This window comes from Papaver somniferum, chromosome 8, assembly GCF_003573695.1.
Source record: "Papaver somniferum cultivar HN1 chromosome 8, ASM357369v1, whole genome shotgun sequence".
In the NCBI taxonomy this organism is placed as follows: domain Eukaryota; kingdom Viridiplantae; phylum Streptophyta; class Magnoliopsida; order Ranunculales; family Papaveraceae; genus Papaver; species Papaver somniferum.
In genome coordinates, this window is record NC_039365.1 from 33,473,485 (window position 1) to 33,534,432 (window position 60,948).

Genomic DNA, 60,948 nt, shown 5'->3' on the forward strand with positions numbered 1-60,948 from the left:
GAAAAACACAATTTGAAAACACTACCAAAGAACATAATAATCAACCCAAAATACTTGATAAAGAGATTATTAGTATTCACCTCAAAAAACAAGTATCTTCACCACCACCAGTTTCCCTTGAGAATCCAACCAAAGATCTTGATACCAAATGATGAGAAGCAATAGCTTATAATGAAAATAATTTGAAATTGACAACTTAAATGGATAAATAATCAACCAGTTTAGTTTCTTCTACCCTTTGAATAAAAGAAGAACCTAATAATGGAGATTCTTCTCAAATAACTTACAATTTCTACCCAATTAAATTGGAAACTATAAGATTATGAGAGGCATCTAGTTGATACTCTAGAATTAGATGATCTAATTCCCTCTAGAGATAACAATTTGGTTTGAAAGAAGAGAACCTCTCATTCTTCACACAATATTCTAAAACCAAAAACTTACTCTTCTAACCTTTTCTATTCTAATTTATACTAGCACCAAGGGAATATTTGTCATATTCAAAGTATCTCTAAGATGGAATATAAATTGTGCTTCAATATGGATATGGGGCATCCACAATAGAATTAGATTTGTAACATGTTCTGTGTTTGTTCTGTGACATACCGGATGGTATCGGAAAAATATCCGATATCCGGTAAGTCCAACGTAACGGTAATGGAATTGAATTTCAGATTTCAGTCGGAACTTAACGGGTATCAGATATCCGATAATTTTAATGACAATGGCAGCGGCAGAGCCAATATCCGTTACGTTTAGTGTCGTTGAAAGCCCTAGTACTGAGAGGTGGTGCTACTGAGAGTCTGTAAAGAAAAAGAACATAGGAATAAATGATGAGAGTGAAATATTTTAGGATTGAATTAGAATTATATAAGTATATATGGAGGGCTAGGATTGAAGAAGATCAATGCTTAATATACAATGGGTTTTCGGCTCGGCTCGGTTCTTACCTGAAATTATTGGCCGAGCTGAGGATCCTACGGTTATGAGATATCAAACTGTTGCGATCGTTGTATGGATGGTCCGACTCGACTCGGCTCGGTTTAAAAGTAGCCGGTTTTGATGCGTTCTGACGGTTCAGTGCAGTTTTTGAGTAGATCTACCTCCAAACTTAAACTTTCATATGAGATTAAAATTTAATTATCCAACAACCATCAGAGGGTAAGAAATACCAATAGGTCATAGAAATAATATATTAGAGAGAGTTTGGTCCAGTTGACTGAGTCAACTGTCTGTTTGGTCCATTTTCAAAATATATTTTACAGTTTGGTCCTAGAAATTATGGTTTGGTCCTAGGATGATGTCATGGATGATGTAATTGTCATTGTGTGGTGACAGAAATTTCTATTAGGTACCACATATATAGAAAAAAACCCTAGAAAATAAGATATTTTCATATTCACTTTCGCTCTCTTCCTGTTTTCAGATCTAGTTTCTCTCATTTTCTGTGCTTTTTTCATTTTTTTCCTGCTAGTGATGAAGATGATGATGAATGATTCTCTCTTCTCTCCATTTTTTTCTCTGCTAGTGATGAAGAAGAAGAACGATGATGATGGTGATGAATACGAGGAAGTTTTTCGGGTTTTTTTTTTTTGATGTTTGTTGTTGTTTTGATGATGAAGACGGTGATGTTAAAGATTCTGCTGCTATTTATGATGACGATGAACCTTTATCATCTTCAAATGCTTGGGTAAGTTTCGGATCTACAAAAGTACCTTGAAATCCTTTGATTTCTTCATCCTTTTCTTTTTCTTCATCATTACTTTGGATCTTCTTTTCTTGATTTTTGGATCTTCTGTTGTTGTTGTTCGTGTTTCTGTTGAAAACGATGAAGATGAGTTGTTGCTGCTGATGAAGAAGATGAAGACGACGAAGTTCATTTCTGGAATGAACTCTGGTTTGTGATGAAGATTTTTGATGTTTTTTTTCGTCAGTTGTTGTTGCTGATGATGGAGACGATGAAGATGATGAAGATAAGTTGCTGCTGCTAATGAAGAAGATGAAGATGACGAAGTTCATTTCTGGAATGAACTCTGGTTTGTGATGAAGATTTTGATGTTTTTCCGTCTGTTGTTGCTGCTGATGATGGAGACGATGAAGATGAGTTGTTGCTGCTGATGGAGAAGATGAAGATGACGAAGTTCATTTCTGGAATGAACTCTGGTTTGTGATGAAGATTTTGATGTTTTTTCATCTGTTGTTGCTGCTGATGATGGAGACGATGAAGATGAGTTGCTATTGATGATGAAGAAGATGAAGATGACGAAGTTCATTTCTGGAATAAACTCTGGTTTGTGATGAAGATTTTGATGTTTTTTCGTCTGTTGTTGCTGCTGATGATGGAGACGATGAAGATGAGTTGCAGCTGCTGATGAAGAATATGAAGATGGCGAAGTTCATTTCTGGAATGAACTCTGGTTTTTAATGTAAAAATGAACTCTGATTTTAGATCTTGAATAACTAGGTGTTCATGTAAAGAATGAACTCGTGTTGAAGATGAACTCTGTTTTTTAGTAGGTGTTCATGTAAAGAATGAACTCGTGTTGAATTACTAGGTGTTCATTTGAAGGAATGAACTCTGGAGTTCATCAGACAGAATGAACTCCGCACAAAAAATAAGTAGGAAATTTAGTTTGGTTTTATTAGGAGTTCATTTGAAGGAATGAACTCCGGAGTTCATCAGACAGAATGAACTCCACACAAAAAATAAGTAGGAAATTTAGTTTAGTTTTATTAGGTGTTCATTTGAAGGAATGAACTCCAGAGTTCATCGGAGGGAATGAACTGTTACAAAAAAATAAGTAGGAATTAACACGGAAGGATACTTTGGTCCATTTAATATTTTATAATAATTATGGACCAAATGGAAAAGGTGATTTCTAAAATGACTAAAGTGACTTGGGACCACCTAAAAATGGACCAAACGATATTTTTCCCCGTAGAAAGGTTTTCTCCTTTTTAAGAGCTTTCGGATTTTAGACGTGTCAATATTTTAAAAAACATGTATTCCAATAGAAATGCTCTTAGATAAGATCATGGGTTCACATCTGGTCGAATCATTTTGATTATGCTCTTATTAAACCTTTTAAAACAGAACAACATGCAGTTTTTCTTTTCTTTTAGTTTTTGAGATAGAGGAGCTCCCGGTGTTTGAAATGCCTTTGTTAAAGATTCAAGATTCAAGAAACAAGAACGAGTATAATTTCATAGGATGCGTCCTGCCAGCTGCTTAGGACAAGGACAAAAGTGCAATCCCACCGGTTAAATATAGATCCGCTGCAACTAATTCTGAAGTTCAATGATAAGATTTATTTATTTCTTGAAAAAGATAATTACAGAACCATTCGTCATCAATCCAGTTAATCGGCATCAAAATTTATCATCCATCGTTTTTCTTTTCTTCCATTTTCATTTTTTTTTTTCTTTTTCTGAGTCGCAAATCATGTATCAAAATCAAAGATTATCACAACTGTGATAAACGATGACTAAAAAAACAACCTCTTTTTTTCTTTTTAATATACAACGATGAAAAACAAATAAAAATTGGTAAAACCCAAGAACGTTATCGGCGGATGATGTATTCCTCGCCGGATTGATGATCGATATGTCTGATCCACCGGCTAGCACTTGATTTTATCGATGAATTAGAATTAGTACTTGCCGCTACATGTGCAATATCGACTCCTTTCCCCATAGGTAGATACGCCGTGCGAACCACCCGCGAACTGCCGTTAAGAACATTTCTCCATCTGAATACTCCAGAAGTACTTCTTGAATTTACATTCTTACAGATCAGAACTGCACCTCTTTGGCTCAATTTAGCAAACTTTAGTGTCTTGTAAAAGTCATTGCGTCTACAGTCAACCACCATGAAATCTACACCTACTAATCCATTCATCACTTCTTCTGGTTCTCCGACAATAATCTCCGGCAACGATGACGAGGATACACCGAATACCGTTTGCATGGCTTCAGTATACTCCGATCTGGATAATTCATCCGGCACAATACAGACGTGTCGCGCATCTGTATGACGACTGGCTATCGATAAACCAACGCTCGTTGAAATCACACCACCATGACACCATGTTTCTACAATAAATTGTGGTTTCCATCCACCTGCCATGCCTGATATTAGCTCCGCTACACTTGATTCTTGAATATTTTCACACTGCACAAACTCAAAGAAACTTTGATGAGATTTGAATTCAAAAAAAGAAAAAAGAAAAAACCAAAATCGAATAGAATAGAATCTCCTCATATAGGTGGTTCGACCGCGGGGTTGCTCTCCTCAAGATCGCAAGCGGTTTCTTGAGCGACAACTACCTCCGCATGGTCCAAATTCCCCATGGATTAGTCTGGTTAAATATGAACACCGGATTAACAAAAAGAAATTGAAAGATAAAACATGGATTTTGGATATTGGATGGCTACTTACCGATTTAACAGTATCAATGTAAGATTTTGAGGCTGTTTCAGGACACCAAATCAACTTCATTTTTTTTTTGCTGCTGTTTTTTCTTTACTTCTCTGTTTCTTTGTTCTTGCTTTTCTTCTTTATGGAGTAGTTCTAGAGGATTTACTACTTTATAAATGCTGTGGGTTTGGTATTCCTTGTTTCTCAAGATAATGGAAGTGGGGTTCCAAAATGATAACTTATGGTTCCTTAAATATATTCTCATCAAACGAGAAAAGGTCATTTGAAGCAATAAAGTCTTTTCGTGTAGAAACTGTAAACAGTTGACATGAATTAGCCAACAAAATCCAACGTGTGGATTTGTAGGGCGTTTACAAAGCAAATGAAAGAAGATAAACCATTTAAGACGCAGTTAACAGAGAAAATCTTATCAGGAATAAACATAAACAAGTACAACACCTGGTCTACTCTAATTTTTTATAGCCGACACGGATATAAAGTTCAGCTAGGGTTCTGTCTAATGGTTTTGGACCGATCTTCAGCCGAAAAATGGTGCTGCCTTTCATTTTAGAATACATTTCTTGGCCGCATGGCGCCTAGACCTAGTTAAGGGTGTCAATGGGGGCGAATATGATATCCATTTTTGGAGTAGTATCGTTTTTTATTTTGAATGTTATCCATTAGATAGGTTCAAATATGTGATTTCTTGTAATGGAGGTTCTATTGCCGCGGAAGAGAAATGTATGCCCATTTTTAGCTAAATCCGTCTTCAAGACTGGGTTTACTAGATAAGCAATTCCATAAGAAATTTGGTAATCCTTGTAGAAGTCACGTTCTTGAACACAAATAGCAAAAGTTGCTAATATTCAAATCGTAATATATGCTTAATATGACATTCTACGAAGACAAAGATGCTTTGGCGGATAAGCATGTGAGTAGTAATAGTAAATCACCGTAAATGACCAGTGACTAGATATAGATGATGCAAAACATTTGTCAACAATTATATTAAGGCAGTAGTGCTTAACTTACCGAATATTATTCCCACGAATTGCACCCCACAGAACATGTCTTCTGGGAGTTTAGAAAAATTAAAATTATCTTTATTAATTTATGATAAATATTCTTTGGAAAGGAATCAAATGTATCAAATTCCCTTCTCAAATAAGCGCAAATAGTCTTAGACAACCAAATTGTATGTAAGCCCGTGCAACCATTTTCTTCTCAAGGAAACAATACTCTAAAATGATGCGGGGAAACGATAGACCTCCACTGAAATTGCATAGACCCAACAGGGAGACAACCTCACTATCGAAGTGAGACACTACAGCTACAAAAAATCGAATCTAGTCAAGGAGGTTCAAAGTCGAATTGTCTCAATCCTGATGGAAGCACCATTACACTCAAATAGGTTCATATCCATTTCTAAAAACCAATTAGGAATTTCGACGAGTACTTCAAATTCGTAATTATACATGGGTTGCATTAAGAGGGAAGCTATACCAGTATACCGCGCAAGATGTCTGCCTTATTGAGACTGTGAAAGTTTCTCTCTACGTACACTACGCGCTTGTATATTTTTATTAGTCCTGTTGATCAAGTCAATACATGAGGGCTTCTGGGCTTGTTCTGGAATGCACATTTCCAACCCTTGGTTGACTACTAATCAAGTGTAGTGTGTTCTTACCAAATGTGTAGTAAATCAAATCAATATGAGCTAGATGTGAAGCTCGTTTCTCACGCTTAACTCGTTTCTCAAGTTTAATCATGCACCAACTACTAATCTAATGGAGTTCAGTTTATGGCGTACGCATAAAGCTAGCTATTTTTTGCTTGCAGGTAGAAGAAGCTGCAATCGTGCTGGGGATACATTACGCTTTCGGAAGTATAATCGTTATCTGTACTCTACCGTGTTATTACCTAAACTCGTTTTCTCTTCTTAATCATGGATTACTTCATAATTAATCACCTAATTCCTGACCGTTTGTGAGCTGGTTATATATTATGATATGTGCTCATACTAATCAATTTGTAGTGATATCATTGTTCTCATCTCAATCGTGATATTCATACATATCAGAACCCTACTTGCAACAAAAAAAGAAAACGAATCATTTTTGCTTTTGTTTTCTTGTTTAACTAGAAACCAAACATGTCCACTACAAATGATTCATGATCATAATATCTTGAAAATTTAAAGAGAGTCAACTTTTATATCCATCACCAGAGATGGAGACTTGAAATCAATCTAGCTACTTGATGAATTGTAATCTCCAAGTTGGATAAGTAGATTAGTGTTATTATCACGGTTAGGATGTCGTTACCGGAATAATTAACAATGTCCAGTTGAGTTCAATCAGAAGCTTTCCCGAGGGTTGAATTAAAGATTTTTGTGTTTAGCCAAGTAAAAGTTCATGCAACTTATAAAGTTCCTCCCTTACGCTTGGTTTTCAAAGATTTCCAGATGAGTTGCGTGCGCCATGCATGCCCATGCCGAAGTGCAAAGCCACATAACTGGTATAAGGGTAGCAAATTTGCGAAATTCACACGAGAGCACGTATAGCAGAAACCTTATCGGAAAATAGGTCATTTGTCCAAATATTTTTAAAACATGGTTCTAATGGACGAGTAAAAATTATTACGGGTGAAATAGATAAAAAAAAATAGCAAGGATGAAACTGGATGTATCATAATATAAAATAAGAAAAAATATTTGAAAATGGGTAAGATGAAACTGTTTACATCCTGGCTATTTTAACATTTTTGTTCATTTAAACAGTATCAAAACGTAGATGTCTTTTTCACCTAGGATTTGTTGATTTTGATTTTTTTTAACCAATTTTGTGAAATCTTATTACCTAGATCAAAAATAACCATTGACGAACACAATTTATAAAAAAGGTAACTCGTCAAGACATCACACTCCACGATATTTAGTCGCTTTCTCTAATAGATTCCGAGTTATCCCTAAAAAACGAAAGAAATATCAACTTGACCAATTGAAGAGCTGGGTTGAGTTCTGCTGGTACAAGCTAATTTGTGATCAGTACCTAATTAATACAAAATTAAGAGCTAAATTTTCTGTTTACCCAGACGTCACATTGTAAAATATTAGCAGAATATCACAGCTATACTGAATCTAAAAATGACACTGTTAGTTAGTGATAGCACAAAAGATCAAAACATGATAATTAAGGTCTAGATCATTAGTTTAATCGAGATGAAAGGATAAGGACATGACCATATTTATATATTGTTGGATTTGAAGAACCAAGGACGCTTAACCGTACATTCTACTTCATAGGACATTATTATTGTACTTGTGTAACTTGTCAATCCAGGCATCTCTGGCTACTTGATCCCCATTTGGTACGGTTTATTCAACGCTATTGTATATCAACTTAAATTTTGATTGGATATATCCGTGATAGTTGTTAGCTAGATTATGACATTGTTTCGGATTCTTGAGTCAAATGGTTTTTTTTTGTTTGAATATAGATCATTATACTAACTATTATTGTTACTAAGTTTTCAAACTAATTACGTCTGTAAAAGTCCGACTTGAACCTGCAGCCAGGGAAAAGACGCTGCAGTTAATAGAGAAAATCTTTGGAATAAACACAAACAGCACCTGGTCTGCTGACTCTACTCTAATTTTTAGTAGCCGACAAGAATATAAACTTCACCCAACCAAACCATTCTTTTCATAAAATGAATGGTTCTAGACCGTTCCTCGGTAAAAAAAAAATGATGTTGCTGTTAAGATTGTCGGGAATCTTCGTGTACAACTGACCTCGAAAACCGGTTTATTACGATAAACCGATAAAGTTGTCGGAGGTTTATTAAGCACACGACCGGGTTGACCTAGATGATATGGGACTATTTAACACCCCCTTCAACGATTTGGGGTATACAGACGGAGTGTACGGAAACCACTAACATACACAGGTGGAGACGGAGTTGTACGGAAACCACGGACACACGGATAGCGTTGAGAGGGGTCTGGCTCTGATACCATGTCAGGAATCCTCGGCCCTAACTAACCTCGAAAATCGGCTTACAAGGATAGAATTGTCCGAGGCTTATTAAGCATACGACCCAGGTTTCCCTAGGCGATGTGGACTATTTAACAAGGTTACCTACAAGGATTTCTGTTACAGGGAGGAAAGAAAATCCTCGAGGGAGAAAACTTTTTAAATGATTTAGTTTAGCTTTTGATTTATTTATTTATTTGTAAATTAGATAGTCATTTAAAAAGATAACTTAGGGAGTTAGCAACCCTTACATCAGAATGAGTAGAGCCCTCGAATGTTGGGATAGCAGGTTATTTCCTAACATTTGATTTATCTACTTCTAAAGCTTGAACAATACAAGACGGAAGGACATTAACCCAATTGAGAACATTTCTAAAAGCTTTAGCTTCTTTAGCTAGAACATCAGCCACATTGTTTGCTGATCTAGGAACAAACAAAAAACCAAAGAAGTTTGAACAAAAGTTAATTTCCTGTTTTACTTCCTCCATAATAGTTTGAGTCTTCCAAGTTATCTGGGAAGGTAAGCCTTTCAAGTAATCAAGAAGGTTCTTATAATCTCCCTCAATACTGAAATTTGAAAATATGTATTCTCTTGCCCATTTAGCTGCCTGTAGAAGTCTTAGTGCTTCTTCTTCTTCAAGAAATGATGTTGAGATGGGTCATGCTCTTCCTTGTTCAAAGTTATCTGCATCAGTTTTGAGAATTAAGGAAAAAACTGCTAGTACAATTTCTGAAACCCAAGCTGCATCTAAGTTAATTTTACTTTGAAGTCTCATGGGAGCCTTCTGAGTTGATGTTATATTTCCAGGTAGATTGGCCAAATTGTTTGCGACATTATATTTCTCTTTATGCCAGAAGTTCAAGTGCCTCGGTATTAAATAAGATTGTTGCTTATTTTCAAATGTTCTAAGAAAAGGCGATGGTACCCAAATATACCTCAAGCTAAAACTTTTCCTACCTATAAGTCATTTCTCCGAAAGTGATTGTCTATAGACTGAGTCGAGACAATACAACTAATCGGTTCACACTTCGTGTGATCGTCTATGGATTCGAGATCGAGACAATACAACAACGAAGTATGTTTACTTGATACAAAGGTTCGGACTTAACCAAACATAATAGGATTGCTTATCAAGTAAATAGGAATCAACGTTTGTGTAATTTACTTTAATTATAACAAAACAATTATAATGCGGAATATAAAAGTAAATGACACAGCAAGATTTTGTTAACGAGGAAACCGCAAATGCAGAAAACCCCGGGACCTAGTCCATAATTGAATACTCTCAGGATTAAGCCGCTACACAAAATTACACTAACTTCATATAGTTGAGACCAAGTAACTAACCCTATAGTTCACCTAGTTCCTTCTGTATTCCTTCGCCTCCAACTTATAAATAAGTCACGTACTTGGAACAATTCCTTTGGTTCGTATTCCAAACAGTAAAGGAACAACAAATATGTTTGGTATCAACTCTATTCAACCAAGTGATATGATTGGGACAAAGGCTCTTCCGTTTATCTTAACATAAAATCCTTCGTCAGGTCCTTAGATCTATCTTATATTCAATCACCCAAAGGTAATCGATTAAGATTAAGCCAACAACACGTTTAATCCGAAGAATCGTGTTGATGCTGATCTACTCAATTAATCAATCCAATCTACCACAAGGATAAACCGATTATCAATTGGATCCTCTTTTACCGAAACAAGTATTGTGCACACCAAAGATTATAAAACCCAAGTCAGATCTTCAATATCTTCTTTGTCTTCAAATCTTCTTAAATCTTCAATAAAAACCTGCACACAATCACTTGAATCTCTTATGATCAATCACGCACAGAACGGAGTCTGTTAACAATGTATTATCACAAGATCGTCTTTATAACTAACAACATTCTAAAGATCCCTGTCGAAACTCTGAACTAGTTTGAGTGAATCTTATATCAGAAGAGAAGATTCTCAAGAATAAACAAACTAGGTGCAATCAGATTTCAACCACCGTTAATCAATCAAATCAATCAAAAACAAAAGATAAACCACAATTATCTAGTTTCCCACCAACGGTACACGCTAGAACTTCTTAATCCCAAAGAAGCCTTTAAACTGAGCGGTCGTAAGAGATTTCGCCTAATTAGGTTACTCTCCTCTCTGAATAGGTGGCTACACCAGTAACAACAATAAAAGAGTAAATCTGTTGTTACGAAGGATTAGTTTGCTAGAAAGGCAAACTTCGAGTATTTATAGACAAGGAAGTTTGGACACCAAGGAATTTCCAAAACCGAAAATATTCTCAAGATATTCATAAAAGCACAGATTCGGTTTTCATAATTCCTGGAAATGCTCTGCCCAAAAATAACGATCGAAATCTCTCGTAAAATCTAATTAGTAAATGCACATTACTAATTCTGTAATTTCCTTACAAAATGAAATTAATAACCTTAATTAAAAGATTCTTAACTTACTTATGTTTCGATCATGAGATTCTCTTCCCTTAGCCGTTAAGGAATATCTTTGAACAATTAAATAAATAAACATTCACATCACGTGTTCAAAGTTTGTCGACATCTTAACTTTGTAAGTTCTCTTTCACACTTACAACCTTGAAACCGATTTGTGACACTTCCAAACAAGTTTAGAATTGGTCCATCTTACTTTCAAGAACTATGTGATTGATCAAACCAGCATTCAATCACAATCACGGGTTTACGGTTATACCAAAACAAGTTTAGGTTCTACCTCCATGTGAGTAATGTGCATAGTCACACTAGCTTTCCAAAAATTCGGTTGACTAGGTACTAGGATCGGTTCCCCACATATATATGGTATCTAACTTATATGTGTTGCACATGTCCATAGGATCGGTTCCCCTTTACCTAAAACCGTGTTGCACATATCCATAGGATAGGTTCCCCTTTCTTCTATAAACCTTGCTGCACCCCATACAAGGATCGGTTCCCTTTGGTGTACTGCACCCCTTACAAGGATCGGTTCCCCTTTCCTTTTAATTGGTCAGACATACAAAATCCGATCATACCATAGGTGATTACTTAAGATCGGTTTTACTAATAAAAGTTATACCAATACATAAGTCAGGCCTTTGTGAATAGTTCTACCAAGAACACAACAAGTTGTGAGCGGTTATACTCTATCACACATATTGGTTGTTCATAACATATGCAATGAATAACAAAACCAATAACACCTGGCAATTTCCTTTTCGGTCCACAAACAAGTTTATGAACTTACTTCCTTAGAACACATGTAAACATTATTCCCTAGGATGAAATCCTCACCTCATACCCATACATAATCACAATAGCATTCAAATAATTATGGCGATGTCTTATCTACAAAGTTTAATGGTTAAGCAATAAACCTCGTATTGTATTCCTTAATACTATGTCTATCTAGAGTTCAAATATGCTTCGCAGTTATGTTTTCAATATGCACGACTTGAAAGATACATTAGGGAATGAAACAATTCAAGTCAAATATCACTAACCTCAAGTTTAAGGATGATTGTTGTCGTTGTAGCTCCTTGCTTCTTCACATCTTCAAGACTTCGCAATACTTGTAATGTATCATATCCTAATACTTTCAAGCTAACCTATACGAAGTTGACTCTAGTACATAATCAAGCGACTCTTAACATGAGTTTTGATTCACTAAAATATGACAACCAAACTTGACATACCAACGCTTGGTGGGTTCAACCGAACAATGCTCTAACATTCTTTTACATCTTTCTTTCCATATAAACCAAAAAAATTTCAGTATAATTTCTATAAGCAGGACTAAGTTGGCCTTTTCTATCTAATCCTTGCAGATATCTAAAAATATGGTTGAAATACTAAAGTTTAACTCAAATGGATATGGACTTGTAGCCCATACTAATTTTTCATATTGACAGTGGAAGAATATGTGTTTTATGGATTCGTTTTCCTCGCAACCGAAGGTACACTCAGGTGAGACATCTTTCACAAATCTGTATAACTTGAGGTTTATAGAGACTGCATTCTAAAGGTACTTCCATGTGAATTTTTTTATTCTTTGAGACAGGTCTAAAGCCCATAGACCTTTCCAAAAAGAGTCAGAAAGACCTAAGTTATAACTGTTAATTGTTCTTTCATTTAATTTTGAGTGCATGGATTTAACTGTGAAATTACCCGATGTTGTAGATAAAACTTAACACAATTTCAAGTATACCAACTTAACGACCCTTGAAAATATATATAGAGTGAATATCTCAACCTGTACTAAATCACTATGTATGTAGACACAAGGTCCATGAACCTGATTGCTAAGCAGAGTACTTGAACGATCTTAAAAATCAATATCCAAGATCAATATAGTCGTATCAAAATAATTCAATTGGAATTCTGCCAAGTGAAACTTGTTATCTATCTTTTAAGATACAAATTCTACAAGAAACTAGTCTCGTAATTGATTATAATTAAGTGGACGTATCTAATTAGATTGAATACGTACAAACCTTTGTAAATCCAATTATAAAGATAAACAATATAATGCGGGAAAGCAAAAACACAAGACACCAGAAATTTTGTTAACGAGGAAACCGTAATAGTAGAAAAACCCCGGGACCTCGTGCAGATTGAATACAACATTGTATTCAACCGTTACAGACACTAGCATACTATCAGACTTCGGAATGGAATGTAATTGAAACCGAATCCAACCTCCAAGCGATTCAGTTACAGTCACGCTCCTTACATCTCTTGAACCTCGCAAGGTTCTACGCACTTGATTCCCTTAGCTGACGTCCTTTACATCCTAACAGTTCAAGTGAAGACTTTTGATACCAATCTGCCTCTAACAGATAAGCCAATTTCATTTCTGTTTAGATCAAAGATCAAGGTTTGGAAATCTGTTTGCAATAGCAAGCTAGTAAACCTCAAAAATACGAAACTTACGACTCCCGAAGAGCATCCTAGATTCTTAACCACCTCTCAAGAAAAATCGTCGAAAGATCAACTAAGATCAGTATTTAGATATTTTTCTTGAGGAACCACAAAGTCTGAGATGAATAGAACTTTGTGATTAGTATATATCTTTCCTGTAAGAGATTAAAAAAACCTCGATAACAGAAAAACAAGATTAGGATTCACGAACTATCAAGGTAAAGATAGTCAGATCTGGGTTCACGAATCCCCTGGCACAGACTTTTTATTCGTATACATAAAAGGTCAATAGAGGCGACTTTATGATAAACTAGAACACGAAGTGTCAGGGATTAATTTCACCAGTTGACAAAGATGCTCTATTTATAGTTTTCAAAGACCATGGTTAGCTTATAATTCTAACTAAGATAACTTGATAATCAAGCAAACAATATGTCTTCCAACTACAATAAAAGATTATACACGTAGGTTCGGTTACTGAACCGTGTATAATGACTGTTCGGTTTGGAAATTAAGAGAGTTCATTTAAACACCTAAAATCTACTTGATGTTCATTTAAATAAAGAACTACAATCTACTTGATGTTCATTTAACCACCTAAGAAATTAATCATGATTCAAACACATAAGTGTTTAATAAATCAATGATGTATTAGAAGTGTTTAAGAGAGTTCTATTAATGTTAAACATATTAAAATAATAATTCTTTAAGAATCCGCTAAACGTTGTCGTGCAAGTTGATACAACGGTTCGCCAACTGTAAGGCTTGTTCACAAGTAAGGGTGCTTCGGTTCGTGCTCCGGTTTCGCCAACCCTACTAGACTACCGAACTCAGTTGACCTCGGTTCGTGAACTGGGTTCGCCAGTTGTTAGACAATCAATCCAACTTATTAAAATCAGTTCACCACGGCTCACCAACCAGGTTCGTGAACTGTTCCCAACTGAACTTGTGGTTTGCGAACTGTTTTGCCAACCTTACCTGAGTAGAAATTCATGTAAGTTCATATTTTTCTCTTTTGATGTTTGAAACACTCCCAAGTGATATATTCATTTGCATGGAAAATTTTCAACCGATCATAAATTAATTCATAGAAAATATTGTTAAGGACCTTTGAACATCCAATTACTAGATCATGTTTCGATATTTTTCACAAGACAAGCTTGACTCAAAACATCTTCTTTGTTAATCTACTATAAGTCATACGACATAGTCTCAATAGATAGAATGATGGTGTAGTGGGTAAAATAGAAGGGTTCATTGTTCATATACTGATACATAAGTTCTCCTTATGTCTTTGTCGATCTTCGGTCTTCAAGGGTTCATTCCACCACCAACAACAACCAACATCAACTAGGAAACGTTCAAGAGTTGTCAAAAATGGTAGTGTTGTTAGAAAACCAGTTCCAAGGAAATCATTTGATACTTATGGTCAAAGAACTTCTCAATACCTTGGTGTTAATAGACATAAATTGACTGGAAGATATGAAGCTTATTTGTGGGATAATAGTTTTGGAAAAGAAGCGTTGATGGTGGTTTTTAGCTTAGGGTTAAAATCGTAAAACCTTGCATCTGATGTGATGTCACTCTGCAAGGAAACGGTGTCGTGAGTGCTAACCTCTCTACCAACATATTTATTGAGCCGTTCAATATATCTACATGAAATTTACCCAGACTAGCGAATGTAGCAACCATCCCAGATGTCCTGTTGTTGATGGTGGTTTTTAGCTTAGGGTTAAAATCGTAAAACCATACAACTGACATGACGTCACTATGACCATTATCATATTTATTGAATCGATCAGCATGCCTACGTAAGAATTACCAGGGTACCTTTTTTTTTATGTGTCATGTTCCACGACAGAACCCTTAACATTGACCGACATCATCTATGTCAAACCCTAATTCTCATGCTACCGCGCCAAGGAATGCCAACCATGCCAGCTGCACCACTGTGTCAACGACAAACCATGCCATCCATATCTCCCCGCCAAGGCATGCCAACCATGCCAGCCGAACCACTGTGCCAATGGAAAACCATGCAAGCCATATCTCTGTGCCAAGGCATGCCAACCATGCCAGCCGCACCACTGTGCCAATGGAAAACCATGCCGGCCACATCTCCAAGGCATGCCAACCATGCCAGCCGCACCACTGTGCCAATGGCAAACAAGGCCAGTCACATCTCCGCGCAAAGGCATGCCAACCATGCCAGCCGCACCACTATGCCAGTGGAAAACCATGCCAGCCACATGTCCGCGCAAAGGCATGCCAACCATGCCAGCCGCACCACTGTGCCAATAGCAAACCATTCCAGCCACATCTCCGCGCCAAGGCATGCCAACCATGCCAGCCGCACCACTGTTCCAATGACAAACCATGCCATCCATGTCTACCGCGCCAAGGCATGCCAACCATGCTAGCCGCACCATGCGCCAATGGCATGCCAAACCCTTGGCCCCACCATGCCAATCCAACCGCACCTTGCCTTAGCCCCAACCATGCTAGCCGCACCATGCGCCAATGGCATGCCAAACCCTTGGCCCCACTATGTCAATCCAACCGCGCCTTGCCTTGGCCCAAACCATGCTAGCCGCACCATGCGCCAATGGCATGCCAAACCCTTAGCCCCACCATACCAAGCCAACCGCACCTTGCCTTGGCCCCATCATGCCAAGACGTCCGTACCAAACCCTTGGCCCCACTATGCCAAGCCATCCGCGCTATTGGCCTTGGCCCCACCATGCTGGCCTTCCCCATGCGGCTAACGAAACGAAGGCGTGCGACGATCAACGACCACGCTTCCATCCTAGATGCAAATCCTAGCCGTCCAAGGTCGCCAAACAACGCATGGTAACCTTTGGCCCAAAACCCTAGTTTTTGCCACGCCAAACCGCACCAAGGCATGCCATGCCACATGTGCCAATGGCATGCCAACCACCTTGTCTCTCCATACCATGCCGGCCTTCCCTATGCAGTTACCAAAGCAAAGGTATGAGACGATCAACAACCACCATTCAATCCAAGGTGCAAATCCTAGCCGTCCAAGGTCGCCAGACGACGCATGGTAACCTTTGGCCCAAAACCCTAGTTTTGGCCACACCAAACCGCGCCAAGGCATGTCATGCCACATGTGACAATGGCATGCGAACCACCATGCCGGCCTTCCCTATGCGTCAACCAAAACGAAGGCGTGCGATGATCAACGACCACTCTTCAATCCTAGATGCAAATCCTAGCCGTCCAAGGTCGCCAGACAACGCATGGTAACCTTTGGCCAAAAACCCTAGTTTTGGCCACACCAAACCGCGCAAAGGCATGCCATGCCACATGTGCCAATGGCATGCCAACCACCTTGTCGCGCCATACCATGCCGGCCATCCCTATGCGGCTACCAAAACGAATGCGTGCGATGATCAACGGCCACCCTTCAATCCTAAATACAAATCCTAGCCGTCCAAGGTCGCCAGACAGCGCATGGTAACCTTTGGTCCAAAACCCTAGTTTTGGCCACGCCAAACCGTGCCAATGGCATGCCAACCACCTTGCCGTTCCATATCATGTCGGCCTTTCCTATGCGGCTACCAAAACGAAGGCCTGCAACAATCAACGACCACTTTTTCATCTAAGGTGCAGATCTTAGCCATCCAAGGTTACCAGCTAACGCATGGCAACCTTTGGCCCTAACTTTTGGCCGCGCCTAAACTAGGCCATATTAAATCCATACTGATCATGCTTTCATGCCACTGGCTACCAAACGAAGGGTTGCAATAATCAACGGCTACCTTTCCTCTTAAGATGCAAAATCTCGACCGTCGAAGGTCACAACCGAGCCGGAAAGTCTCTCAAGCTCAACTTTACAGAAAACAACAACGTGCTACATATTTTCCACAAAAACACTCGAGACATCAACGCATGTCACAAACTGGGGGATGCTCATTGGGTATTGGTTTGGCGGTTTACAACGTGTGGCGTACATTACGCCCGTTATAATAAAGTGTCATAAGGATGAGGCGGTTAGTAAATACAAGGAGTAATGGTGAAACGCTTTCTTTTATGGAACATTAATTCCAAGCGTTACCGGTTACCACCTCCTCCCATTTACTCACCCGTTTTCCATTTCTTAATGAGACCAGAGTACGTTTCACTTCGACTTGTATAAATAGGCATTACCTATTTCCACCGAACAACAAGTTCTGGTCAGGAGCATACAACAATCAGAAAACATTTGCTAGCTTTCCCATCTATTAGCTTCCCACTTTCTGATACAAGTCACAAAACAACTACTCTTCCAGAATCAACTATTCTGGTATCAACACTCTCTTCGCTTCCCTCCCCAAAACCAACCCTTCTCCTCCACTTTGTAACTGAAGCAAGTCTGGAACGGACATTTCTTGGTTTAGGCCGGACTTGTACAGATTGATCTCTCGAATCTAAAGTACTCCCTTGCAGTACATTGTTTAGGGTTTAGATTTGTTTCTCACCCACATCACACGAAATTACCGAAACTAGCAGAAACTGTTTTCACCCTCAAACAATTGGCGACCACAGTGGGAGATTGATCTTTCAGTTCAATGTCAATTTTCGACCATCGATCTCATGCTTCGACCTAGACATCAAGGCGGTAGAAGCAGGCGTTCCGCTCAGGGATCGACGACTCAGTTACCAGACGACCCGATTATCAGTCTTGACACGGCGAGGGATGACTGGGGACTTCCTAGAGGTTAAAAGCGAACGATCCAACCAGGGATCGACGACTATCAGATGAGACGACTGGGGACTTTCCACATCCACGGCGATGCCTTCCGTAAAACTCGGTCTTACACCCGGAAGATTATGTTTTCATCAGGAGACCTGAAAAACCGAGTAAGTATTACCTAGACAAAATACATGGTTTGATATTTCAAGTTTTCACGGGAATGATGAAACCGATAGCCATGTTATATTTCACCCCATGTCATCTACCGACACGCAATTATGACGGTTCCATGGTTTTCCTGGGATGTTTGCGTCACTTGCAATCGTAACCAAGACAACATCATTCCCAAAACAATCCATTCCAAAAAAATTCATTCCAAAAGAATAATCCAAAACCCTTAAGGTAACATTTTTCTATCAACCCAAAAATCCAGGAAATCAAAACTATAAACTAGGCGTTTCATTTGCCTTTCAAAAAAAAAACCTAAAAATAAGAAGTTCAGAAGACAGAAATACATTCAAGGAAAGTTTTTCAATAGTTGCTTGCTCTTCTTAGCAAGAGCCTCCTTCGTGCTTTGGAGAGCCGCCCTCTTCAATTTCAGCTTCCTGGACAATTTTTCGACTTTCGCTTCCTGCTTCTTTACCATATCCGCAGAAGGACCTTCGGCTGTTTCGGCCAGCAACTTTTCAACCTCAGAGAAACCTTCAACGAACCAAGGAGAATTGAACTTGAAGTTTACACATATGTCACGATGGAACCTCCAGCTCGAGATTACATCCTCAGAAACAGTATTACCGGTCACGTTGCACATGTCGTCAATCGAAGATAAAGCTTCCTCCACACGCTTAACTAAGGCAAATCGACTAGTAACCTTCTTGGTCGTGGAGATATGTCCGTAGCTTTCCCATATCTTGGTGTATAGCGCCGCATGTTTGGCTGGCACGCTAAATCCCCCGATCAACACATGATTCAGATAAGGAACCAGGTATGGAGGGTTGAAAATGGCGCCCGCATCTACATCAGCAACCGACAAGGGATTCCTAACGACAATTGCACCTACGGCCACTGGAGTACTCTCCATTGTTTGAGTCACAACGACGTTTTCATCTCGATCAACATCCATTCCAAGGTCGCCCGGTGCGGCTGCCACAATTGGAGACAAAGTTGTATCACCATCAGTCTCCGTCTCAGGGACATCTTCAGAAACGGTTTCCCCCTATGACATCACGGAGTAGATATTTCCAAAGAGAAAAAAAAAACATGCGGGAGACTCACTGATTCGCTTTCAGACTGGCTAGAGGAAGATTCAGCACTGTTGTCGGAATAACTACTCTCACCATCACTGAACTCTGAGCTTTCATCCTTCTCGGGTTCCCCATCGCCACGGATAGGCTCAGCACCGCCACCCTCTGTCTAGAGAAGCGATGTTTTCTAACTTCTTGCAAGTTTGGTAAAGGCGTTCACGCTGCTGAGACCCTAGGAAAGATACAAAGACGGATACTGAGGAAAGAAACAAGGATATACACGATCCAACTAAAGTCAAGAGGAAAATCACACGTACCCGCATATTGGACGAACTGAAAGTCGGTAGGGCTGTCGAAACTAACTGGGAACCATCTGCACGGCTTTTAGATCTTCGCTCCTTAACTTGGGGACTATCTGCATTCGGGCTAAAGTATTTTCTCTTGGGCGAAGAAGGATCCCTCAGCAGTGGATGCTCCGCTAAAACCGCAGGAGAAGGCTTACCGCGACGGTTTTCTACCACATCATTCACGAATCCTTGGAAAACGAGAAACTCATCCTGCCAAAATTTGTTATATTTGGAGGTTGTTGATGGATTTCTTTCCGCAAGAAGGAAAGGGAAACTTTTACCTGACACAAGAACAATAGCATCGAGAACAGTTGGCAACGATACTTCTAGAACAACCGGCTGACGAACAAGTGGGACCCCTTGGTCAAAACACATATGTCGAGCCGCCCTATCGATATTGTAAGAGACTGCTTTGCAAGATCCTCTAAAGAAAGATGGCACATAACCGGGCGTGCAGCTTCGCATGAACACCATCTCTCCAACACTCATATCCTCTTTATCAGAAGACAAAGACATGCTCGGAGCAGGAGAAAAGGTACTGATCTGAGTTATGGACGCATACACCGGAGCCCATGGACGAAAATTGACCGTGTGCGAGTTGTCAAGGAATCCAACCAGGTTCGAACCAATCTTTGGGCGCCTATTCGACCAGCGCAGTATCCTAGAGCCACCCCAAGACTCGGGAAGTACGTCCAACGGTTTTGGAGCATACCTTTCGAAGTGCTCCCACGTCCACGCTTGGAAAAAGGCGGCATGAATATACAAATCCACTTTCATGTAACAATTTTAAGCGCACATGTCCGCGACTAGCTGATCCAAGTGTGTGTACAAAGAACCAAGAAACAAGCCACCAATAAGGAGAACGACACCTTTTGCCAATTTTATGTAAAACTTGATAAGTTCCTGTCTTATCTCCTTCTTACCCGAGCCATCATCGAAAATATCTTTAAATAACCAAAGATCCAAGAACGCCGCGACATGAAGCGTACTATTCTTATGATTCGTCTCCAACTCATCGGGAAACCACTGAGACACCCACCTGCCATAGAAGCACCTCGTCTCGTTTTCTTTCCGAACGAATCCTTTTGATTTCACAACCAGAGCGGCGTGCATTTCTTCTTCATCTGCAGACAATTTGACATTGAGGTTTGCTATTACAGGAAGGTACAACAACACGGCCACGCTCTCTAAGGAGATAGTCATTTAACCCCACCTGCATATGGCCGTGTGAGTGTCTGGACACCATCTGGAAATAAAAGCAACCAAGCCTGAAATATATTTCCTAATTTGAAGCACTGCGGAAGCCGCGACAACATCAATGATCCGCGCCTTGGTCAAACTGGATTTTACACATTCCTGGCTCATCATGAATCGCATCCATTTCTCAAAGGGACGCAATGGACTCACATAGATTTTAAAGCCAATTGGAGAAGCACGATACTCTTTCCTCTAAAGACAAAACCTTATTACACCTCCTGGACGGACCGACCGGGACTCTCCTTCACTTTCCGGACCAGTCAGAAGAATCGACACATACTTGGGATGATTTCTCCTGATCGTGGCGGATATTGTAAAGAACTCATCATCTATGTTTGTCTTGGAATCGCCAACATCTTTCGGTACGGCAGAACTTTTCTCAAATGACATCCTAACGAAAATTCTCTCACGCTACTTCCACCTTCGAAATAACTACAATGGAACAATACGAAGAGAAATTATTACGGAAAGTGCATGGAAATTATTTTATCAGACACAGGAGATCCATCCTAGACGAAAGCCAATTTTTTTTAAAGTCATAATGCGCATAGGCAAAGAAATGGGGACTGACAGACCCTGCATCACCACCTCATGCCAAGACCATACCCTACAGCGGGAAATTTGCGCCCGGCCGAGGAGGCGCGCCTTACCACGGGAACCATACACACGGTCACACCAGGAAAAATGAGTAAACCCTAGAAGATAGGTTTTCACGGGAAGGGAATGATAATTACCATCTCATGCATGCCTACTTTGCACGGTAATTGAGGCGGCCAACATCACTACGGTATTCACGCCTAAATGTTACTACAAGTTCGTGCAAAGCATACCTACGGCTAGGATTCATACCAACGCAGAAGTACGACATTTCTACAAGTTCATGAAAAGGTACGCCTATAGCTAGGGTTTGCACTAACACAAAAAAACAACAACAAGAAAATCAAGTTAAGGAGGAAGTATTGGAAGACATACCTGGGATTCGCTCGTCCGCTTTACTGTTACCACACGTCCAGAATAAAAAAAATATAGGTGTGAAGTAAAAGGAGAGGTCGGCCCTCCTTTTATAGGCGTGATACTTGGGAGTTTGAATAAGAAAAGGACTTCCCATTTGAGTCAAGTAAGGAAAAGAGGCAATCGGACCCGCGAAGACCAATCACCATGCCAAGACCGTCCGCGCCATTGCCTTGGCCCCACCACGCCAAGCCGTCCGCCATTGCCTTGGCCCCACCACGCCAAGCCTTCCGCCATGCTTGCCTCGCCAGGACCGCGCCATGCCTTGGCCCCACATGCCAAGCCGTCCGCGCATGCTTTGCCTCACCAAACTGCGTCATTTCCTTGGACCCACCATGCCAAGCCGTCTGTGCCATGACTTGCCGCACCAACACCGACAACTCGCCAAGCCAGCGTCATGATGTTCCCTAACCCATCCAAGGTGATGCATAACCAGACTAAGCCGAAGATCTTCATCTCACCACTTCACGGTTTACACAACGTATAGAATCTACGCAAGGCCGCCAAACACGAGGATCATGGACTCTCCTTACCTCTCGAAAAGGTTAGTCAGACCTTCCTGACCATCTTTCCACGACTTGTCGTTTTGATTTTTTTCCTTGCCCGACACCATCTTATACTTACCTCCGACAATGATCATGTTCCGAGCTAAGCAGGGGACTTAATGTTGATGGTGGTTTTTAGCTTAGGGTTAAAATCATAAAACCGTACAACTGACATGACGTCACTATGACCATTAGCACATTTATTGAATCGTTCACCATACCTACGTAAGAATTACCAAGGTACCTTTTTTTAGGTGTCATGTTCCACGGAAGAACCCTTAACATTGACCGACATCATCTATGCCAAACCCTAATTCTCATGCTACCGCGCCAAGGCATGCCAACCATGCCAGCCGGACCACAGTGCCAATGGCAAACCATGCCAGCCACATCTCCGCGCCAAGGCATGCCAACCATGCCAGCGGCACCACTGTGCCAATGGAAAACCATGCCGGCCACATCTCCGCGCCAAGGCATGCCAACCATGCCAGCCGCACCACTGTGCCAATGGCAAACCATACCAGCCACATCTCCGCGCCAAGGCATGCCAACCATGCCAGCCACATCTCCGCACAAAGGCATGCCAACTATGCCAGCCGCACCACTGTGCCAATGGAAAACCATGCCAGCCACATCTTCGCGCCAAGGCATGCCAACCATGCCAGCCACATCTCCGCGCCAATGCATGTGAACCATGCCAGCCGCATCAATGTGCCAATGGCAAACCATGCTAGCCGCACCATGCGCCAATGACATGCCAAACCCTTGTCCCGACCATGCCAAGCCAACCGCACCTTGCCTTGGCCCCAACCATGCTAGCTGCACCATGCGCCAATGGCATGCCAAACCGTTGGCCCCACCATGCCAAGCCAACCGCGCCTTGCCTTGGCCCCAACCATGCTAGCCGCACCATGCGCCAATGGCATGCGAAACCCTTGGCCCCACCATGCCAAGCCAACCGCACCTTGCCTTGGCCCCACCATGACAAGTCGTCTGCACCAAACCCTTGGCCCCACTATGCCAAGCCATCCGCGCCACTGGACTTGGCCCCACCATGCCGACCTTCCCCATGTGATGATATTTTTAATTGTCGTTGTAAATAAGATTCGAACTCTAAGACTTGTCAAGACTAAATTTAAAGGTTTAAATAAAATAATAAATAAAAGAGAAATTTACTGGGACTAGGATTCCACCGAAGTCATAACATGAGGTTCAATTATTTATTCTCAATAATTATCGCTCAATAAATAAAGTAACATAGACTCTTATTTTTGCCAAGGTAGATTCTCAAAATATTAGTTATAAATCGTAAGCATGGGAAATCAAACATCTAAGCAAGCATGACCCATCAAATAAAATGATAGCTAATTAATCAAAATCATAATTCTAATTTTAATTAGTGCAAAAGTCAAATAAAGAATAAAATAAATTCACCCATTTATGATATTCGGCTTCCTCCGTCGACCCAGTGTAGGGGTATAGCTTCTCATGATAAAAACACACTCAAAATTATAATTCATAGCTCAAATGGTGTTTTTATTAAAGAAAACTGATAATACATTGAATCTACAACGCTGGAAGATCGTTACAGAAATCACCGTTACAAGAGTTGTTGCAAATTCAAATTAAGCGTGCCAAATTGACTGTTACGAGTACTGTTTATAAACGACAGTTCTCTGCGACAGTCAATGGACGTCAACTGTTCTTCTTCTTCTTCTCTACAGCAGCAGAGATATCTGCTCTGCAACCCTCTGTTCTTTACCCCTATCACTCGATACCCTTTTCTGTGACCCCGAACACCTATTTATATTCCAACAACACCCAATATCTCGAGTTTAATGCGAATAATCCTCTCTTTAATCATTATTCTCTACTGCCATTAGACGAAGATAACTTCCCTTTTTTTCTTCTATGCTTTTGATTCTCACGCATCTTTTTGAAAGGCTGCATAATCCAACATCTCAGACCGTGTAAACATTACAAAATTATCTGCAGTAGAGTGAAATTCCCAACAAATTGGTTTGTTTTAGCCGTAGAGGCCCTTCTCATCTCCGTCATCAAATGTGTCATTACCACGGTTCCCCAAGAATAGTTATAGACATCTTTCAATGGATCCAAGTACTGAAGGTAGTTAGCACTAACCCTGTTTCCACTAGTGTCAGGGAATACCTTAATGCCCAAGATGTATAATAGGTACGCAGCGGCTGTATAACGAATTTTTTTAGGGTCCCATCCATCCTCCAAACTTATTTCCTTTGTTCTTTCAAACTTCTTCTTAAGCAGCGTCAGCTTGAATGTCTCTGTACTACTAGACTTGGATACATAGAAGCTATCCACAGAAGTTTTGTAGTCCCAACCAAACAACTTGTTAGTCAGAGCATGCAACTTCGACCATTCTAGGTCCAAACACTCAACTCCTTCTACAATTTTTTTGCCGATAACATTCAAGCCTAGAATGTTCTGAGCATCTTCAGGGATGAAGGTCATCTCCCCAAAAGGGAAGTGCATGGTATCAGTTTCACCATGATACCTTTCGACGAAGCAATTGACAGTCACAGAATCAGGCTTCACATAATTTTGAACCAAAGCATAAAGACCAGAATCCCTTAGTATTGTTTGGACCTCTTCACATTCCTCAGAAAAATTCCAACCATCCGCGGCTTGGTTTCGACAAACACGCACAGCCTTATTATGATCCTACAATTAGGAGACAATACAATTAAGACAATACAAACACGCACAGCCTTCTTATGATCCTACATAAATACACAATAATACATATGTACAAGATAAAAAATTCTTACATAGGTTTGATAGATAGTACGAGCCCACGAGTCCTTATATCCAAATAGCTTTTTCGGTTCCGGAGTTTCACCCCAAATTCTACCACGTTCAAGGTCAGGTATCATGTCATCAATGTGAGGAAGGTGAGAACCTTTAACTTTCACTTTGACTATGCCCTTGCCCTTGCCTTGGCCCACGTTGGTTGTTGACTTGGCCCACCAACTTCGCTTGGCTTGCTAATTGACTTGGATGAACCTCATCATCTTCCTCCTCACTTTCCTCTTCATCATGCTCATCGTCCTCAACAGTTCCAGTAGGTTCACGGATTACAAGTAGACTACGGTCACCACCACTCTCCCAAATTATCCCTCTTGTATCAGCCCCCAAACGCTTTTTGCGACCTTTGTCTTTCCCTCGAGGAGGCAGAGATTGAGGAGTATCAAGACCGTCCTTCCTTCTTCTCTTAGTGACAACATCTTTAGTTTTTCTTTTGTTAGCTTCCTTGGATTTTGACCTATATCATAAGCACACGAAATGAATATAAGACAACTCATTTTCAATTTTAGTACCAGCATAGACTCACTTAAACAAATCATGCTGGTACATAGCTCCCGGCATAGAAAATTAGCAAATAACTCTTGTCGGTACATTGTTCCGGCGGTGAACATTATCTATCGACAATGCCGGTAATCATATGTAATTCTCCTGGATAACAAAAGATCACTACCGTCACTCTCGAAATAAATCAATTCCATGTCGTAACTGGGTACCGACATACAATGCAACCTAAAACCTATACCGGTACTTGTGACAAATTCATAGGTGTTTCTGTAAGATTTAAGTCCACTACAGGCATACTCGAATTATTATTAAGGAATGCCGTAACCTAAAACCGGCATAGTATTCAACCCAATTTCTATGCTGGTACATCTCATTCAGTTTCATGTGACCCTGGGTTTGGAAACGGCATTGCATTCATGCTAACATCTAAGCCGTAACTTAATACCGACACTGTTTTCATTCTTGATTGAATGTCGTAACCCAATACCAGCATTGTATTCATACATATTTCAGTGCAGGTACTCACTGAAACTCAACTGTTTGAATTAAGGTTCGCGATTCTAACCTAAACCCACTGCCTTAAATCGATTAAAACACTTACAGAATAATTCAGAAGCACTTACCTTCTCACAGAACCCATGTTTGCGAGAGGTTGATTGTCCGGGTTGGCTGCTTCCTCTTCTTCTTTCTCTTGAGCAATCAAAGCAAGCTTTTCCTGTAATTTCTGTTGAGCAATCGATTTTGAGTTCGATTGGGCAGTTGGTTTCTTTCGTGGAGGCATTGTTATGATTCAGGTAGGTTAATCGACGATTAATCGTCGATGAAGAACGGATGAAGAAGAGGAAGATGGAAGAAAAAAAATTCAAAACCCTAAACCCTAAGAGCGCCGGTACTGATTTGAGAGAATGGGGGATAACTGATTTTGTTTTTGGATTTTAAGTTTTAGTATAAAGGATATTATAGTCTTTTCATAATGTTTTTTAATTAACCAAAGGGTATTTTAGTATTTGGATACCCAAAAATCACCCCTTAACAGACACTACTGGTTGGGGGAAGTAATGCATATCCCCCAATTTTTTTTTATATCCCCCAATCACGTGTTCTTTAAAAATTATTTTAATGTCAAAAAATAATTAGAAAAGTAATTTGAAAACTAAAATCAAATTAAAACAAAAAAAAAGAAAAATTAACCAAGGATGACTAAATAATTTACCTATCCTAGGACAACATTTCTCACCCTACTACCACTACTACTTCCACCACCACATTATCGTCACCACTCCACCAGTCTCACCAATACCCATCATCATTATCCCCACCGTCGATCCACCATCACCGTCCACCATCAAAACCACCATTAGTGCTTAATTTACCTATCTTAGGACTCCTTTTCTCACCCTACTACCACTACTTCTTCCACCACCAGATTATCGTCACCACTCCACCAGTCTCACCAATACCCACCACCATTATCCTCACCCACGCCCACCATCACAACCACCATTAATGCTTACTGATATGGTTAGTATCAAATAAATTTATTATGTATCAACAAAAATATATTCATTTGATTAATTAAAGAAACATTTATTATGAAATATCAATTGAACATTTATTATTAAATTTTAATTAAACGTGATCATTTGTAGCGGTAGATTTATGTTCTGCAAGTATAAATTTGATCGTTCTTTATTTAGCCTAACTTGTCCAAACTTTGTTTTGTATTCTAGAAATGTAATCAATTTTATTTTAATACTAAAAACCGTGATTTATTCGATCCGGTACTATAAATAGTTGGGATACCATTTGGGTGATCCAGCGGTCATGATCATATTGTCTTATATGATTTAGTATCCTCCTCAAAATATTTGTGTTTTGTCCTTACCAGTTGTGCTAAAAACAACCAACTACATCTATCGCAATAAAATGTTGCCCATTTTATAAAGACACGAAACTATTATTGTCCACTACTATTCACTAACATCCACCACTTTACGTAAAAGCCAGTCACGCCCAATATTTTTCCACCACCAGTAATGTTACCACCTCCACCACTCACAAACACTCGTCATTGTTTCCATCACCCACTGCTTCTTTCACTACCACCATTAAAAATTATTTATATAATTTTCAACCGGGGTCACTGTAGTACAGTGGTAAAGTCATTGGGTGATGATACCAGTTACCTGAGTTCGAAACTCGCCAGTACCAAATTCTTTACCGATCAATATATATATAATTTTTAATAAACTTATTTATTAATAAAAATATGTATTTATTAGATTCATTAGATGAACATTTATCATGAAAAATTAATTAATCATGTAATTAACAGAACACTAATTAATAAAGTATTTATAATGGTTAGTTGAAAAAACCACGTCCGTGGATTTATCCCTCCTAGACAAATCTCGGCCGTTCTTTATCTAGCCTAACTTAGCCAAGCTTTGTTTTGTATTCTAGATATCATTCATAATTGACATTTACTATGGAAAATTGATAAACTATTTCTTATGAAAAATTAATGGAACATTAGTGATATGGTAAGTAAATTTTAGCTGTTAGATGCATGCCAGTTTCCAAAGATATCCAAATATTCCGAGAATATTTCTTCTTTCTTTTATGCAATTCTGAGCTGTAACAATCTTCCAAATTCTGTCCGTAAACAACTCCAGAAAATCAAACAAAATATCAAGAAGTTATTACTTTCCCAGTTTATGAGTATTACGTGAAATATTCTCTTTTAACTCATATACCTTCCATGTTTGGATGAAACAGGGCCTTCTCAATCAAATCCAACGAAAAGATCTCAATAAATCTCGGCCAGAATCAAGTTAGGGAATCTCGCAGTAACCAAAACCAAAACTTTCAGCTGAAATATTCCCGCAAAAATTCTTTCTGGCCGTGAAGAAGATGGAGTACCCCTTAACCATACCAGGGGTGTGAATAGTAAAGGAGGTGCCCCTTAGTAATTGAGTTCCCCTTATCCAAAGTGGGATTTCGCTTAGCAAATGCCCTCTGGGGTGCCTTTAACAACTTTTCGAGCCAATTCTCCACAAGAGCTTATTCTTCCAAAAACAACTAAAACAAGTTTATTAGTGATAAAATGAGTCTCATCTAATATATTTATGGGTGAAAATGCGTCACACTTGCGTGCTCATCAAATTCCCCCACACTTACATTTTGATAGTCCTCAAGCAAAACGAAAAATTGACCCGCTACACAGCTGGTTTTTTTTTTAGACCCTCTATACAGCTGGTCATATAATAAGGTAAAGAGAAAGAGACCCGCTACACAGCTGGTCATATTTTTTTTTATTTTTTTATATAGACTCGCTACACAGTTGGTCATATAATGCAAGAAAAAAAAGAAAAGACCCGCTACACAGCTGGTCATAACCCTAACAATCAATTTGTTTTCATTTTATATTTTTTCAATTTTATTTTTATTTTTTTAGACCCGCTACACAGCTGATCATAATATGCAAGAAAAAGGAACAAACTCGCTACACAACTGGTCATGATTTGGAAGGAATTTCCTGCAAAAACAAAGTAAAAAGTTTACCTCTCCCCTACACTTAAACATTACATTGTCCTCAATGTAATTGAGTCATCCAACGCAATATTAATATGGGAAATGCAAAAAGTAAACCAAAATAAAAATAAAATAAAGTAAATATACCTACTGGAATGTATAGAAATGGATCCCCAAAAATTAACAGCCTGAAAATTTGGAGATCAACCCAAAATACAGTATTTACAAACGACAGCTTCACAATTATGTTATGAAAATATGGTGACATTGAAACTGTCTGAAATAGAGGATTACCCCCAAACCTAGTTTTTACTTCACATGGAAGTGATTATAGAACAAAATATGGGGATAGTATTGGAACTAGGGAAATATCGATTGGTTCATGCACGATATCAGGAATAGGCAAGTCCTCTAGGTACTTAGATGCAAAGTAATCCAACAACACTTTAGAAGCACACAATTCTAACCCTAAATTAGGCAACTTTTGGAAGTCTAGGGGTCTAGAAACAACCTCTAAGTTGGGTGAATTATCTTGTGGGATGGATTCGTCTATGGAATTAGGAAAATGATCAACACAATCATCCACAGGGTCATCTACAAATTCTGTCTGGAATAGGGAGTCACTACAAGACTGATCATCATCATCGTTAAATAATCTTTGGCATTCCAGAATCCTCAATCTTTGTTCCAAACTAAGTGGTGTGTATTTGTAATACTTCTCATATATCATTAGCGGGGATTCTTCACTTACCTCATGTGAAGCAGAAACTCCATACCATTGCCTACGCTTATATTCAACAAGCGTCATCCCAGATGAGGTTTCATGATAATTTGACTTTCTAAGCTTATATTCCGCCAGCGTCATCTTAGGTGACGTCTCCCCAGAAGAAGTCATCATCCTCAAAATGTCCCTGAAAAGAAATACAAAAAGAAACGCATAAAAAGGAAAAAAACAATCTAAAAAAAAATGAAAATACTGTACAAAAAAAAAACCTAAAAAATTAATCTAAAAACAAATCCGCGTCGGCGGCGCCAAAATTGATCGGGTTTTTAAAGTGTTGTAGTGATAAGATTCGAACTCTAAGACCTGTCAAGACTAAATTTAAAGGTTTAAATAAAATAATAAATAAAAGAGAGATTTACTGGGACTAGGATTCCACCGAATTCATAACATGAGGTTCAATTATTTATTCTCAACAATTATCGCTCAATAAATAAAGTAACACAGACTCTTATTTTCGCCAAGGTAGATTCTCAAAATATTAGTTATAAATCGTAAGCATGGGACATCAAACATCTAAGCAAGCATGACCATCAAATAAAATGATAACTAATTAATCAAAATCATAATTCTAAATTTAATTAGTGCAAAAGTCAAATAAAGAATAAAATAAATTCACCCATTTATGATATTCGGCTTCCTCCGTCGACCCAGTGTAGGGGTCTAGCTTCTCATGATAAAAACACACTAAAAAATATAATTCATAGCTCAAATGGTGTTTTTATTAAAGAAAACTAATAATACAATGAATCTACAACGCTGGAAGATCGTTACAGAAATCGACGTTACAGGAGTTGTTGCAAATTCAAAATAAGCGTGCCAAATTGACTGTTACGAGTACTGTTTATAAACGACAGTTCTCTGCGACAGTCAATGGACGTCAATTGTTCTTCTTCTTCTTCTCTGCAGCAGCAGAGATATCTGCTCTGCAACCCTCTGTTCTTTACCCCGATCACTCGATACCCTTTTCTGTGACCCCGAACACCTATTTATATTCCAACAACACCCAAATATCTCGAGTTTAATGCGAATAATCCTCTCTTTAATCATTATTCTCTACTGCCATTAGACGAAGATAACTTCCCTTATTTTCTTCTATGCTTTTGATTCTCATGCATCTTTTTGAAAGGCTGCATACTCCAACATGCTGCTATAATCATCTCAGACCGTGTAAACATTTTGCAGACACATGCCAGCTTCTTTCTTTTATGCAATTCTGAGCTGTAACAATCTTCCAAATTCTCTCCGTAAACAACTCCAGAAAATCAAACAGAATATCAAGAAGTTATTACTTTCCCAGTTTATGAGTATTACGTGAAATCTTCTCTTTTAACTCATATACCTTCCCTGTTTGGATGAAACATGGCCTTCTCAACCAAATCCAACGAAAAGATCTCAATAAATCTCGGCCAGAATCAAGTTAGGGAATCTCGCAGTAACCAAAACCAAAACTTTCAGCTGAAATATTCCCGAAAAAATTCTTTCTGGCCGTGAAGAAGATGGAGTACCCCTTAACCATACCAGGGGTGTGAATAGTAAAGGAGGTGCCCCTTAGTAATTGAGTGCCCCTTATCCAAAGTGGGATTTCGCTTACCAAATGCCCTCTGGGGTGCCTTTAACAACTTTTCGAGCCAATTCTCCACAAGAGCTTATTCTTCCAAAAACAACTAAAACAAGATTATTAGTGATAAAATGAGTCCCATCTAATATATTTATGGGTGAAAATGCGTCACACTTGCGTGCTCATCAAATTCCCCCACACTTACATTTTGCTAGTCCTCAAGCTAAACGAAAAATTGACCCGCTACACAACTGGTTTTTTTTTTAGACCCTCTATACATCTGGTCATATAATAAGGTAAAGAGAAAGAGACCCGCTACACAGCTGGTCATATTTTTTTTTATTTTTTTATATAGACTCGCTACACAGTTGGTCATATAATGCAAGAAAAAAAAAGAAAAGACCCGCTACACAGCTGGTCATAACCCTAACAATCAATTTGTTTTCATTTTATATTTTTTCAATTTTATTTTTATTTTTTTAGACCCGCTACACAGCTGATCATAATATGCAAGAAAAAGGAACAAACTCGCTACACAACTGGTCATGATTTGGAAGGAATTTCCTGCAAAAACAAAGTAAAAAGTTTACCTCTCCCCTACACTTAAACATTACATTGTCCTCAATGTAATTGAGTCATCCAACGCAATATTAATATGGGAAATGCAAAAAGTAAACCAAAATAAAAATAAAATAAAGTAAATATACCTACTGGAATGTATAGAAATGGATCCCCAAAAATTAACAGCCTGAAAATTTGGGGATCAACCCAAAATACAGTATTTACAAACGACAGCTTCACAATTATGCTATGAAAATATGGTGACATTGAAACTGTCTGAAATAGAGGATTACCCCCAAACCTAGTTTTTACTTCACATGGAAGTGATTATAGAACAAAATATGGGGATAGTATTGGAACTAGGGAAATATCGATTGGTTCATGCACGATATCAGGAATAGGCAAGTCCTCTAGGTACTTAGATGCAAAGTAATCCAACAACACTTTAGAAGCACACAATTCTAACCCTAAATTAGGCAACTTTTGGAAGTCTAGGGGTCTAGAAACAACCTCTAAGTTGGGTGAATTATCTTGTGGGATGGATTCGTCTATGGAATTAGGAAAATGATCAACACAATCATCCACAGGGTCATCTACAAATTCTGTCTGGAATAGGGAGTCACTACAAGACTGATCATCATCATCGTTAAATAATCTTTGGCATTCCAGAATCCTCAATCTTTGTTCCAAACTAAGTGGTGTGTATTTGTAATACTTCTCATATATCATTAGCGGGGATTCTTCACTTACCTCATGTGAAGCAGAAACTCCATACCATTGCCTACGCTTATATTCAACAAGCGTCATCCCAGATGAGGTTTCATGATAATTTGACTTTCTAAGCTTATATTCCGCCAGCGTCATCTTAGGTGACGTCTCCCCAGAAGAAGTCATCATCCTCAAAATGTCCCTGAAAAGAAATACAAAAAGAAACGCATAAAAAGGAAAAAAACAATCTAAAAAAAAATGAAAATACTGTACAAAAAAAAAACCTAAAAAATTAATCTAAAAACAAATCCGCGTCGGCGGCGCCAAAATTGATCGGGTTTTTAAAGTGTTGTAGTGATAAGATTCGAACTCTAAGACCTGTCAAGACTAAATTTAAAGGTTTGAATAAAATAATAAATAAAAGAGAGATTTACTGGGACTAGGATTCCACCGAATTCATAGCATGAGGTTCAATTATTTATTCTCAACAATTATCGCTCAATAAATAAAGTAACACAGACTCTTATTTTCGCCAAGGTAGATTCTCAAAATATTAGTTATAAATCGTAAGCATGGGACATCAAACATCTAAGCAAGCATGACCATCAAATAAAATGATAACTAATTAATCAAAATCATAATTCTAAATTTAATTAGTGCAAAAGTCAAATAAAGAATAAAATAAATTCACCCATTTATGATATTCGGCTTCCTCCGTCGACCCAGTGTAGGGGTCTAGCTTCTCATGATAAAAACACACTAAAAAATATAATTCATAGCTCAAATGGTGTTTTTATTAAAGAAAACTAATAATACAATGAATCTACAACGCTGGAAGATCGTTACAGAAATCGACGTTACAAGAGTTGTTGCAAATTCAAAATAAGCGTGCCAAATTGACTGTTACGAGTACTGTTTATAAACGACAGTTCTCTGCGACAGTCAATGGACGTCAATTGTTCTTCTTCTTCTTCTCTGCAGCAGCAGAGATATCTGCTCTGCAACCCTCTGTTCTTTACCCCGATCACTCGATACCCTTTTCTGTGACCCCGAACACCTATTTATATTCCAACAACACCCAAATATCTCGAGTTTAATGCGAATAATCCTCTCTTTAATCATTATTCTCTACTGCCATTAGACGAAGATAACTTCCCTTATTTTCTTCTATGCTTTTGATTCTCATGCATCTTTTTGAAAGGCTGCATACTCCAACATGCTGCTATAATCATCTCAGACCGTGTAAACATTTTGCAGACACATGCCAGCTTCTTTCTTTTATGCAATTCTGAGCTGTAACAATCTTCCAAATTCTCTCCGTAAACAACTCCAGAAAATCAAACAGAATATCAAGAAGTTTTTACTTTCCCAGTTTATGAGTATTACGTGAAATCTTCTCTTTTAACTCATATACCTTCCCTGTTTGGATGAAACATGGCCTTCTCAACCAAATCCAACGAAAAGATCTCAATAAATCTCGGCCAGAATCAAGTTAGGGAATCTCGCAGTAACCAAAACCAAAACTTTCAGCTGAAATATTCCCGAAAAAATTCTTTCTGGCTGTGAAGAAGATGGAGTACCCCTTAACCATACCAGGGGTGTGAATAGTAAAGGAGGTGCCCCTTAGTAATTGAGTGCCCCTTATCCAAAGTGGGATTTCGCTTACCAAATGCCCTCTGGGGTGCCTTTAACAACTTTTCGAGCCAATTCTCCACAAGAGCTTATTCTTCCAAAAACAACTAAAACAAGTTTATTAGTGATAAAATGAGTCCCATCTAATATATTTATGGGTGAAAATGCGTCACACTTGCGTGCTCATCAAATTCCCCCACACTTACATTTTGCTAGTCCTCAAGCTAAACGAAAAATTGACCCGCTACACAACTGGTTTTTTTTTTAGACCCTCTATACAGCTGGTCATATAATAAGGTAAAGAGAAAGAGACCCGCTACACAGCTGGTCATATTTTTTTTTATTTTTTTATATAGACTCGCTACACAGTTGGTCATACAATGCAAGAAAAAAAAAAGAAAAGACCCGCTACACAGCTGGTCATAACCCTAACAATCAATTTGTTTTCATTTTATATTTTTTCAATTTTATTTTTATTTTTTTAGACCCGCTACACAGCTGATCATAATATGCAAGAAAAAGGAACAAACTCGCTACACAACTGGTCATGATTTGGAAGGAATTTCCTGCAAAAACAAAGTAAAAAGTTTACCTCTCCCCTACACTTAAACATTACATTGTCCTCAATGTAATTGAGTCATCCAACGCAATATTAATATGGGAAATGCAAAAAGTAAACCAAAATAAAAATAAAATAAAGTAAATATACCTACTGGTATGTATAGAAATGGATCCCCAAAAATTAACAGCCTGAAAATTTGGGGATCAACCCAAAATACAGTATTTACAAACGACAGCTTCACAATTATGCTATGAAAATATGGTGACATTGAAACTGTCTGAAATAGAGGATTACCCCCAAACCTAGTTTTTACTTCACATGGAAGTGATTATAGAACAAAATATGGGGATAGTATTGGAACTAGGGAAATATCGATTGGTTCATGCACGATATCAGGAATAGGCAAGTCCTCTAGGTACTTAGATGCAAAGTAATCCAACAACACTTTAGAAGCACACAATTCTAACCCTAAATTAGGCAACTTTTGGAAGTCTAGGGGTCTAGAAACAACCTCTAAGTTGGGTGAATTATCTTGTGGGATGGATTCGTCTATGGAATTAGGAAAATGATCAACACAATCATCCACAGGGTCATCTACAAATTCTGTCTGGAATAGGGAGTCACTACAAGACTGATCATCATCATCGTTAAATAATCTTTGGCATTCCAGAATCCTCAATCTTTGTTCCAAACTAAGTGGTGTGTATTTGTAATACTTCTCATATATCATTAGCGGGGATTCTTCACTTACCTCATGTGAAGCAGAAACTCCATACCATTGCCTACGCTTATATTCAACAAGCGTCATCCCAGATGAGGTTTCATGATAATTTGACTTTCTAAGCTTATATTCCGCCAGCGTCATCTTAGGTGACGTCTCCCCAGAAGAAGTCATCATCCTCAAAATGTCCCTGAAAAGAAATACAAAAAGAAACGCATAAAAAGGAAAAAAACAATCTAAAAAAAAATGAAAATACTGTACAAAAAAAAAACCTAAAAAATTAATCTAAAAACAAATCCGCGTCGGCGGCGCCAAAATTGATCGGGTTTTTAAAGTGTTGTAGTGATAAGATTCGAACTCTAAGACCTGTCAAGACTAAATTTAAAGGTTTAAATAAAATAATAAATAAAAGAGAGATTTACTGGGACTAGGATTCCACCGAATTCATAACATGAGGTTCAATTATTTATTCTCAACAATTATCGCTCAATAAATAAAGTAACACAGACTCTTATTTTCGCCAAGGTAGATTCTCAAAATATTAGTTATAAATCGTAAGCATGGGACATCAAACATCTAAGCAAGCATGACCATCAAATAAAATGATAACTAATTAATCAAAATCATAATTCTAATTTTAATTAGTGCAAAAGTCAAATAAAGAATAAAATAAATTCACCCATTTATGATATTCGGCTTCCTCCGTCGACCCAGTGTAGGGGTCTAGCTTCTCATGATAAAAACACACTAAAAAATATAATTCATAGCTCAAATGGTGTTCTTATTAAAGAAAACTAATAATACAATGAATCTACAACGCGGGAAGATCGTTACAGAAATCGCCGTTACAGGAGTTGTTGCAAATTCAAAATAAGCGTGCCAAATTGACTGTTACGAGTACTGTTTATAAACGACAGTTCTCTGCGACAGTCAATGGACGTCAACTGTTCTTCTTCTTCTTCTTCTCTGCAGCAGCAGAGATATCCGCTCTGCAACCCTCTGTTCTTTACCCCTATCACTCGATACCCTTTTCTGTGACCCCGAACACCTATTTATATTCCAACAACACCCAAATATCTAGAGTTTAATGCGAATAATCCTCTCTTTAATAATTATTCTCTACTGCCATTAGACGAAGATAACTTCCGTTATTTTCTTCTATGCTTTTGATTCTCATGCATCTTTTTGAAAGGCTGCATACTCCAACATGCTGCTATAATCATCTCAGACCGTGTAAACATTTTGCAGACACATGCCAGTTTCCAAAGATATCCAAATATTCCGAGAATATTTCTTCTTTCTTTTATGCAATTCTGAGCTGTAACAATCTTCCAAATTCTGTCCGTAAACAACTCCAGAAAATCAAACAAAATATCAAGAAGTTATTACTTTCCCAGTTTATGAGTATTACGTGAAATCTTCTCTTTTAACTCATATACCTTCCATGTTTGGATGAAACAGGGCCTTCTCAACCAAATCCAACGAAAAGATCTCAATAAATCTCGGCCAGAATCAAGTTAGGGAATCTCGCAGTAACCAAAACCAAAACTTTCAGCTGAAATATTCCCGCAAAAATTCTTTCTGGCCGTGAAGAAGATGGAGTACCCCTTAACCATACCAAGGGTGTGAATAGTAAAGGAGGTGCCCCTTAGTAATTGAGTGCCCCTTATCCAAAGTGGGATTTCGCTTAGCAAATGCCCTCTGGGGTGCCTTTAACAACTTTTCGAGCCAATTCTCCACAAGAGCTTATTCTTCCAAAAACAACTAAAACAAGTTTATTAGTGATAAAATGAGTACCATCTAATATATTTATGGGTGAAAATGCGTCACACTTGCGTGCTCATCAAATTCCCCCACACTTACATTTTGATAGTCCTCAAGCAAAAAGAAAAATTGACCCGCTACACAACTGGTTTTTTTTTTAGACCCTTTATACAGCTGGTCATATAATAAGGTAAAGAGAAAGAGACCCGCTACACAGCTGGTCATATTTTTTTTTATTTTTTTATATAGACTCGCTACACATTGGTCATATAATGCAAAAAAAAAAGAAAGACCCGCTCACACAGCTGGTCATAACCCTAACAATCAATTTGTTTTCATTTTATTATTTTTTCAATTTTATTTTATTTTTTTAGACCCGCTACACACACTGATCATAATATCAAGAAAAAGGAACAAACTCTCGCTACACAACTGGTCATGATTGGAAGGAATTTCCTGCAAAAACAAAGTAAAAAGTTTACCTCTCCCCTACACTTAAACATTACATTGTCCTCAATGTAATTGGTCATCCAACGCAATATTAATATGGGAAATGCAAAAAGTAAACCAAAATAAAATAAAATAAGTAAATATACCTACTGGATGATTAAAAATGGATCCCCAAAAATTAACAGCCTGAAAATTTGGGGATCAACCCAAAATACAGTATTTACAAACGACAGCTTCACAATTAGCTATGAAAATATGGTGACATTGAAACTGTCTGAAATAGAGGATTACCCCCAAACCTAGTTTTTACTTCACATGGAAGTGATTATAGAACAAAATATGGGGATAGTATTGGAACTAGGGAAATATCGATTGGTTCATGCACGATATCAGGAATAGGCAAGTCCTCTAGGTACTTAGATGCAAAGTAATCCAACAACACTTTAGAAGCACACAATTCTAACCCTAAATTAGGCAACTTTTGGAAGTCTAGGGGTCTAGAAACAACCTCTAAGTTGGGTGAATTATCTGTGGGATGGATTCGTCTATGGAATTAGGAAAATGATCAACACAATCCCACAGGGTCATCTACAAATTCTGTCTGGAATAGGGAGTCACTACAAGACTGATCATCATCATCGTTAAATAATCTTTGGCATTCCAGAATCCTCAATCTTTGTTCCAAACTAAGTGGTGTGTATTTGTAATACTTCTCATATATCATTAGCGGGGGATTCTTCACTTACCTCATGTGAAGCAGAAACTCCATACCATTGCCTACGCTTATATTCAACAAGCGTCATCCAGATGGTTTCATGATAATTTGACTTTCTAAGCTTATATTCCGCCAGCGTCATCTTAGGTGACGTCTCCCCAGAAGAAGTCTCATCCTCAAAATGTCCCTGAAAAGAAATACAAAAAGAACGCATAAAAGGAAAAAAACAATCTAAAAAAAAATGAAAATACGTACAAAAAAAAAACCTAAAAATTAATCTAAAAACAAATCCGCGTCGGCGGCGCCAAATTGACGGGTTTTTAAAGTGTTGTAGTGATAAGATTCGAACTCTAAGACCTGTCAAGACTAAATTGAAAGGTTGAATAAAATAATAAATAAAAGAGAGATTTACTGGACTAGATTCCACCGAATTCATAGCATGAGGTTCAATTATTTATTCTCAACCAATTATCGCTCAATAAATAAAGTAACACAGACTCCTTATTTCGCCAAGGTAGATCTCAAAATATTAGTTATAATCGTAAGCATGGGACATCAACATCTAAGCAAGCATGACCATCAAATAAATGATAACTAAGTAATCAAAATCATAATTCTAAATTTAATTAGTGCAAATCAAATAAAAGAATAAAATAAATTCACCCATTTAGATATTCGGCGTCCTCCGTCGACCCAGTGTAGGGTCTAGCTTCTCATGATAAAACACCTAAAAAATAATTCATAGCTCAAATGGTGGTTTATTAAAGAAAACTAATAATACAATGAATCTACAACGCTGGAAGATCGTTACAGAAATCGACGTTACAAGAGTTGTTGCAAATTCAAAATAAGCGTGCCAAATTGACTGTTTACGAGTACTGTTTATAACGACAGTTCGCTGACAGTCAATGGACGTCAATTGTTCTTCTTCTTCTCTCTGCAGCAGCAGAGAGATCTGCTCTGCAACCCTCTGTTCTTTACCCCGATCACTCGATACCCTTTTCTGTGACCCCGAACACCTATTTATATTCCAACAACACCCAAATATCTCGAGTTTATGCGAATAATCCTCTCTTTAATCATTATTCTCTACTGCCATTAGACGAAGATAACTTCCCTTATTTTCTTCTATGCTTTTGATTCTCATGCATCTTTTTGAAAGGCTGCATACTCCAACATGCTGCTATAATCATCTCAGACCGTGTAAACATTTTGCAGACACATGCCAGCTTCTTCTTTTATGCAATTCTGAGCTGTAACAATCTTCCAAATTCTCTCCGTAAACAACTCCAGAAAATCAAACAAATATCAAGAAGTTATTACTTTCCCAGTTTATGAGTATTACGTGAAATCTTCTCTTTTAACTCATATACCTTCCATGTTTGGATGAAACAGGGCCTTCTCAATCCAAATCCAACGAAAAGATCTCAATAAATCTCGGCCAGAATCAAGTTAGGGAATCTCGCAGTAACCAAAACCAAAACTTTCAGCTGAAATATTCCCGCAAAAATTCTTTCTGGTGAAGAAGATGGAGTACCCCTTAACCATACCAGGGGTGTGAATAGTAAAGGAGGTGCCCCTTAGTAATTGAGTTCCCCTTATCCAAAGTGGGATTTCGCTTAGCAAATGCCCTCTGGGGTGCCTTTAACAACTTTTCGAGCCAATTCTCCACAAGAGCTTATTCTTCCAAAAACAACTAAAACAAGTTTATTAGTGATAAAATGAGTCCATCTAATATATTTATGGGTGAAAATGCGTCACACTTGCGTGCTCATCAAATTCCCCCACACTTACATTTTGATAGTCCTCAAGCAAAACGAAAAATTGACCCGCTACACAACTGGTTTTTTTTTTTAGACCCTCTATACAGCTGGTCATATAATAAGGTAAAGAGAAAGAGACCCGCTACACAGCTGGTCATATTTTTTTTATTTTTTTATATAGACTCGCTACACAGTTGGTCATATAATGCAAGAAAAAAAAGAAAAGACCCGCTACACAGCTGGTCATAACCCTAACAATCAATTTGTTTTCATTTTATATTTTTTCAATTTTATTTTTATTTTTTTAGACCCGCTACACAGCTGATCATAATATGCAAGAAAAAGGAACAAACTCGCTACACACTGGTCATGATTTGGAAGGAATTTCCTGCAAAAACAAAGTAAAAAGTTTACCTCTCCCCTACACTTAAACATTACATTGTCCTCAATGTAATTGAGTCATCCAACGCAATATTAATATGGGAAATGCAAAAAGTAAACCAAAATAAAAATAAATAAAGTAAATATACCTACTGGAATGTATAGAAATGGATCCCCAAAAATTAACAGCCTGAAAATTTGGGATCAACCCAAAATACAGTATTTACAAACGACAGCTTCACAATTATGTATGAAAATATGGTGACATTGAAACTGTCTGAAATAGAGGATTACCCCCAAACCTAGTTTTTACTTCACATGGAAGTGATTATAGAACAAAATATGGGGATAGTATTGGAACTAGGGAAATATCGATTGGTTCATGCACGATATCAGGAATAGGCAAGTCCTCTAGGTACTTAGATGCAAAGTAATCCAACAACACTTTAGAAGCACACAATTCTAACCCTAAATTAGGCAACTTTTGGAAGTCTAGGGGTCTAGAAACAACCTCTAAGTTGGGTGAATTATCTTGTGGGATGGATTCGTCTATGGAATTAGGAAAATGATCAACACAATCATCCACAGGGTCATCTACAAATTCTGTCTGGAATAGGGAGTCACTACAAGACTGATCATCATCATCGTTAAATAATCTTTGGCATTCCAGAATCCTCAATCTTTGTTCCAAACTAAGTGGTGTGTATTTGTAATACTTCTCATATCATTAGCGGGGATTCTTCACTTACCTCATGTGAAGCAGAAACTCCATACCATTGCCTACGCTTATATTCAACAAGCGTCATCCAGATGAGGTTTCATGATAATTTGACTTTCTAAGCTTATATTCCGCCAGCGTCATCTTAGGTGACGTCTCCCAGAAGAAGTCATCATCCTCAAAATGTCCCTGAAAAGAAATACAAAAAGAAACGCATAAAAAGGAAAAAAACAATCTAAAAAAAAATGAAAATACTGTACAAAAAAAAAACCTAAAAAATTAATCTAAAAACAAATCCGCGTCGGCGGCGCCAAAATTGATCGGGTTTTTAAAGTGTTGTAGTGATAAGATTCGAACTCTAAGACCTGTCAAGACTAAATTTAAAGGTTTAAATAAAATAATAAATAAAAGAGAGATTTACTGGGACTAGGATTCCACCGAATTCATAATGAGGTTCAATTATTTATTCTCAACAATTATCGCTCAATAAATAAAGTAACACAGACTCTTATTTTCGCCAAGGTAGATTCTCAAAATATTAGTTATAAATCGTAAGCATGGGACATCAAACATCTAAGCAAGCATGACCATCAAATAAAATGATAACTAATTAATCAAAATCATAATTCTAAATTTAATTAGTGCAAAAGTCAAATAAAGAATAAAATAAATTCACCCATTTATGATATTCGGCTTCCTCCGTCGACCCAGTGTAGGGGTCTAGCTTCTCATGATAAAAACACACTAAAAAATATAATTCATAGCTCAAATGGTGTTTTTATTAAAGAAAACTAATAATACAATGAATCTACAACGCTGGAAGATCGTTACAGAAATCGCCGTTACAGGAGTTGTTGCAAAATTCAATAAGCGTGCCAAGCGACTGTTACGAGTACTTTATAAACGACAGTTTCGCTGCGACAGTCAATGGACGTCAACTGTTCTTCTTCTTCTTCTTCTCTGCAGCAGCAGAGATATCTGCTCTGCAACCCTCTGTTCTTTACCCCTATCACTCGAACCCTTTCTGTGACCCCGAACACCTATTTAATTCCAACAACACCCAAATCTCGAGAGTTAATGCGAATAATCCTCTCTTTAATAATTATTCTCTACTGCCATTAGACGAAGATAACTTCCCTTATTTTCTTCTATGCTTTTGATTCTCATGCATCTTTTTGAAAGGCTGCATACTCCAACATGCTGCTATAATCATCTCAGACCGTGTAAACATTTTGCAGACACATGCCAGCCTTCTTTCTTTTATGCAATTCTGAGCTGTAACAATCTTCCAAATTCTGTCCGTAAACAACTCCAAAAAATCAAACAAATATCAAGAAGTTATTACTTTCCCAGTTTATGAGTATTACGTGAAATTCTCTTTTAACTCATATACCTTCCATGTTTGGATGAAACAGGGCCTTCTCAACCAAATCCAACGAAAAGATCTCAATAAATCTCGGCCAGAATCAAGTTAGGGAATCTCGCAGTAACCAAAACCAAAACTTTCAGCTGAAATATTCCCGCAAAAATTCTTTCTGGCGTGAAGAAGATGGAGTACCCCTTAACCATACCAGGGGTGTGAATAGTAAAGGAGGTGCCCCTTAGTAATTGAGTGCCCCTTATCCAAAGTGGGATTTCGCTTAGCAAATGCCCTCTGGGGTGCCTTTAACAACTTTTCGAGCCAATTCTCCACAAGAGCTTATTCTTCCAAAACAACTAAAACAAGTTTATTAGTGATAAAATGAGTCCATCTAATATTTATGGGTGAAAATGCGTCACACTTGCGTGCTCATCAAATTCCCCCACACTTACATTTTGCTAGTCCTCAAGCAAAACGAAAAATTGACCCGCTACACACTGGTTTTTTTTTTAGACCCTCTATACAGCTGGTCATATAATAAGGTAAAGAGAAAGAGACCCGCTACACAGCTGGTCATTTTTTTTATTTTTTTTATATATAGACTCGCTACACAGTTGGTCATATAATGCAAGAAAAAAAAGAAAAGACCCGCTACACAGCTGGTCATAACCCTAACAATCAATTTGTTTTCATTTTATATTTTTCAATTTTATTTTTATTTTTTTAGACCCGCTACACAGCTGATCATAATATGCAAGAAAAAGGAACAAACTCGCTACACAACTGGTCATGATTTGGAAGGAATTTCCTGAAAAAAAAGTAAAAAGTTTACCTCTCCCCTACACTTAAACATTACATTGTCCTCAATGTAATGAGTCATCCAACGCAAATATTAATATGGGAAATGCAAAAAGTAAACCAAAATAAAAATAAAATAAAGTAAATATACCTACTGGAATGTAAGAAATGGATCCCCAAAAATTAACAGCCTGAAAATTTGGGGATCAACCCAAAATACAGTATTTACAAACGACAGCTTCACAATTATGCTATGAAAATATGGTGACATTGAAACTGTCTGAAATAGAGGATTACCCCCAAACCTAGTTTTTACTTCACATGGAAGTGATTATAGAACAAAATATGGGGATAGTATTGGAACTGGAAATATCGATTGGTTCATGCACGATATCAGGAATAGGCAAGTCCTCTAGGTACTTAGATGCAAAGTAATCCAACAACATTTTAGAAGCACACAATTCTAACCCTAAATTAGGCAACTTTTGGAAGTCTAGGGGTCTAGAAACAACCTCTAAGTTGGGTGAATTATCTTGTGGGATGGATTCGTCTATGGAATTAGGCAAATGATCAACACAATCATCCACAGGGTCATCTACAAATTCTGTCTGGAATAGGGAGTCACTACAAGACTGATCATCATCATCGTTAAATAATCTTTGGCATTCCAGAATTCTCAATCTTTGTTCCAAACTAAGTGGTGTGTATTTGTAATACTTCTCATATATCATTAGCGGGGATTCTTCACTTACCTCATGTGAAGCAGAAACTCCATACCGTTGCCTACGCTTATATTCAACAAGCATCATCTCAGATGAGGTTTCATGATAATTTGAATTACTAAGCTTATATTCCGCCAGCGTCATCTTAGGTGACGTCTCCCCAGAAGAAGTTATCATCCTCAAAATGTCCCTGAAAAGAAATACAAAAAGAAACGCATAAAAAGGAAAAAAACAATCTAAAAAAAAATGAAAATACTGTACAAAAAAAAACCTAAAAAATTAATCTAAAAAGAAATCCGCGTCGGCGGCGCCAAAATTGATCGGGTTTTAAAGTGTTGTAGTGATAAGATTCGAACTCTAAGACCTGTCAAGACTAAATTTAAAGGTTTAAATAAAATAATAAATAAAAGAGAGATTTACTGGGACTAGGATTCCACCGAATTCATAGCATGAGGTTCAATTATTTATTCTCAACAATTATCGCTCAATAAATAAAGTAACACAGACTCTTATTTTCGCCAAGGTAGATTCTCAAAATATTAGTTATAAATCGTAAGCATGGGACATCAAGCATCTAAGCAAGCATGACCCATCAAATAAAATGATAACTAATTAATCAAAATCATAATTCTAAATTTAATTAGTGCAGAAGTCAAATAAAGAATAAAATAAATTCACCCATTTATGATATTCGGCTTCCTCCGTCGACCCAGTGTACGGGTCTAGCTTCTCATGATAAAAACACACTAAAAAATATAATTCATAGCTCAAATGGTGTTTTTATTAAAGAAAACTAATAATACAATGAATCTACAACGCTGGAAGATCGTTACAGAAATCGCCGTTACAGGAGTTGTTGCAAATTCAAAATAAGCGTGCCAAATTGACTGTTACGAGTACTTTTTATAAACGACAGTTCTCTGCGACAGTCAATGGACGTCAACTGTTCTTCTTCTTCTTCTTCTCTGCAGCAGCAGAGATATCTGCTCTGCAACCCTCTGTTCTTTACCCCTATCACTCGATACCCTTTTCTGTGACCCCGAACACCTATTTATATTCCAACAACACCCAAATATCTCGAGTTAAATGCGAATAATCCTATCTTTAATCATTATTCTCTACTGCCATTAGACGAAGATAACTTCCCTTATTTTCTTCTATGCTTTTGATTCTCATGCATCTTTTTGAAAGGCTGCATACTCCAACATGCTGCTATAATCATCTCATACCGTGTAAACATTTTGCAGACACATGCCAGCTTCTTTCTTTTATGCAATTCTGAGCTGTAACAATCTTCAAAATTCTATCCGTAAACAACTCCAAAAAATCAAACAAAATATCAAGAAGTTATTACTTTCCCAGTTTATGAGTATTACGTGAAATCTTCTCCTTTAACTCATATACCTTCCCTGTTTGGATGAAACAGGGCCTTCTCAACCAAATCCAACGAAAAGATCTCAATAAATCTCGGCCAGAATCAAGTTAGGGAATCTCGCAGTAACCAAAACCAAAACTTTCAGCTGAAATATTCCCGCAAAAATTCTTTCTGGCCGTGAAGAAGATGGAGTACCCCTTAACCATACCAGGGGTGTGAATAGTAAAGGAGGTGCCCCTTATCCAAAGTGGGATTTCGTTTAGCAAATGCCCTCTGGGGTGCCATTAACAACTTTTCGAGCCAATTCTCCACAAGAGCTTATTCTTCCAAAAACAACTAAAACAAGTTTATTAGTGATAAAATGAGTCCCATCTAATATATTTATGGGTGAAAATGCGTCACACTTGCGTGCTCATCAAATTCCCCCACACTTACATTTTGCTAGTCCTCAAGCAAAACGAAAAATTGACCCGCTACACAGCTGGTTTTTTTTTTAGACCCTCTATACAGCTGGTCATATGATAAGGTAAAGAGAAAGAGACCCGCTACACAACTGGTCATATTTTTTTTTATTTTTTTATATATATTTTTTTGAGACTCGCAACACATTTGGTCATATAATGCAAGAAAAAAAAAGAAAAGACCCGCTACACAGCTGGTCATAACCCTAACAATCAATTTGTTTTCATTTTATATTTTTCAATTTTATTTTTATTTTTTTTAGACCCGCTACACAGCTGATCATAATATGCAAGAAAAAGGAACAAACTCGCTACACAACTGGTCATGATTTGCAAGGAATTTCCTGAAAAAATAAAGTAAAAAGTTTACCTCTCCCCTACACTTAAACATTACATTGTCCTCAATGTAATGGAGTCATCCAACGCAAATATTAATATGGGAAATGCAAAAAGTAAACCAAAATAAAAATAAAATAAAGTAAATATACCTACTGGAATGTATAAAAATGGATCCCCAAAAATTAACAGCCTGAAAATTTGGGGATCAACCCAAAGTACAGTATTTACAAATGACAGCTTCACAATTATGCTATGAAAATATGGTGACATTGAAACTGTCTGAAATAGAGGATTACCCCCAAACCTAGTTTTTACTTCACATGGAAGTGAGTATAGAACAAAATATGGGGATAGTATTGGGACTGGGGAAATATCAATTGGTTCATGCACGATATCAGGAATAGGCAAGTCCTCTAGGTACTTAGATGCAAAGTAATCCAACAACATTTTAGAAGCACACAATTCTAACCCTAAATTAGGCAACTTTTGGAAGTCTAGGGGTCTAGAAACAACCTCTAAGTTGGGTGAATTATCTTGTGGGATGGATTCGTCTATTGAATTAGGAAAATGATCAACACAATCATCCACAGGGTCATCTACAAATTCTGTCTGGAATAGGAAGTCACTACAAGACTGATCATCATCATCGTTAAATAATCTTTGGCATTCCAGAATTCTCAATCTTTGTTCCAAACTAAGTGGTGTGTATTTGTAATACTTCTCATATATCATTAGCGGCGATTCTTCACTTACCTCATGTGAAGCAGAAACTCCATACCGTTTCCTACGCTTATATTCAACAAGCGTCATCTCAGATGACGTTTCATGATAATTTGAATTTCTAAGCTTATATTCCGCCAGCGTCATCTTAGGTGACGTCTCCCCAGAAGAAGTCATCATCCTCAAAATGTCCCTGAAAAGAAATACAAAAAGAAACGCATAAAAAGGAAAAAAACAATCTAAAAAAAAATGAAAATACTGTACAAAAAAAAAAACCTAAAAAATTAATCTAAAAACAAATCCGCGTCGGCGGCGCCAAAATTGATCGGGTTTTAAAGTGTTGTAGTGATAAGATTCGAACTCTAAGACCTGTCAAGACTAAATTTAAAGGTTTAAATAAAATAATAAATAAAAGAGAGATTTACTGGGACTAGGATTCCACCGAATTCATAGCATGAGGTTCAATTATTTATTCTCAACAATTATCGCTCAATAAATAAAGTAACACAGACTCTTATTTTCGCCAAGGTAGATTCTCAAAATATTAGTTATAAATCGTAAGCATGGGACATCAAGCATCTAAGCAAGCATGACCCATCAAATAAAATGATAACTAATTAATCAAAATCATAATTCTAAATTTAATTAGTGCAGAAGTCAAATAAAGAATAAAATAAATTCACCCATTTATGATATTCGGCTTCCTCCGTCGACCCAGTGTACGGGTCTAGCTTCTCATGATAAAAACACACTAAAAAATATAATTCATAGCTCAAATGGTGTTTTTATTAAAGAAAACTAATAATACAATGAATCTACAACGCTGGAAGATCGTTTCAGAAATCGCCGTTACAGGAGTTGTTGCAAATTCAAAATAAGCGTGCCAAATTGACTGTTACGAGTACTTTTTATAAACGACAGTTCTCTGCGACAGTCAATGGACGTCAACTGTTCTTCTTCTTCTTCTTCTCTGCAGCAGCAGAGATATCTGCTCTGCAACCCTCTGTTCTTTACCCCTATCACTCGATACCCTTTTCTGTGACCCCGAACACCTATTTATATTCCAACAACACCCAAATATCTCGAGTTTAATGCGAATAATCCTATCTTTAATCATTATTCTCTACTGCCATTAGACGAAGATAACTTCCCTTATTTTCTTCTATGCTTTTGATTCTCATGCATCTTTTTGAAAGGCTGCATACTCCAACATGCTGCTATAATCATCTCAGACCGTGTAAACATTTTGCAGACACATGCCAGCTTCTTTCTTTTATGCAATTCTGAGCTGTAACAATCTTCCAAATTCTCTCCGTAAACAACTCCAAAAAATCAAACAAAATATCAAGAAGTTATTACTTTCCCAGTTTATGAGTATTACGTGAAATCTTCTCTTTTAACTCATATACCTTCCCTGTTTGGATGAAACAGGGCCTTCTCAACCAAATCCAACGAAAAGATCTCAATAAATCTCGACCAGAATCAAGTTAGGGAATCTCGCAGTAACCAAAACCAAAACTTTCAGCTGAAATATTCCCGCAAAAATTCTTTCTGGCCGTGAAGAAGATGGAGTACCCCTTAACCATACCAGGGGTGTAAATAGTAAAGGAGGTGCCCCTTAGTAATTGAGTGCCCCTTATCCAAAGTGGGATTTCGCTTACCAAATGCCCTCTGGGGTGCCTTTAACAACTTTTCGAGCCAATTCTCCACAAGAGCTTATTCTTCCAAAAACAACTAAAACAAGTTTATTAGTGATAAAATGAGTCCCATCTAATGTATTTATGGGTGAAAATGCGTCACACTTGCGTGCTCATCAAATTCCCCCACACTTACATTTTGCTAGTCCTCAAGCAAAACGAAAAATTGACCCGCTACACAACTGGTTTTTTTTTTAGACCCTCTATACAGCTGGTCATATAATAAGGTAAAGAGAAAGAGACCCGCTACACAGCTGGTCATATTTTTTTTTATTTTTTTATATAGACTCGCTACACAGTTGGTCATATAATGCAAGAAAAAAAAGAAAAGACCCGCTACACAGCTGGTCATAACCCTAACAATCAATTTGTTTTCATTTTATATTTTTCAATTTTATTTTTATTTTTTTTAGACCCGCTACACAGCTGATCATAATATGCAAGAAAAAGGAACAAACTCGCTACACAACTGGTCATGATTTGGAAGGAATTTCCTGCAAAAATAAAGTAAAAAGTTTACCTCTCCCCTACACTTAAACATTACATTGTCCTCAATGTAATTGAGTCATCCAACGCAAATATTAATATGGGAAATGCAAAAAGTAAACCAAAATAAAAATAAAATATAGTAAATATACCTACTGGAATGTATAGAAATGGATCCCCAAAAATTAACAGCCTGAAAATTTGGGGATCAACCCAAAATACAGTATTTACAAACGACAGCTTCACAATTATGCTATGAAAATATGGTGACATTGAAACTGTCTGAAATAGAGGATTACCCCCAAACCTAGTTTTTACTTCACATGGAAGTGAGTATAGAACAAAATATGGGGATAGTATTGGAACTAGGGAAATATCAATTGGTTCATGCACGATATCAGGAATAGGCAAGTCCTCTAGGTACTTAGATGCAAAGTAATCCAACAACACTTTAGAAGCACACAATTCTAACCCTAAATTAGGCAACTTTTGGAAGTCTAGGGGTCTAGAAACAACCTCTAAGTTGGGTGAATTATCTTGTGGGATGGATTCGTCTATGGAATTAGGCAAATGATCAACACAATCATCCACAGGGTCATCTACAAATTCTGTCTGGAATAGGGAGTCACTACAAGACTGATCATCATCATCGTTAAATAATCTTTGGCATTCCAGAATTCTCAATCTTTGTTCCAAACTAAGTGGTGTGTATTTGTAATACTTCTCATATATCATTAGCGGGGATTCTTCACTTACCTCATGTGAAGCAAAAACTCCATACCGTTGCCTACGCTTATATTCAACAAGCGTCATCTCAGATGAGGTTTCATGATAATTTGACTTTCTAAGCTTATATTCCGCCAGCGTCATCTTAGGTGACGTCTCCCCAGAAGAAGTCATCATCCTCAAAATGTCCCTGAAAAGAAATACAAAAAGAAACGCATAAAAAGGAAAAAAACAATCTAAAAAAAATGAAAATACTGTACAAAAAAAAAAACCTAAAAAATTAATCTAAAAACAAATCCGCGTCGGCGGCGCCAAAATTGATCGGGTTTTTAAAGTGTTGTAGTGATAAGATTCGAACTCTAAGACCTGTCAAGACTAAATTTAAAGGTTTAAATAAAATAATAAATAAAAGAGAGATTTACTGGGACTAGGATTCCACCGAATTCATAACATGAGGTTCAATTATTTATTCTCAACAATTATCGGTCAATAAATAAAGTAACACAGACTCTTATTTTCGCCAAGGTAGATTCTCAAAATATTAGTTATAAATCATAAGCATGGGACATCAAACATCTAAGCAAGCATGACCCATCAAATAAAATGATAACTAATTAATCAAAATCATTATTATAATTTTAATTAGTGCAAAAGTCAAATAAAGAATAAAATAAATTCACCCATTTATGATATTCGGCTTCCTCCGTCGACCCAGTGTAGGGGTCTAGCTTCTCATGATAAAAACACACTAAAAAATATAATTCATAGCTCAAGTGGTGTTTTTATTAAAGAAAACTAATAATACAATGAATCTACAACGCTGGAAGATCGTTACAGAAATCGCCGTTACAGGAGTTGTTGCAAATTCAAAATAAGTGTGCCAAATTGACTGTTACGAGTACTGTTTATAAACGTTAGTTCTCTGCGACAGTCAGTGGACGTCAACTGTTCTTCTTCTTCTTCTCTGCAGCAGCAGAGATATCTGCTCTGCAACCCTCTGTTCTTTACCCCTATCACTCGATACCCTTTTCTGTGACCCCGAACACCTATTTATATTCCAACAACACCCAAATATCTCGAGTTTAATGCGAATAATCCTCTCTTTAATCATTATTCTCTACTGCCATTAGACGAAGATAACTTCCCTTATTTTCTTCTATGCTTTTGATTCTCATGCATCTTTTTGAAAGGCTGCATACTCCAACATGCTGCTATAATCATCTCAGACCGTGTAAACATTTTGCAGACACATGCTAGTTTCCAAAGATATCCAAATATTCCGAGAATATTTCTTCTTTCTTTTATGCAATTCTGAGTTGTAACAATCTTCCAAATTCTCTCCGTAAACAACTCCAGAAAATCAAACAGAATATCAAGAAGTTATTACTTTCCCAGTTTATGAGTATTACGTGAAATTTTCTCTTTTAACTTATATACCTTCCCTGTTTGGATGAAACAGGGCCTTCTCAACCAAATCCAACGAAAAGATCTCAATAAATCTCGGCCAGAATCAAGTTAGAGAATCTCGCAGTAACCAAAACCAAAACTTTCAGCTGAAATATTCCCGCAAAAATTCTTTTAGACCGTGAAGAAGATGGAGTACCCCTTAACCAGACCAGAGGTGTGAATAGTAAAGGAGGTGCCCCTTAGTAATTGAGTGCCCCTTATCCAAAGTGGGATTCCGCTTAGCAAATGACCTCTGGGGTGCCTTTAACAACTTTTCGAGCCAATTCTCCACAAGAGCTTATTCTTCCAAAAACAACTAAAACAAGTTTATTAGTGATAAAATGAGTCCCAACTAATATATTTATGGGTGAAAATGCGTCACCTCTTGCATGCTCATCAAATTCCCCCACACTAACATTTTGTTAGTCTTCAAGCAAAACGAAAAATTAGCCCGCTACACAGCTGGTTTTTTTTTTTTAAACCCGCTACACAGCTGGTCATATAATAAGATAAAGAGAAAGAGACCCGCTACATACCTGGTCATATTTTTTTTAGACCGGCTACACAGCTGGTCATATAATGTAAGAAAAAAAAGAAAAGACCCGCTACACAGCTGGTCATAACCATAACAATCAATTTGTTTTCATTTTATATTTTTCAATTTTTTTAGGCCCGCTACACAGCTGGTCATAATATGCAAGAAAAAGGAACAGACCCGCTACACAGGTGGTCATGATTTGCAAGGAATTTCCTGAAAAAATAAAGTAAAAAGTTAACCTCTCCCCCACACTTAAACATTACATTGTCCTCAATGTAATTGAGTCATCCACGCAAATATTAAGATGGGAAATGCAAAAAGTAAACCAAAATAAAAATAAAATAAAATAAATATACCTACTGGAATGTACAGAAATGGATCCCCAAAAATTAACAGCCTCAAAATTTAGGGATCAACCCAATATACAGTATTTACAAACGACAGCTTCACAATTATGCTATGAAAATATGGTGACATTGAAACCGTATGAAATAGAGGATTTCCCCCAAACCTAGTTTTTACTTCACATGGAAGTGAGTATAGAACAAAATATGGGGGTAGTATTGGGACTGGGGAAATATCAATTGGTTCATGCACGATATCAGGAATTGGCAAGTCCTCTAGGTACTTAGATGCAAAGTAATCCAACAACACTTTAGAAGCACACATTTCTAACCCTAAATTAGGCAACTTTTGGAAGTCTAGGGGTCCAGAAACAACCTCTAAATTGGGTGAACTATCTTGTGGGATGGATTCATCTATGGAATTAGGCAAATGATCAACACAATCATCCACATGGTCATCTACAAATTCTGTCTGGAACAGAGAGTCACTACAAGACTGATCATCATCATCGTTAAATATTCTTTGGCATTCCAGAATCCTCAATCTTTGTTCCAAACTAAGTAGTGTGTATTTGTAATACTTCTCATATATCATTACCGGGGATTCTTCACTTACCTCATGTGGAGCAGAAACTCCATACCATTGCCTACGCTTATATTCGGCAAGCGCCATCTCAGATGAGGTTTCTTGATAATTTGACTTTCTAAGCTTATATTCCGCAAGCGTCATCTTAGGTGACGTCTCCCCAGAAGAAGTCATTATCCTCAAAATGTCCCTGAAAAGTATTACAAAAAGAAACGCATCAAAAGGAAAAAAAAATCTAAAATAAAATGAAAATATTGTACAAAAAAAAAAACCTAAAAAATTAATCGAAAAACAAATCCGCGTCGGCGGCGCCAAAATTGATCGGGGTTTTAAAGTGTTGTAGTAATATGATTCGAACTCTAAGACTTGTCAAGACTAAATTTAAAGGTTTAAATAAAATAATAAATAAAAGAGAGATTTACTGGGACTAGGATTCCACCGAAGTCATAACATGAGGTTCAATTATTTATTCTCAACAATTGTCGCTCAATAAATAAAGTAACATAGACTCTTATTTTTGCCAAGGTAGATTCTCAAAATATTAGTTATAAATCGTAAGCATGGGACATCAAACATCTAAGCAAGCATGACCCATCAAATAAAATGATAGCTAATTAATCAAAATCATAATTCTAATTTTAATTAGTGCAAAAGTCAAATAAAGAATAAAATAAATTCACCCATTTATGATATTCGGCTTCCTCCGTCGACCCAGTATAGGGGTATAGCTTCTCATGATAAAAACACACTCAAAATTATAATTCATAGCTCAAATGGTGTTTTTATTAAAGAAAACTAATAATACATTGAATCTACAACGATGTAAGATCGTTACAGAAATCACCGTTACAAGAGTTGTTGCAAATTCAAATTAAGCGTGCCAAATTGACTGTTACGATTACTATTTATAAACGACAGTTCTCTGCGACAGTCAATGGACGTCAACTGTTCTTCTTCATCTTCTCTACAGCAGCAGAGATATCTGCTGTGCAACCCTCTGTTCTTTACCCCTATCACTCGATACCCTTTTCTGTGACCCCGAACACCTATTTATATTCCAACAACACCCAATATCTCGAGTTTAATGCGAATAATCCTCTCTTTAATCATTATTCTCTACTGCCATTAGACGAAGATAACTTCCCTTTTTTTTCTTCTATGCTTTTGATTCTCACCCATCTTTTTGAAAGGATGCATAGTCCAACATCTCAGACCGTGTAAACATTTTGCAGACACATGCCAGTTTCCAAAGATATCCAAATATTCAGAGAATATTTATTCTTTCTTTTATGCTCTGAGCTGTAAAAATCTTCCAAATTCTCTCCGTAAACAACTCCAGAAAATCAAACAGAATATCAAGAAGTTATTACTTTCCCTGTTTATGAGTATTACGTGAAATCTTCTCTTTTAACTCATATACCTTCCCTGTTTGGATGAAACATGGCCTTCTCAACCAAATCCAACGTAAAGATCTCAATAAATCTCGTCCAAAATCAAGTTAGAGAATCTCGCAATAACCAAAACCAAAACTTTCAGCTGAAATATTCCCGCAAAAATTCTTTCAGACCGTGAAGAAGATGGAGTACCCCTTAACCAGACCAGGGGTGTGAATAGTAAATGAGGCGCCCCTTAGTAATTGAGTGCCCCTTATCCAAAGTGGGATTCCGCTTAGCAAATGCCCTCCAGGGTGCCTTTAACAACTTTTCGAGCCAATTCTCCACAAGAGCTTATTCTTCCAAAAACAACTAAAACAAGTTTATTAGTGATAAAATTAGTCCCATCTAATATATTAATGGGTGAAAATGCGTCACACTTGCGTGCTCATCACCATGCGGCTACTAAAATGAAGGCGTGCGACGATCAACGGCCACCCTTCCATCCTGGATGCAAATCCTAGCCGTCCAAGGTCGCCAAACAACGCATGGTAACCTTTGGCCCAAAACCCTAGTTTTGGCCACGCCAAACCGCGCCAAGGCATGCCATGCCACATGTTCCAATATCATGCCAACCACCTTGCCGCGTCATACCATTCCGGCCTTCCCTATGCGGTTACAAAAACGAAGGGGTGCGAAGATCAACGACCACCATTCAATCCTAGATAAAAATCCTAGTCGTCCAAGGTCGCCAGACAACACATGGTAACCTTTGGCTCAAAACCCTAGTTTTGGCCAAGCCAAACCGCGCCAAGCATGCCATGCCACATGTGCCAATGGCATGCCAACCACCTTGTCGCGCCATATCATGTCGGCCTTCCCTATGAGGTTACCAAAACGAAGGCGTGCGATGATCAACGACCACCATTCAATCCTAGATACAAATCCTAGCCGTCCAAGGTCGCCTGACAACGCATGGTAACCTTTGGCCCCAAACCCTAGTTTTGGCCACGCCAAACCGCGCCAAGGCATGCCATGCCACATGTGCCAATGGCATTCCAACCACCTTGCCGCGCCATACCATGCCGGCCTTCACTATGCGGCTACCAAAACGAAGGCGTGTGACGATCAACGGCCACCCTTCAATCCTAGATGCAAATCCTAGCCGTCCAAGGTCGCCAGACAACGCATGGTAACTTTTGTCCCAAAACCCTAGTTTTGGCCACGCCAAACCGCGCCAAGGCATGCCATGCCACATGTGCCAATGGCATGCCAACCACCTTGCCGCGCCATACCATGCCGTCCTTCCCTATGCGGATACCAAAACGAAGGCGTGCGACGATCAACGACCACCCTTCAATGCTAGATGTAAATCCTAGCCGTCCAAGGTCGCCAGACAACGCATGGTAACCTTTGTCCCAAAACCCTAGTTTTGGCCACGCCAAACCGCGCCAAGGAATGTCATGCCACATGTGCCAATGGCATGCCAACCACCTTGCCGCGCCATACCATGTCGGCCTTCCCTATGCGGCTACCAAAACGAAGGCCTGCAACAATCAACGGCCACTTTTTCATCTAAGGTGCAGATCTTAGCCGTCCAAGGTTACCAGCTAACGCATGGCAACCTTTGGCCCTAACTTTTGGACGCGCCTAAACTAGGCCATATTAAAGCCATATTGATCATGCTTTCATGCCACTGTCTACCAAACGAATGGTTGCAATAATCAATGGCTACATTTCCTTTTAAGATGCAAAATCTCGACCGTCGAAGGTCACCACCGAGCCGGCAAGTCTCCCAAGCTCAACTTGCCAGACAACAACAACAACGTGCTACATGTTTTCCACGAAAACACTCGAGACATCAACGCATGTCACAAACTGGGAGATGCTCATTGGGTATTAGTTTGGCGGTTTACAGGGTGCGGTTTACAGCGTGCGGCGTACACTACGCCCGTTATAAGAAAGTGTCATAAGGATGAGGCGATTAGTAAATACAGGGAGTAATGGTGAAACGCTTTCTTTTATGGAACATCAATTCCAAGGTTACCGGTTACCACCTCCTCCCATTTACTCACCCGTTTTCCATTTCTTAATGAGACCAGAGTACGTTTCACTTCGACTTGTATAAATAGGAATTACCTATTTCCACCGAACAACAAGTTCTGGTCAGGAGCATACAACAATCAGAAAACGTTTGCTAGATTTCCCATCTATTAGCTTCCCACTTTCTGATACAAGTCAGAAAACAACTACTCTTCCAGAATCAACTATTCTGGTATCAACACTCTCTTCGCTTCCCTCCCCAAAACCAACCCTTCTCCTCCACTTTGTGACCGAAGCAAGTCTGGAACGACCATTTCTTGGTTTAGGCCGGACTTGTACATGTTGATCTCTCGAATCTAAAGTACTCCCTTGCAGTACATTGTTTAGGTTTTAGATTTGTTTCTCACCCATTTCACACGAAATTACCGAAACCAGCAGAAACTGTTTTCACCCTCAAACACCTGTAAATTTCGGCGCCTTGCCTATACTTAAGTTCCTTTGAATGCCTTTTATGCTTTGTTCTCCGGCTGAACCCTTAATGTTGACATGGCATGACGATTTGTGTTCACTCGCATCAGAGTAGCATGAATCTCCAAATATCAAGGATAAGATCTTTGTATAAGGTATTCAATCAGAAAAGCATGATGCTCTCTGGCAATGAACTTAAAAGAACTATGTGTCAACACATAGAATTCAATCAATTGTCCTGACTAACTTGCAGAAGTTAGGGTTTCGTGCCTCGCACAGTATACCAGACCTTGCTTGTCAAAATTAAGCTTAGGAAAACTAGGTAATTAATCTGCCATGGATTAGCAGGTGCAAAACCTCGCCCAGAATCTGAAAAACAGGGAGCCGCAGCAGCAAAGGGAGGCATGGCCATGCTTTAGGCCAGCTGGCGCCACTTGCCATTGGCCACGCCCCATCATAATTCGACCTTATTTCCCTCGACCAATCAGGTCGCTTTAAACTCGCCACGCGCATATAAGTTGTGGATGGGCCCATGCTTGCCGACCCCACTTCCCATTGACCAATCGGGTCGCTCTAGAGCCGCCACACTCTCGCTAGAAGTGTAGCCGCACCTTATATTTGGCCGACCCACTTTTCGCGGCCAATCAAGTTGCTATAAACTTGCCACCATACATTAAAGGTCAAACGCACCCTGACGCACCACCATAGTAACTGGCAAGCGAAATGCTCCCTGCCACGACAACATATTGATCGGCATGCCAACATGACACTCTACCGCGGTAACATTCCAACATGCCACTCTACCGCGGTAGCATGCCAACATGACACTCTACCGCGGTAACATGCCAACACGCCACTCTGCCGCGGTAATATGCCACTTCGTGGCAACCTGCCATAAATAGCCACCCCACGGAAATCCCTACTCCTATGGCCGTTTCCACACTATGGCCTTGCCATAGTTCCTTTGGCATAGCCAGGGCGCCATTCACACAAAAGTATCGTCATGCCGCGGCCGCATGCCATACACACTAATTAGGGTTTCGACATGCCAAACCCTAATTTGGGAAAGTTGCTACCAAAGTCAAATAACGTTTCCCAGAGCAATGGGATTGGTGTGGCAACAGGGCCAATGTTTCCACGTCGCATGTGAGTCCAATACCACAGCGCCAAACTCTAGCCTTGGCCATGCCACCAAGCCCTAACTTTGTCCACAGAGCCAAATCTTAGCTTTGGACGTGCTACAACACCACAGGCGTGGCCATTCCACAACGCCACTGGCATGCCGCTATGCCACAGCTACTTGCACACCGCTATGCCACGGCTACTGGCACACCGCTATGCCACGGCTATTAGCATACCGGCATGCCACATCTACTGGCACACCGTTATGCCACGGCTACTGGCACACCGATATGCCACGGCTAGTGGCACACTGCTATGCCACGGCTACTAGCATGTCACCATGCCACGGCTATTGGCACACTGCTATGCCACGCCTACTGGCATGCCGCCATGCCATGGCTACTAGCACGCCACCATGACACGGCTACTAGCACGCCGCCATGCCACCGCTACGCCATTGGCATGCTGTTATGCCACGGCTACGCCACTGGCATACCACTAGCATGCCGCTATTCCAATGGTGCCCCTTTGTTATACAACAAGATGCGGCCATAATCAATGGACATTCTTCCTCATGAGATGCAATCTCGGAAATCCAAGCTCGCCACCAAACTGATAGACCTGTGGTGAGTTTCAGGCGACCAGCTTCCTAAATCTAGTGTCCATGGTTACGTCAGGCGCCACTTGCATCAACGTGCCAATGACATGCACGATCCATGCCATCCATGCCACATTGCCATTGGCGTATACAAAAACACCACCGTGCCATTATCAGGCACCAATACAAGGTAGCCATAATCAACGTCTACCCTCCTTCATGAGATGCGATCTCAGCCATCGAAGTTCGCCATCAAACTGACACACCTGTGGCAAGTTTTAGGCGACCAGCCAAAACGAGCCTAATAGCATTACATGTTATTTTCCTACGGTAAGTCCCTTTACTTTGACTTGCCACACGTAGCGAAGTGTTACATGTTTTCCACGAAAACACTCGAGACATCAAACATGTCACAAACTGGGGGATGCTTGTTAAGGTATTGGTCTGGCGATTTACAGCGTGCGGCGTGCAATGCGGCCGTTACAAGAAAATGTCATGAAGCGGGACAATTAGTGGTGGTGAAAAGTAACTGTGTAAACGAATTCACTTCCTTCATCATGGAAGCATAACGTCTGACGGTTACATATTACTCTTTTCTTCCACCGCTCAATCGTTTCCATTTCCTACGAGACCAGGGTACGTTTCAATATGACTTGTATAAATAGGCTTCACCTATCTTCACCAAACAACAAGTTTTGGTCGGCATCAGTATCTAGAAATCACCTGGTAGCTTTCCATTCTGCTAGCCAGTTCTACTTTCTGATACAAGTCATAAACAACCACATCTTCAGAATCAACGATTCTGGTCTCAACACTCTCTTCGCTTCCCTCCCTAAGACCAACCCTTCTCCTTCACTTTGTGACCGAATCAAGCCTGGAACGGCTATTTCTTGGTTTAGGCCAGGATTGTACAGATTGATCTCTCGAATCAAAAGTACTCCCGTGCAGTATATTGTTTACGGTCTAGACTTGTTTCTCATCCACACACCCAAAATTACCAAAATCACCAGAAACGATTTTCACCCACAAACACGAAGGTCATACCAGAAAAGGAAGACAGGTATATCTTGGTGGATACGATAAGGAAGATAAAGCATCTAAGGCTTATGACTTAGCTGCATTGAAGTTTTGTGGGCCTGCAACTCGAATCAATTTTCCACTGTGTGTCTATCACAAAGAACTTGAAGAGATGAAGAACATGAATAGACATGAAATTATTGCCAGCATAAGAAGAAAAAGCAGTACTTTTTCAAGGGGAACATCAGGGTACAGAGGAGTGAATCGTGTTAAACAGGGTCAACATGGAAAATGGCAAGCAAGAATTTGGAGGGTTGCAGGAACAAGGATTTGTATCTAGGAACTTTCGATACTGAAGAAGAAGCAGCGGAGGCTATGATATTGCTGCGATAAAGTATCTAGGAGAAAGAGCACTTACTAACTTTGATATCAGTAAGTACGACGTTAAAAATAAATCTGAAAGTTCAACTTCAAATGGTGGTGACCTTGGGAAACGCCCGTCGCCTCAAAATATTTCATCTGTTGCTGCCATTGAGTCAGTTGTGGTTCCTGATCTTGCTATAGAAATTAGTGAGCATCCAAGTAATCAATTTTCTACTATAATATGGTCGAACAGGTCTGACGAACTAACTCAGATAACAGATAAGCCAAATTCTTCGGTTCGTTCAATGCGTAATCAAAATTTATCAAGCAAAGGTAGTCCTAAAAGCAGTTCATTTGTTTCTCAAAGTGATCAGTATGATCATATAATGGGTGGATTATATTATCATCTCAGTTTACAATGAATTCAGCACCTGAAAACGGCCCAATTAGTAGTGATTATCAAGTCTCGGCAAATTGGACTACAGATGGAAGGGGATCGCAGAACGTATTAGTTCATCATCAGTTGCCATGCTTGGACTATCGGATGACTCAAACGATGGGTTTTGGGGCGATTATTATTATTAGAATAAATCACCGAACCAAAATCAAAAAAATGGAAATTTTTTAAAATGTATGTTGGCATTTAAAAGGTGGTGATTTCTACCAAATTTCATGTACAGTAAATCCTCTCCGGAG

General features: G+C 38.6%; 1 protein-coding gene and 1 pseudogene across 2 annotated transcripts; one reads left to right on the forward strand and one right to left on the reverse strand.

Annotated features, from left to right (window-relative positions):
* Positions 1 to 3,311: 3,311 nt before the first annotated feature.
* On the reverse strand, positions 3,312 to 4,678 carry LOC113304456. 2 transcript variants are annotated; one of them, XM_026553584.1, is made up of 2 exons: positions 4,439 to 4,678; positions 3,312 to 4,358 (listed from the first exon to the last, which is right to left on the reverse strand). In XM_026553584.1, the coding sequence occupies exon 2, from the start codon at positions 4,259 to 4,261 to the stop codon at positions 3,563 to 3,565; it is 699 nt and encodes a 232-aa protein (XP_026409369.1). In that variant the 5' UTR covers positions 4,262 to 4,358; positions 4,439 to 4,678; the 3' UTR covers positions 3,312 to 3,562. The 2 variants fall into 2 exon arrangements, with proteins under 2 accessions (XP_026409369.1, XP_026409368.1); XM_026553583.1 differs by having other exon boundaries at positions 3,312 to 4,171; positions 4,439 to 4,674.
* A 4,355-nt stretch (positions 4,679 to 9,033) lies between these two features.
* Positions 9,034 to 60,674, forward strand: LOC113305375 (annotated as a pseudogene).
* The last annotated feature ends 274 nt before the right edge of the window (positions 60,675 to 60,948 follow it).

What these genes read in the sequence shown, in the direction of transcription:
- LOC113304456 (XM_026553584.1), bottom strand. Translation starts at nt 4,261, where the DNA reads ATGAGGAGATTCTATTCTATTCGATTTTGGTTTTTTCTTTTTTCTTTT.